The sequence below is a fragment of the Chelon labrosus genome, assembly GCF_963514085.1.
Source record: "Chelon labrosus genome assembly, chromosome: 11".
In the NCBI taxonomy this organism is placed as follows: Eukaryota; Metazoa; Chordata; class Actinopteri; order Mugiliformes; family Mugilidae; genus Chelon; species Chelon labrosus.
In genome coordinates, this window is record NC_140344.1 from 8,535,538 (window position 1) to 8,607,626 (window position 72,089).

The 72,089-nt window shown below is 41.1% G+C and overlaps 2 protein-coding genes across 2 annotated transcripts; both read left to right on the forward strand.

The window, feature by feature from the left end:
• Positions 1 to 1,291: 1,291 nt before the first annotated feature.
• Positions 1,292 to 11,105, forward strand: syt12 (synaptotagmin XII). The gene is made up of 7 exons (XM_084554458.1): positions 1,292 to 1,405; positions 2,100 to 2,293; positions 2,721 to 3,125; positions 7,368 to 7,583; positions 8,551 to 8,671; positions 9,154 to 9,287; positions 10,722 to 11,105. Exons 1-7 carry the CDS (start codon positions 1,360 to 1,362, stop codon positions 10,893 to 10,895), a joined length of 1,290 nt encoding a protein of 429 aa, XP_084410584.1. The 5' UTR covers positions 1,292 to 1,359; the 3' UTR covers positions 10,896 to 11,105.
• Positions 11,106 to 13,411: 2,306 nt separating this feature from the next.
• On the forward strand, positions 13,412 to 24,728 carry cat (catalase). The gene is made up of 13 exons (XM_084555840.1): positions 13,412 to 13,762; positions 14,643 to 14,814; positions 16,940 to 17,050; positions 17,799 to 17,929; positions 18,256 to 18,360; positions 18,553 to 18,678; positions 18,769 to 18,960; positions 19,111 to 19,263; positions 19,381 to 19,519; positions 20,546 to 20,676; positions 21,788 to 21,895; positions 22,840 to 22,923; positions 23,318 to 24,728. The coding sequence occupies exons 1-13, from the start codon at positions 13,697 to 13,699 to the stop codon at positions 23,381 to 23,383; spliced, it is 1,584 nt and encodes a 527-aa protein (XP_084411966.1). The 5' UTR covers positions 13,412 to 13,696; the 3' UTR covers positions 23,384 to 24,728.
• The last annotated feature ends 47,361 nt before the right edge of the window (positions 24,729 to 72,089 follow it).

Below are 72,089 nucleotides of genomic sequence, written 5' to 3' on the forward strand. Positions count from 1 at the left end.
TGCAGTTTCATTTAACTTGCTCTACACTACATGTTTTCCTTTAAAGTGGAACTCCATCTTACACATCAAAGTATCTCTGAGCAGTTGCAGCTCCTGACAGATTTATCAGTAGGGGCAATTTTTGCAGTGATGTCCCATTCAGTGCATTCAGGCTGTCACGTTGCATTGAACAGTTGTGTTTTTTTACTGTTCAACTCAGGTACCAATACCACCACTAACCACTCGATGGCTGCAATTTATCAGTCTGATGGCTTTTAATGCATGTCTAACTGATGGAACAGGTTATGTGATGAAAGTACGTCAGGGCAAGTCCTCCCTGAACCCATTCAGATTGTGTTGCATCGTCTGCTGTTTAGAAAGACTGTCTTCACATGAGCATCTGTGAGAAAGGGGTGATGCTCAGCCATATTCCAGTTATTCCGAAGTCGCGGACCAGCAGTTTTTTATGGAAGACTTTGATTGGACTACACACCTGGACAGTATGAAACAGTGGCAGTCACTGACAGCTAGCCATACACTGTGGTTGAATGTGGCTGGGTACTGCCCAGTCCTCCCAATGAAGACCATTCAGTATGAGTACTGCTGCTTATGTGCACAAGAAGGAAATTTGTGGGGATCAAGAGAGAGCTGCGTCAAGTGTCAAAAAGTGCAATGTTACAGCAGGAGTACTCTTTTCAACCACAATCTCTCCTTTACCTTAACAAAACCAATTTCATCCAATTCTCTTAACGTCAGAACATCACAAAATAGTCACACATTTGGAGCTGTGCTGCTTTTGGAAGGCATTGCTAAAGCATCCTGCTGACAGGAAAACCAGATGTTCACTATTCATTGGATTCTGTTTATGTGACAAAACAACTGAGCTGTATAGGTTGGAGGATGGTTCGTCAATGAATATGAGTCATTATAGCCTGGTCTAGTCTAGTCAGAAGGTTTTCTTTCTATTCAAACCAATCACCTTCAGTGATAAGTTTTTCTCCTCAATTTGAGCTAATCAGTGGAGTCTGGAATAAGAAAAATGCACACTGACTAGCCCTGGGAACCCCCCCACCCCCCTGCCATGCATGTAAGTTATTGTGCATGCACTCATCTTATTCATGAATCTTAAAGCAGCAGTGGATGTCAGGAGTTATTACGGTGCCATGGTACATTTTGTCTTGTGGCCCAGGGCAGGTTAGCACAGCCTCACTGACTTTGATTCACCCTGAAGTTAGAAGTTAAGATGACTGATTTTGCTGACAGTGCGTAGAGGTAATTCAAATTACGCTTGCTATGTTGTTTTATGGTATTCTATCTGATGTTAAAATCCATTTGTGGGGTTATTGTCTGGATGTGTTTCCGCAGGCTGGCTGCAGCACCATGTCCTCCGCTCAAAGTGAGGATATATCAGGCTACCATCTGAGTGGTGAGTAGAAACACTGCACGTCACAGACCATTTCCAGGCTATTTACTTTAGTTCCTGCATGATTGTCTTTTGTGGATGAGTGCTTGACAGCTTCGCTTTCATCCGCACCATTGTAAATGTACTTTGTACCGTGTGGGCATAAGCAATGACCCTGTGGCGTTTCACTCAGTTGTTTGCTCGTGTCTGTTCTGAAGTCTGCGTAAAAGCAGCTGACTCTCCTCTTGCCTCATTTGTTGCTGAAGGTCATCATTATGACTTTACATGACATTGTTTAAGTTGAAAAGAAGAGGTAAATCTGTCAAAGTCTTCTTACAGATGCTGCTAAACCCGAGATCCTAAACCCTCTCCAAAAAGAAATGCATGGGATGCACTGAAATTTAATTCAGAGTGGCATTTCAGTTTGTCTGTCACTTTCTATCAGATTTTGTCTCCAACAATCTGATTTATGTGTCCTGACCGTCTCCCAAAGTCACCACTCACTGTTAAACAGTCAAACAGTGGCTGACTGTGCTCAGTGACTGTGAGACTCCTATGAGTCTCAACATAAAGAGACTCTGTTCTGGATTCTCCAGTCTGTGCACCTCCACCAGTGACTAAACTCACCACATTAAATATATAATACTAAAGTTATGAGGCCAAACACTCTATCCTGTGATATGATGGAAGAAGTTCTTGTTTGGTGTGTCTGTTTCAGTGGTGCGTAACCCGCCGGCCTGGGAGGTGGGGATCTACCTGGTGGGCTTCTTTGTGCTGCTGGGCGTGGCCGGACTCAACATCTGGAAATTGTGGAAATCTGGAACCTTCCCTGCGCCGTCCCCATTCCCCAACTTTGACTATCGATATCTGCAAGAAAAATATGGAACCTCCTTCTCAGAAGTCAGACAAAAGGTACATTTACACCGTCAGAAAAGCAGAAAATATCAGTTGTTGTTAGAGATGTTAGCGGCAACATCAAGCAGCCTCTTTGCCTGGAGCAAATGATGAGCAGTCATCTATCATGGAGGTTCAAAAGCCGCTAGGTTTTACTTTCATCACTCTAGCAGCTGATTTCAAAGGTGTTTCTTGTAGCTGAAGGATTTTTGTTTGTTTAGTAGTCATAGTAGACAGACAACCATTAAAAAAAACATAGCGGCACAGTCGGTTGCTAAAAAGCCGGACGATTCCTTCAGGAGTTGGTAGAGACCAAAAGCAGAGCTAAAAGACTAAAACGTTGACCTTTTGGAGGAATGATAGAGTTGCTTGCTGACCATAAACTTTTGTCCCAGTTTCTCATTTTGCCATCTCTGAGAATAATTTATTTTTTCCCTCCCTGAAGAGGGTGGCAGCCAACAACCACCGGAGGACCTCCACCACCTCCAGCCGCAAGCCCAGTCTGGCCTTTGGTGACACCGCAGACGGCTTCAGGGACCTGGGCCACCTGGAGCTGATGAGCAGGGAGCTGGACCCAACCGGCGTGGCTCAGCTCAACCGGTCCATCTCTACCGACTCACTCAGCTCCATCTCCTCCATCGCCAACAACTTCGGCCACGACTTCACGGTCGGCCAGCTGGAGGTGACCCTGGAGTTCGAGCCGTCCAGGCATCCGGGTCAGAGGGTGGGACTGCTCCACATCACCCTGCACCAGGGAAAAGACCTACTGGAGAGGGAAGAGGGGGACTTCCCTGGCTGCTTCATCAGAGTCTCACTGGTGCCAGAGGAGCTTAATGTGGGAGTCACGAGGGTAAGAAAGTGTGCATTTGTGTTCTTTTATTTTGTGGATTGTATGAGAAACACTGAAGTGACAACACGGAGTCCTTTTCAACAGTAAGTTGTTTTCATGTTCCACCTGGTGGAAAGAGTATGTTTCTCTGTTAGACACTCACTAGGACATATACAGTATGCTCGTGCACGCAGGTGATAAATGCAGTACACTTCGGTGGTTTCACACTACACCTCTGAGGTGTAGATAGTGTACCAGGAAACACAGCACAGCAATGGGGCACAACATGAGGCAGAGAAGAAAATAGTGTTAGCAAGTTATCTTTTCTGAAAAAAAAAACACAGGTTTCAAGATGCTCAGTTGGATGGATTTATAGATTATTTCTAAAGATTATTAGGGATATATATATTTTTTTTTTTCAATGAATGTAAATACAGCTTCTCCACATGACACCTCCTCATAGTTAGGCTAATACTGCTTTGTAGAGATGTGGGTGTATTGGCTATTAGAGCTACAGCATACCGTTATTTTGCTTATTGCTTAACCTGCTGATTTTCATTCTATAAATGTTCAAATAATATTAGCCAAGACTGAGAGACTGTGCAATTACTCTTCAGCTTTTGAGGGATTTACTCCTGCTGTGCTGAGTATATGCACCAACGACCAGCAGTGCACACAATTCACGGAGTAGTGCATGGACAACAGCTTCTACACATGCATTTCCTCATGACAGAACTTCAGATTTGAATTGGCTTTTTGATGTATTTCTAATTACAATCACTGCGGCATTAGACATGCTGATAGTTATTCAGTTTTTTCAAGACCTGCGAATATTGTTGCTTCTTGGAGAGCCCCGTCTTCCTCGCTATTTGAACACTTACTAATTGGCTCTAAACATAAACAACAGCTGAAGCTGGTGAGGATTTCATTAGATCTGCAGATACTGGAAAATTTAAATGTTGAACTTCATGGTGATGCAACATCAAAGGAGTCAGCGTTATTTCAGTTCATTCTGAGCGAATGTCTGAACCAGAATTTATGTATCAAATAGCTGTGTCACCTCTCAGATTAAAAGACAAGTCGAGCACAAAAAAAAAAAAAACAGTGTGCAGAAGTTGAAACTATTGCTCGGGTGTGGTTAAAAGCAGGCAGTATATAAACATGTAACTGTGGAACGGTGTAACTGTCAGACTGGTTGTATAAAATGTATACATATACACTGAGGGACTATAAGCAGAGAGGGAACAGGTGATCCAGCAGACGGGAAAGAAAATGAGAGTGGCTGGTCTGAGCTGACAGAAGACTTAAAGCCAAGAAGACAGATGACCTGGGCGGCTGGAATGAAAGAGGCAAAGCTGTGACAAGCTGTTGAGATATTTCACACTGGATCAAAACGGCGGACTCAAAGCGACAACATCATCTCAAGAGTGAGCCTGCTGCCATGGCTGAAAAAATGACATTTCGGAGCGATTGTCTGAAATGTCTAAATATCGCAATGAGAAAAACTGAGAGCAAATCTTCACATTTGAAAAAAGCATGGACAAGCATTTGTTTCTTAATTAGCTAATTTAACTGATGGAACGGAAGTTCAAATGAATCAATTCATGAATGCACATGTAAACATGGCTGTATGCGTGTTAATACATTGCTTCATTCATTTTCTGTTGCTATCTAGAGATAGTCAAGGGGCTGTTAATATATTTTAATATGAAATGTTCAGTGTTTCAGACATTAAGATGAAGGATGAAGCACGGATCCGATACTCGGGGGAAAACTGCTCCGATGATCATTTGCAGTTAAGCCATGACGACTGAACTCGGGCAAAGGATTTAAGATAAAAGTGGCTCCTGACGGCGTGGAAGACAAGAAACGTTACAGAGTCTGAAGCGTTCTCGCTTAAGGGGACAGTTTTGCCTCCCTTGAAATGTGTTTAAGATTTCGGCCCTGGTCGAAATTTAGACAGAGACAGTGATGCGTCCCACTGGGAGAGAGGCTTCATCCCGCAGCCTGACAAGTCAGTCGTTTCCTGTCCGAGTGAAGAGTTCATTTCATTTGCTCGACTGGTGCGTCTCCTGGGAGCCGCGGAAGGTTGATTTTACATCCTCTGCTGTGATGAGGAGTCGATGTGATTGGCTCGCAGTTCAGTCACATTTTAAGAATCCTCAGGGGGAGGTGTGATTCATTTCCTGTGCATTCAGTTAAAAATTCAGTGTGATGCTGCAAATCCCAATAAGACAAAGATTAGACTATAGATTTGGCCTTGTCATAGCACATTGACTATTTTTCCAAATGTAGTTGTCCAGATCAGTCAGAAACTGACATTTTTGTCTGTTTATTCGTTTAATTTGTGTTCCCAGTAATGCCAGAAAATGGACATTTGATAATTGATCACATATAAATAAAGGGTACGGGATTTCCAGAATGGTTTAACACCATGATTTTTACCACGAACACAAGAAAAGATTCATAGTTATACAGCATATATACAGTAAGTTGCTCATATTTTCCAAGGTACTTCTACTTTTTATGTTTTTTCTGTGCTAGTCCTGTTATTTTTAGCTGTTAAATTACTTCTTTATAAAAGCTGAATTATTTGTTTTGTCTTGTGTGAAGCATGCCTTGCTGTGCTATATGATTTTCTTCACTGACATTGCCCCACTAAAATAATGGCGTAGAGAGCTTGACCCTAACACAAAGCGACTGTACTGACGAGAAAAGAACGAGGCTACATTCCTCCATCTGCTACACCTGCCACTTGCCTTCTGCTCTCAGCCCAACGTTGCCAGATTACTCACAGATTCCTGGCTGCCTGTGAGTCATCGCTCCTCCGCGGGGCCGTGGTTTTGAACAGTTTGTGCAGGCTGACGGGGACGACACAGAGATTCATCAGTGCCGCTCCTTTTTTTTGTTTTTTCTCCCCCACCCCCTTGTTGTTGTGTTGTATTAATTCATCCAATGCCGAGTGTAATAATAATGGAAGCAGCCACTGATGCGGCAGCTTTAGTGGCTCCCTCTTTAATGTCGAGGAAAGCCAAAGGAAACGCTGACATCAGCTCCACTCGCCTTAATGGTCACACAGGCTCCTCTCTCTCCCCCTCTCTCTCTCTCTCATTTTATTCTCCAGCTTTTGTTTTCCACGTCTATCAACCCCTCTTTCTCCCTCGCCTGTCTCTTTCGGCTAACGCACACACTTCTCACTTTTTTATTGCTTCACACACGTCGCCATCGTTATCCCCATGTGATAAGCCCGACAGTGCAGACAGCCTCATATCGTGGATGGAGGGAAGGCTGGCACACAGATACTGCTCACTCTGGAGGCTTTATACCTTCACGTATGTTTTCACAGAACAACAGCAGCAGCACAAGGCCTTTCCTGGATCCTAGGTGTTTTGTGTATGGTTATTATGCCAAACAGCTGTTTCATACAAGCCACAATCCAAGGTCAGCCTCACAATCTGTAGACCCTGTGCTCTGAAATCACAATTCTTTTATCATACGCCGAGTCGTTGTTTAACTATTTCTCAGCAGCAGCTCCAGCTGACCTTGCACAGCGCCTGCCTTTATGGTTTTATTCTGTATTTGTGCGAAAGCTACGGTGTTCAGTCCGGATACGTTCAGCAGAAATGTTCCTCGCTGTGGTTCACACTTGGAGAGCAAACAACGTGTGAAAAGGGGGCTATTATTAAATCTGCTCTGCTCGTCACATTAGCAGTTGCCTGGTAACTTCTGACCGCTTCTCCGTGCTCTTCAGTATCTGATGGCTTGAAAATCAGCATCTTATGGCAGCCGAGTCTGTTTCTTTAATCTGGAGTAGTGATGGTATGCTCTGCTGGTCAGGCCAAAGTGCCCTCAGAATGTATTTTCTGTTGTAAATATTGTTTTTTGCTACCAAGAAGAAAAAAAGAAAAAAAGAATTGTGATCTTAATCTTGGTTTTGTTGCTAGTAGACCACAATCTATATATTTTCATGGCGTATTGATTATGTTGTTGGTGTTTTTTTTTCCAGGATGATAGCATCAGGGTTAAGTTATGTGTCCAAATAGATAAGAATTTGGAGGAAAAGTGTTGGCTGTGACCTTGTGTACTTTATGTTGCCAACAATGAAGACATCTGGTAACTTGATAAAAAGCTAAAATGTGTCCCCCTCTGTTTGCTGTTTCTCCTGGAGTTCACTTCCCTGTCTTTTTTTTTATCCGTCAGTACTGTGCTGGCTTGATTCGCCCATAATTAAAATGCATAATCCTCATCTCCTGCTTCTCACAGGTCCAGACGAATGCATTCACCGTGATCTTTGATGAGCGCTTCTCCGTCCCCATGGACCCGTCCAGTCTGGAGGAGTACAGCCTGCGCTTTGCCGCTTTTGGCATTGACACCGACGAGAGAAACATCAGTGCAGGAGTTGCAGAGCTCAAGCTGTCAGACCTGGACCTGACCATCAGACCCTTCAATGCCTGGCTCTACCTTCAAGACGTTAATAAGGTGTGTTGGGATAGAGTAATGTGTAAATAGAGCACACAAATAAATCTGTCAATCACTCAGTTTGGGAATTATAGCACACTTCTAATATCTCCTGCTTCCTTCTGTGTACTAAAACAGTTTTGTATGCGTTAGAAAGCATGGTGGTGTCTGAGGCCCCCTTCTGGACATTAAACTGAACTACATGTCAGAGTCAATAAACAAGAATGGAAGTTGAGACTGCACATAGAAGAAGTTGTTAAAATAAAAACTGATTGGACAGCCTCCTACTTCCACTGAAAGTATGTTTCTGATTGGCTGGCTTTGCATATTAGAGTGTCATTTTACTTTAATGATTGCTGTAATTCACAGCACCAGGTAGATCAGATTGGATGGCAGCGATAGTGATGTTTTATAGTTAATCCACACAGATAAAAACATAAATTTACTGACCAAACCAATGAAACATTTAAAACAATGCATGTACTACAGTGAAGAGAGGAATAGATTCAGCCATTCTCATATATTAGGATGCCTTATTGTTACCTAAGTTGGCTGCTGTGTGATTTCTGAACAAAAGAGATACTCAAGTCCCATGATTTGTATTTAAAGTTGACCATGAGTAATCATAACGTTACCAGGCAGTAAAGGGTGAAGTAAACTCAAAATCAAATTACTTATTCTACAGTAGTGTAAAATAATCAATTAACTGTTTAATATTAAAACGGAAAACCAACATTTCAAACCAGTTTCAAATTGAACTGGTATTACATTTATCAGTATATCTGTTCAATTTCATAATTCGCTTCTTGTTTTTCAATTTAATGAAAAATGTCTTTAATTTAAGATCTTTAAACTACTTCAATTAAATCCAGCCCACAGAGGACTGTAGAAAGAGCTGTGACTGGCGATTGGTCAGACTCCTGCCAACACATTATGAAAAGCTTCTCCTGAAACATCGCCCACGCTGACACATGGTTTGACTCCACAGGCTGTGGATGCAGTTGGGGAGATCTTGTTGTCTCTCAGCTATTTGCCGACAGCAGAGCGCCTCACTGTGGTTGTGGCCAAGTGCAAGAACCTGGTATGGACCAACAGCAAGAACACTGCAGGTCAGGGACAATCAGTTGTTGTTCTGTCGTTTGTTGTTTTGTCTGCAAAAGTGATCTATTTCAGAGTGTGCATGTTTCTTTTTATCTGAACATGCACTGTATGTATACACTCGTCTCTCTCTGCAATTACTCTATACATTTAATGACTCACATCGTCCTCAACTGAATATTGATTGATTCAGTAATAACAAGCTTTTAATGTCAACTCAAAGAAGGTACATTTATCTTCACTGAGAAAGGCAGATGAGGCTTAAGTGACTTGTCACACTAACGTTCTACTGATAAAGGTCACCCACTGAAACACTGGCATTATCGTTATAGTGTGTACAGGACTGTGATTTGCATTGATTTCTCTCTAATGGGGAATTTATTGCATGCTAAATAAACTATGTGAGGAGGTGTGTATATTTGCATACGTGCAGATTGAGTTGTAGGAGGCCAGCAATGCGGTCCCAATCTCATCTGCTCTTTGTCATCATCAGATCCGTTTGTCAAAGTGTATCTCCTGCAAGATGGCAGGAAGATCAGCAAGAAGAAGACCTCCACCAAAAGGGACGACACAAACCCCATCTTCAATGAAGCCATGATCTTCTCCGTGCCATCCATTGTCCTGCAGGTGACCCTTCAGACTTTGTCCCAAACATTTCCTGAATGTGGAAATGTTGAGAAGAAACAAACTAATCTGTAGTATTTGCTATGAACATGGCAAATAGGGACACTCTCCTTTACACGTCACAGGGCTTAAAGGCTTAGTGTGATATGCTGTATTTAAATGTTCCAAATTTATTGTGCAGGTTTTATGTCCCTGTGTATATTACTTATGGGAATAGGGCCTCACAAGAGTATTCCTGATTAAATAAATGTTTAATACAATAAAAGTAATAAAATAAAACCAATATTAGTACGGATACATAAGTGCTTTGAGCTAAGTGCTACCAGCAGGATAATAACATGATAAGGTTAAGCAGGTGTAATGTTTATCATCTTTAGTTTGACATGAAGTAGATCATGTTTTAGGTATTTAGTCAATAATTAAAGTATTTGCAGATAAAATGTGATACTATGAGAGGTATGTTAGGGATTGATGTTTTTAACCTACAGAATGAGAGCAGCCTTCTGAAGAAGCATAAAGTTCCCCAAAATGATGACCATGAAACAGCAGAATTCAGAGCTCTGATAGGTTTTAATACAAAAAATAAAAAAAAAATACAAATGTAAACAAAGAGTTTTTTTAATTAAATCCTTTTAAATACAATAACTTCAAAACAAATATTTTGATCTTACATTAATGTTACTAGGCTTAACAGAAAAGAAAATATAAAAAATATGAAGGAAAGCAATCCCCCTCTCTCCCCGTCTAAATGCTAGATTGTGAAGTCCAGATTGGAAGCAGCTGGTGGATAAGTGGCGTTCAAGTGCGCATTTCTTGAGCACCAGCTCCAAACAGGAAAACCTCCAAAAGAGAGAATGATAACAAGTCAAACCAAACAAATACCACTGACACAAATATTTGGAGGATAATATGTTAACTTAAGTAAATTGATCAACTCAACAGGATCCATATTTAGATAAGCAACACAAAGAAATATTCTAAATAAAAGTAAATGTTCAAATAAATAAACAAAGAGCTGACCTGACAGGTGAGGGAAAATAGAAAAGGACACCCACCAAAGTCATTATTAGTGATCCTAAGAAGGGCATAGATGTGTTGTTGTAGTGGTTGAAATATTTGTGACAGACCTCTCTAAAGGCTCACTGTTAGTGTTACTGAACAATGACACTACAATTAAAATCTGCCTGCAGTACAAAAGGTGCCTGTTAAATGTACAGATCATAAAAGCAAATGCAAAGCCCTGAAAATAAAATTGCTCTTATAGTTAAGAAAAGAAAATGAGAATGATAAGGATGACACTGAAATGCTAAAAGCAATAAAAGTAGCAAATATTGTTATCCCACATTTATTTCATGTCCATAAAGATCTGTATGAACCACACTGTAAAACAGCAGGTCTCACAGAGCAGGTTGTGTAACCATGTTATGCTGTCTGCAGGAGCTCTCCCTGAGGGTGACTGTGGCAGAGGCCACGGACGACGGCCGGGGAGAGAACCTGGGTCACGTGATCATCGGCCCCGAGGCAAGCGGGATGGGGATCACCCACTGGAACCAGATGCTGGCCACTCTGAGGAAGCCCGTGTCCATGTGGCACCCTCTGCGCAGGATCTAGACTTCTCAGCGCACCCACATACCTGATCTGTTTCAAGTAAAACACTCACCTCGCCTTGTTCGGTATCATTATCAGACCTGTTATAGCATTTTAGCAGAAACGGTTGTGACCAACAGAAAGTCACAGATCAGAGTTAAGGCCTCATCTTCATGTAAGGAGGAAGAATGTGAAAATGTCATATTTGAAGTGGGTGTATCGGTGATCCTTGAATTATTATATGCTCAAATCCTCTCTTTGTTAGTCAGCTTCAGCTTGGGTCAAGTGTGGAGGATGGATGAGGATGGTATTTAGAAGGGAGTCTGAAGTTTTCCATTGAAACTAACTGAGTTTTCAAATGGTGTGCATCCCTCATCCTTGTCGCCTTGGCTTGAGACACAATGGGTCTGAATCATGATTCTCCATTCCAGCATCAGCAAAAGGGACGTAAATATGTGGATGTTTTTCCCATCTCTAAAGCCTTGATCAGAAACGTCAGTTTGAACTTTGAAGTGTTTTAATTAAGGACAGGAGCCCAGCCTTGGCGGGCTCAACCCCTCCCCCTGTTGCATGGTGCCTACTGGTTGTAGCCTATTATAGCTGTCTAGAGAATGACCGACCGGATGGAGGGGTGAAGTTGCTTCTCTTGCAGGAAAACACTCATTTGTCTTTTAAACCAGTCACTGATTGCACCTACTTGATTGAATTTGTAGCGGTTTCAGAGCCGAGTTGAGTTAGTTCTATTGGATTTGCTTGCGCCATTTGTTAACAGTGAAACTGACCGAAAAAAATAAATAAAGGTTTTGGTAGGAAAATTTATTTGATGTGCTTTTGGGGAAAAAAATCCAGGTACTCTTATCCAGGTGAAATAATTGTAATTTGTAGCAGTTGTTACAGGGTGGTCAAATCAGATGTAATCAGCATATAGATATAATGTTACGTTGTTCTATTTTTACCATGATTGATGCAATACGAGTTGCATAGAAGCATATTTGAGAGTGTAAATAATGTAATACAGCAGTCGTCCCATTTTTTTTCTCTAAATTCTGGGTGCAAATCCTATTTTTCATAGTATGACTATTATTATTATTATTATTATTATTATTATTATTAACACTAAACTCCATTTACACAAAAGTATTTAACACCATTGCTGATTAATTAATTATTAATAACACCTCTGGGAATTTAACTTGTGATGTAAAGTATACTAACACCATTAAATAGATTTACGTGTTCTTTTATATTACAGGAAACTTGATATTCTGGTTTAAATTGTGGTTGTTTTTGACCAGACATTTGTCACACTCATTTTAGCTTTTATCACAGCTCTGAGCTAACACTTTGCAGCTTGAAGGCTGAATGGTAATACTGCGAAAAGGTTTTTGAAGATGTACTCAGTGTGAAGAGTCTTCAAAAAGGCCAGAATGTCAAGGTGCCGTTTTATCTGTCTGAGATTTCTCAACAACATTGTGCAATAGTGCTGTTTTGTTGTAACTTTCTGAATGTGAATTATCACGTGAAATATCTGCTAACTCTAAAAACATAATGCATTGTTGTGACTTTTGTTTTTCAGGCCAAACCCACTACACAATTTTTTATTTATTTATTTTTTTGGTTCTGAATGCATATCTCATCTCACTTTGAAAATCAGTCCAAAAATAACACACCTGCGCTCACACTATAACAGACAATATTTCCTACTGTGCCAAATAATAAGCAATATTTTCATTTACAATCAGCATCTGCATTCAACAAAGCTGTAGCCTACATTCGACCATGCATGAAGTTATTTAGCACTTGATGTGAATGTGCCTCAAGAATACAGTGTATTGTGTGAATGCTGTTTGAAATAAAAAGCAATTCAACAGTAACACACTGACCACGTGTTTATCTTATGGGGATGGCTTGCTGGAATCAGAGAAGAGGAAAAACAAAGACTCATAACTTTGGACGCCAGAAAACATCTTGAAGCATCATGAAAGAGTTTTTGATCACTAACTCTGTTCAGAAAAACCGACCCAAGGAACTACAACACTGGGCCAGTTTTCACCTGTATTAACACGTGTCCTGACTCATCTGATCACAAGTGGGCAGCTTTAAATACAGGTTTGAACACAAGATGCATTGGACAGACTGCATTAGAGATCTGATTGCTCACACCGCATTGGTATTGTCATCCATGTTAAGAGTATTGCCAACAATGTTCTGCTTTGAAAGTATGATAGTTCAAATGATCACAAAATAAAAAGGTTGCTTGTGACCTGTGCCAGCACATAAAGAGAAAATACACAGCCACTATCAAGAATAATGGACTCCCAGAAAAGGCAAAAGTAGAAATTATTAGTATTAATGATAGCTATCGTCCTTTGAAGTCAAGACGAACACATTATGAATGAATTCGTTATCTCGAGATAACGATCTTTGTTATGTCAAGATAACGAAATAATTAATTCGTTATCTCGAGAAAACAAACTTTGTTATATCGAGATAACGAATTAATAAGTCGTTATCACGATATAACAGTGCACAAAAAAAAAAAAATCCATAGCCGTTCTCGGTTTCCGTAGGTTAATGAACTCAATGAACAAATACAAAGTCTGCAAGTGCAAGTGAAATTGTGTTGAGCATGTACACTTTGGTCTCCGAGAAAAGTAGGTCAGGTTTGTTGTATCAGCCAATCAGAAGAGAGAGAGTGGAAGGGGGCGGGTCCAAAGTCCAGGAAGAATATTTAGCCTCGAGATATTGAAGATAGCGTTTTGCCTTCGCTACATCTCCTGCACAATTTGTGGTGTCTAAACGTGTGTTTGCGCTGACCTGTCGAGATGGCTGACAACAGAGACAAAACTACCGACCAAATGAAGACATGGAAGGAGAACAGAGGCTCTCAGGTCCGTATATGCACTGCATCTGATAAAGTGTTCTGTTGCGCAGCGCTGAATAAAATGGGTGAGAGGTCGTTTAGGGTACCAAGCTAGCGTTAACAGCTGAAACCTAAGCTAGCTTGTCGAGGGGGCTGTTGTTTATTACATACGCCTGATATTTTCAGACGTGTTAAGGTATCCTTCGGTGGTGGTTAAGAGTTTACTGTTTGTTTTGTGGTTGTTTTAAATATCTATATATTGTTTTAATAAGAGTTTGTTTGCTAACCTTACGTGCTAAAGTTTAACTTTAAGGAGCGTCAACTGCTAACCTAAAAGCCGTTTTAGTCACGAAATAAACGTGCCAACAGCTGAAATTGACTCCAGGAGAGAAATTCAGTGCAACGACATGCTGTAGGTCGTTGTCCAAAGGCGTGTGTTTAAACTTCAACCCTGTCTGTTGCATAACGAGAGCATTGGGGCAAACGGCTAGTGTCATCTAGGGTAACCTGGCCCACGTCCCTCCAAAACAGTGCATGTTCGTTTGGGTTACGTACATGTCTCAGTGTTTTATTTAAGCTGTTTGAGCTGCTGTTTAAGTGTCAACAACAGTGAGTTGGCATACTCAAGCTGAGCAGAGTGCACCATTGTTCACATTTTCAGTATGGGGGAAGCTGATTGGTACTTGATGTCAGTATTTTCACTTCTTATTTGTGCCACAGTGACATATTTGCTTCCAAATTACCACATTTTTTTAGATTTATTCTAACCATTATGTAATCCATTTGTCTCAGCACTAAGCTGGAAATTTACCCTTAAATATATATATTTTTAATATTTCATTAAACTGAATATAGATTGTCGTTTTGCTTTTCGTGCTTATTTTAATGTTCATTCTGTTTTGTATCAGAGGAGAGACGTCCTGACCACAGGTGCTGGCCATCCAGTCGGAGACAAGCTGAACTTGCAGACTGCTGGACCCAGAGGCCCTCTGCTGGTCCAGGATGTGGTCTTCACAGATGAGATGGCCCACTTTGACCGTGAACGGATCCCAGAGAGAGTGGTGCATGCTAAGGGGGCAGGTGAGTTTTGGGCAGTAATCACTCTGTTTGGTGTGCCTGATTCTGTGTCCCATAACTTCATTTAATTCACAATCTGTCATACTATAAAATAACTCAACAAGACTACATGGATAACCAGACATGTAATGCCAGGGCATATGGCTGGGTGATGAGGCCAAAATGTTTTTTTGTTGTTTTTCATATTGATTAATATCAAGTAGTGTGTATATATATATATATATATATATATATATATATATATATATTCATATCATAGATCTGACTGTACTCTTGTGTCTGATGCCACACTCTGATGATGCACTTTAAATTTTCTGCAATAAAAGTGTGTAATGTAACATTGTTGTTTTCCACATGCTCACATTTATGTTTTTAAATGTTCACATTTAATGCCTTCACTGTATGGTCTGGGTCATGCTCCTTCAAAGACCAGCAGGTGTCTGTCTCTGTGTGAACCTGGGAAAATGTCGTGGAAACAGACTTCTTGTGACAGTGTTGAGGTCCCCCTTGAGCTCTGTCACCACTGTCCCATAAAAAAATACACATAACATGTCCCGTACAGTCTCACAGCTTCAGGATTCCCTAAAACCACATGTTTTCCTTGAATTTACATACAGTGTTTAATCTGTCAGAGTTTACTTTCTTAAACTGACTTCCACCAGGTAACGAGGAACTTGTAAAGGCAGCAAACCAGAGCTGTGCTTTGTTATCATATTGAAACATTACAAGTACTTAACATTTACTCCTCAGTATCAGCTTCAGTGAGCCTATAACCAGCATTAAACCCTCTCTTAAATGTAAATGTTTGTAGAAATACCATTAGGGTTTTTGACATTTAAAAATGGCAAAATAACTATGGATATGAACAAAAAAGTAGACAAAAGGCAAGTAAGGCTCCTTCTTGTTTGTGGCTTACTTCTAGGCTAATGCTAATCTGTACAAGCTTTTCAGATCAAGGTCCAGACCTTGAAAAGCTACTGAATAAGTAATGTTTCTTGGCCTACTCTGGAATGTATTACATTCCTCTCAGGGCTGATATACGGAAACACCCAGCAGTTAAGCATAATTATTAGGGCCGGGACTTTAACGCGTTAATTAAGATTAATTAATTACACAAAAATAACGCGTTAATTTTTTTTAACGCATTTTAATCACACTTATTTTTGCACCGCGGAACGTTTCTCACTGGATGAGTTTCGGCGGACCGATTATACTGGAGCACCAACTAGCGTTCATTACCAGTGTCCTCAACAAGCAGCGGGTGCTGCCGTGAGCCCCTCTCCCGTCCCAAAGCACTCACAGGCGGTCAGTCTCACAGTAGCCCCGCGCAGCAGCGGTCAGAGCAGAGAGGGAGAACCACGCCACCGCGTCCAGACTGCAAACGAATGACGCATGCGCAAAGCTGCCGCTGATCGCGCCCTGGTTTACAGAGCGGGATGTAAATGTTTCTTCACTGTCACACTAAAATAATAATCCATTTAGATTGTTAATTTTGTCAAGTAAAAACCGTTTGTTCAAAAAATGTTAAAAATATTCTAGTTATGGCAAAAAATGCTCATGTTCTTCTGTGCCTGTGACTTGTAGGCTAGAAACTAAACCAAACTTAAGAAAACTAAAAAAAAAAAAAAAAAAAAAAAATGCCAATACCAAGCCCGGATAAAGGAGGCGCGTTAATAATACAGCGTCCATCACAATTACATCCAAAAGGTAAATTATGCAAATTAGCCGATGACGTCATTTAGCGACTTCTAGCGACTTTTAGGACAGCCAATAGCTACTTTCCTTTCCTGAGGAGTTGGCAACACTGTTCATTACTTCAGACAACAACAAACCACAGTGAACATGAAAGAAGAAGCTGATGAGACCGCTTTGGTTGGCCCCGTGGATGGGAAATTTAGTCATTATTCAATGGTATACTAAAAATCCATATGAAAAAAATTACTTCTCACTGTTCTCAGGTCAAATATTTATATGCGATTAAAATGCGATTAATTTCGATTAATTAATTACAAAGCCTCTAATTAATTAGATTAATTTTTTTAATCGAGTCCCGGCCCTAATAATTATATGAAGCTGACGTGCCTAAGCAGATGTAAAGATGTCCTATTATTCTTCATCCATGATGCAGGCGCATTTGGCTACTTTGAAGTGACTCATGACATCACTCGATACTGCAAGGCCAAGGTGTTCGAGCATGTTGGCAAGACCACACCGATTGCTATCCGCTTCTCCACTGTGGGTAAGTACTTTGTAACAGATTTTCTCCCCAAATAGCAAACATGTAAATATTTTTTTCCACATATATCATCACATTGTGGGACATTTCCTGCTGTTAACGGTTGCTGAAGACAGATAAGCTTGTAAAAGGAAAAATATACCAAAAAAAAATGCAAATTCGCTAAACGGATAGAAAAACACATATTACTTTAACACTATTAAAAAATAAGACTCGGGTATGATAGTTATTATAAAAACATAGTTATAAGTGTGGCTTGTGAATCATGTTTTCAAAAAAGCATAGGTGTAAAATGCTCATCTGTAGCAATATCTTTATTACGATTAGGGTTACACACACAGTCCAAGTCCACTTTCATGGTTGTTGGTTGTGGTTTGGTTATATTTTTTCAAAAGGGCGTTGAGCTCTTAACATTGTAGTTTGGCAGACACACTGGCTGGAATGGTTTATAAGAGTTATATGAGCAGAATTGGACAGTACAAGATATTAAGTCTTGCAACAGACTTATGGATGAATGCACTTTATCAGCTACAAACACGTATCCTTCCCTTCTAACCCAGACTAAAATCTAGATGAAGCACCATCTAAATGTTAGTATTTTTCCTTGAAAATACATAAAATATTAATTATCAGAATGATTGCTCATCATCTTTAACCAGATTTGGTAATGAATTATTTCTCAAAGCCCTAATTGACACTGAAAGTTAAAAGTGTGAGTGAAATATTATCTCTTATCTGTACTTTAATCCAGCTGGGGAGTCTGGCTCAGCAGACACGGTGCGAGATCCTCGTGGCTTTGCAGTCAAGTTTTACACTGAAGAGGGCAACTGGGACCTGACAGGCAACAACACCCCCATTTTCTTCATCAGGGATGCTCTGCTGGTGAGTGGCTGGAAAGGAGGTACTGGCATTCACTCAGGTGTTGAGGGCCATAATGTTACAGCCATCGACAAGTTTCTCTCAAACACGCAAATAATATTAGGAACATTCAAAAATGTTAAAGAAAGGCAGCTGGACTTGTGTAGTCTTTCCTGTTCATCTGTGACTTGGATGACTGAGAACCTTCACAGACAATATTAGGAACAGATTGCAGATGTAGTTTCATAAAGTGAATGAAAAGAAAAGACTTATGTAGAACATGCCTGGAATTTTTAACATTTCTGACGACATAGATCAAACATATCATGTTGACCTTTCACCCCATGCAGTTCCCGTCATTCATCCATTCCCAGAAGCGTAATCCCCAAACCCACATGAAGGACCCTGACATGGTGTGGGACTTCTGGAGTCTGAGGCCTGAGAGTCTGCACCAGGTAGCTGCTGCAGATGTTGGGTGATGTTGAAGAGGCTGGTCTTGTGAATATTTCATGACTACGTTAACTTAATATTATCCAGTCATTTTGTGTTGCTCATTGGGATTATACTTGTGTTTGAATATCTGACATCAGAAAACCATGCAGGACTTGTCATTGTCTTGTGTCTTCTGCCTCATTTCTCCTGTACAGGTGTCTTTCCTGTTCAGTGACAGAGGTTTGCCTGATGGCTACCGTCACATGAACGGCTACGGCTCTCACACCTTCAAACTGGTCAATGCTGACGGCGAACGTGTCTACTGCAAGTTCCACTACAAGGTCTGTTTAAACCCAGGTCAACTGATTATTGCTTTGTTACGTTTAACGGCATGTCTGATGTCGTGTTTTTTTGTTTTGTTTTGTTTTAAGACCGACCAAGGCATAAAAAACCTGTCAGTGGAGGAGGCTGACCGCCTAGCATCAACTAACCCAGATTATGCAATCGGAGACCTGTTCAATGCAATTGCCAATGGCAACTATCCGTCCTGGACCTTTTACATCCAGGTCATGACCTTTGAACAGGCTGAGAAGTTCCAGTTCAACCCCTTCGATCTCACAAAGGTACTGCAGCCTCCCACGACAATACGAAATTAGGTTATAAAGCTGCTGTAGGATCTTTAAAAAGGTTTTTTACATTGGATAACTGCTCTTAACAGGTTTTATTGAAATTGTAAAGACAAAAGTGAGTTTATACTGTTATTTGTGGTCCAGGTTTGGTCACATAAAGAATACCCGTTGATCCCCGTGGGCAAAATGGTCCTCAACAGGAACCCAGTCAACTACTTTGCAGAGGTGGAGCAGCTGGCCTTTGACCCAAGCAACATGCCACCAGGCGTCGAGCCCAGCCCTGACAAGATGCTGCAGGTAACTAACCTCTGTACTTTTTCTATAGATATGACTCAGTTCAATATGAAAAGTACTGTCTGATGCCATTACAGTGTTTGTAGTTAGCAGTCATGTATCTCCCATATCTTTGTCCAGGGTCGACTCTTCTCCTACCCTGACACGCATCGACACAGGCTTGGAGCCAACTACTTGCAGATCCCTGTCAACTGCCCCTTCAGAGCCCGTGTGGCCAACTACCAGCGTGACGGTCCAATGTGCATGTTTGACAACCAAGGTAGGTCAGAGGCCAGGTGCGGAAATTCTGGCTGATCTTGTAGGACTACATCGACTATGACGTAAATATGCGTGTTTGCATAAAAGACACTGACGCTTCACAGTGTTTACGTCGATCCCAAAAATGACAAACTCAAAAAAAATTAGACGCCATCAGTTTTTGGATTATTACAATGACTTTTGGTCAGTGCCTGGAGGGCGTCTCTGTGTCCTTATCTGTTGTGTTTCAGACAAGAACTCAACAGACTCTTATGAGCACATGCTAATGGCTAGAATGGCAGCACTGTCAGAGCGTTTGTTATAAACTGTTGGTCTGCCCGTATAGACCTACAAAACTCAACAAAGTAGGTTTCCATTAATATTATGCTCAAAGTGGATGTAAGCAAGTTTTGGCAGATGAATGGTACAGTTGTGTGTCAAATTGCAATCAGCACAAGTCATAGAAGTTAGATCATACTCAATTCTTTTTCTATATTCTGTCATTAATTAGCAGGGGTTATGCATTTCACTTAGTTTGAAATGTGTTCTTCATTCAGATTTTCTATAAAATGCTTTGTTTTTGCAGTATGCATGTTATTGAACAAAATAACTGCAGTGAGACATCAGATTTCTCCACTCTTTGATTTACTCACAAATCTCCAAGCGTTAGTCCACCTTTTCAGTTCTATTAAATTACTGACACCATGAGCCTTTTCACAACAGTTTCTTTGTAGCTGTTCAGTGTTTTAGAAAGCTTAGAGGGACAGCTTATTTAGTCATCGTATATTAACAGTAGTGCATTTGTGAAGATTAACATGAGTCATCCACATTAACAAATACTCAGATCTTAACCATAAACGATTATTTAAGGAAAAAAATATATAACATACATCACAATGACTGCTGCATACTGATCTAACCTGTTCTCTATAAGTAAAGTTTTCTGTTGCTGTCTGAGTCACTTCTAGAGTATTTTTCCCAGTTTAACTCTTGACAGCATTTATTTCTTCCTCCCTGGCTCACCAGTGTTTGTATGTCTGACCTCTAGGTGGCGCTCCAAACTACTACCCGAACAGCTTCAGCGCTCCAGAGACCCAGCCTCAGTTTGTAGAGTCCGAGTTCAAGGTGTCTCCTGATGTGGCCCGTTACAACAGCGAAGATGAAGATAATGTCACACAGGTAATGACAATGTCTCAGGCTTTTTATTGTGCCCACTGATAAATGTGAGCGTTATTGCTCACTCATTCATCCACGCAAGGAGTCTGTTGTTTTTCTGTTACTCCTCTCTTGTTTGCCTTCTTGATAATGTCAACTTTTTTATATATATATATATATATATATATATATATATATATAAATTATAACTCATGCCGCTCACAGAATTAGTCACACTATGTTTGTCCTTTTATAATAAAGGCACTGCAAAATACCATTTTCCAGGACACTATGGCACCGTCTGAAATCTTGGAAGTTATGGTTGTCCATGGTTCTGGTTTATGCTTATTGTTTTATGAGAATTAGTTTAAAAACAAATGTAATGGACAGAGTTGTTATTTAAAGTTTGTTTCTTTGGGGTAGGTGTAATTTTTACCTGTATCTGAATTGTGCCAGACCTTCAAAGAAAGATCACCTAGCAGATTATGCAATGCACCATAGGTCTACCTAGCCTCTTTTAAACTTTTTTTTCCCAGCCCATATCTTCTGTCTTTGTTTCCCTCTTCTAGCAAAAATAAAATGTAACTATGTAAACTAAACAGACAACTGCCATGAAAAGTGTATACTCTCTTAATGAGTCTATGTTTCATTAAGTCAATACATAATGACTGAAGTCAAAAATGTAAAATGTTGTAGCAGCTAAAATGACTTATGAAAATATCTGTGTGGAAAGACTAAGTATAAATAAACTACTAGTTTATCGGCAGGATACTTACAATATACTGTAGTTAGTTGAAACGGATTGAATAATCAGCTTTTTTGCAATTTGTATATCTTCACCCTGTTAAAGTTTTTCAGGAAACACAAAAAACTTCACCAGAAGTCTCACACACTTGCCATAGGCCATCATCTTAAAGGGGTAAAATCACATGAACTGATCAACTGAGGATGTTGGCGATTTTACCATAGGTGGCCGGCGTCATGAGGAGATGATTTCGGCAAAAAAAAAAAACTATTTTGGCAAAAAATGACTTAGGCGATTATTTTAACAGTGTGACTATATGAAATACAAAAATCTCACTTTGGTTTGATCCACTTTCATCAGGGGGGTCAACCTGTCTGTGTTTGATTGCAGGTGCGTGCCTTCTACACTCAAGTTCTGAATGAAGAAGAACGCCAGAGACTTTGCCAGAACATGGCAGGAGCCCTGAAGGGAGCCCAGCTCTTCATCCAGAAACGCATAGTGAGTCCACATCATGTTTATATACTCACTCAGTGCAAGGACTGCAGTCCGTCTCATCTTACTCTCGTTCATTCTGTCACAGCTTTTAAAAATCAAAAATATCCTACTTTAAAGTGAGAGCACTGTGACAGTTGCTTCCTGAAAATTGCCAATCCAGTTTTTAACAGCTTTAATTTTTGCATAATTGCACAAAAGACAAGTATAGTTTTCAGTGATCTTTTAGCTTTTGTCTTGATTTGCTTGTTTTCACGTATAAAAAAATAGAAAGTGACTTTTGATCAACACAAGATGTACCAACAAGCCTTCACTGTGGTTATGTGGGTGTAGTTAAATGTTTAAACTGTATAGCACAGTGACCACCCTTTTAAGAGTTTTTAATGACTTGTCATTGTCTTTTAACTGGGAAAAAAACGACTATTTTATGTAGTACACCCAGTAAGATATAGATGTTTTCCTGTTGGGGAGTTATTAATCACGTCAATGAACTGAATCGGTGTTTAATATTTGTAGAAGAAGGAGAACAACTAAAGAAGTAAACACTGAACCCTGTGTAAGTCTTTTAAAGGTTTTGCCAATTTGTTCAGTCACAAACTTGTCGCTTTCCATTTTGGCATTTAGCCTTGTTTTTATTTGTGCCCTCGTTGACACATAAAAACCTTGTGGCTTTCTGCAGAAGTGAGTCAAGCTCTCTTTTTCAATTTAGTTTCATTTCACATTGTGGTCCAACATCCCACCCAGTGCGAGAAGCAAACTGTGGGAAACTGAAGCTAATGTGTTCAGTGAACCCAATGGTTGTATTCATTGTTTTACTTTATCACCATTAAAAAAAAAAGAAGCTTAAAAAAGTTCTGACGAGTGTATGGAAGTGTATATATAAAAGATATCTCTCATGGGAACCAACAAAATCGCCATTTACAAGTTTTGTTGTGTGGTGCTTCTTGCAGGTGGAGAACTTGAAGGCTGTCCATCCAGACTATGGAAACGGGGTTCAGAGCCTTCTTAACAAGTACAATGCAGAGGCCAAGAAGGTAAACGCAGACTCCATCCGGTTAAATATGAAGTATCTTACTTTTTATTTGACTAGTACTATCACTAGCACTAGTAATATTCTAGGAATGTCACTAGGGTCTGTCCATCCACTACTTTGGCTCAGAGTGTGAGATCTTGACAAAAATTATACACGTATAAAAAGCATATGGAATTATACAGATAATAATAACAAAAAAACCCAAAAAACTTAGTGCCTCTTAGTGATAACATGGAATAAAATGTAGGAATTTGTTTTGTAATCGCAGAGACCTTTCCCAAAACAAGTGTTTTGTGTATGGTGACAGAATTTTATAATTACAGCAGCTGCATGTGATGTACATTAAAATATCGAATCTCATGTATCTTCCTTTTTTTTTTTTTTTTCTTCGACAGAACACAACTGTTCACGTTTACAGCCGTCCAGGAGCCTCAGCCATCGCTGCATCGTCTAAAATGTGATACCTAAATTTCCCCTGGGGGCAGCCCCCTCCATTCTATCAGAGCAGATGCACTTAAATGATTACCAACTGCTACTAACAGGAACAAGATTAGCCTTAAGCAGCCAATTACTATCAGTGAATATACTGAAAAACAAACGATGGAGTGTTAATGCCGTGGTTAGTTATTTTTAATTCCAAGAAATCCGTTTTCCTCAGAGGTTCTCGCAGTAAATCTGAGGTAACTGTGGCAAAAAAAACAACTGATTTGGAACAACTGGTTTTGGAAAAAGTACTAAAGACATTATGGTGTGTAATTTGGTCAGCTACTGTTTGTTTGACTTGGCTTTAATAGTTCTAGATAGTTCCTCTCTAATTGAGTCATTCCAAGCAGCCAGTTTTCCTCATACTTATTGAAGCTAGCCATAGTCACGAGGCTTATGATCACTAGAATTTTTTTTTTAAACTTAATTCGTTTAGTGCTGTTTGGTTTTACCACCTGCCTTTAACAACTTAATGCCTTAAAAACTTGATGGCATTAAATGATTCAACCGCAAAAGTTAATCGTTTCTAAAAATTCCTCAGATGCCATGTTGTGACAATTAAACACTATTTCTAATTTCAAAAACTTAAAAAAGAAAAAGGAAAAAAATATAAACATTCAAATAACATTTGTTTAAGAAAACATATGCCTATAGCCATGCCTGCACTGCATGTATGGATGTCAGGATTAAAGCTGGTGAACACCTGGATTTGTTCTGCAGGAGTGACTTGAGTGACGTGACTGCTAACAGCAGAGTTTATCATTTCAATGTTGACTTGTTTTCCTCATGCTTGACTGAAACCACTAAAAATCTCAGCATTAATTATGGAAATAGAATAGTTCATTTTTGAAATTAGAAATCCTTTCTCACTCTGACTTATTATCGGTCATTTCCTTGTCAGTGTCTGGATGTCATGTAACCGGTTTCAAGATATGAGGTCAACTTTGTGCCTTTGTTTTGTACATAAACTACAATTTAACTTGAGACTTCAACCTTAATCTGAAATAATCATGTATCATGTTTTATTTTAGTCAAAATGGCTGTAGTTTTCATTGGTTGCCATTAGTAACCTAATATTTAAGATGATCCACTGGGAATATCGCATCTGATCAGGGTTTTCCAGAAATAATGTTACTCTGTTTATCTGTGAAGAGACACAAAGATTGCCTACTGAAAAAGACTGTTGAAAATATAATGTATCTTTGTTCTTTCTGAATTGTCCATTTAACCTGCCGACGTGTGTTTGTTGATCTGAATGTAACTGATGTGTCAGATGAGTTATGCGATTAGTGCCTGCATTAATCAATTTATAATCAAAGCTTATCAGCAGCTTTTTAGTTGTCTCCAGTTCTTCTGCCGCAACTCTTTTACGCCTCTTTACATCTTTATAAACGATTGACTGAAAACATTTCATTTTAATGTTCCTTGTCATGAAAATGCAGAACAACAGACTTCCATTATTTAATTTCAGTGATCCATCGTTATCACACTACACTGTAAAAACAAGAGGCCTGTGTGACAAATCCATACTAGACACAACTCTACACATTTTGTCTTATTTGTAGATATTTGGTCCTAAACTGCTGCGACTGAAACAGACTTGATGGTAGACCCTTTGCACATTATCCTCACAAATGTTCTGCTGTCCATCCAGGGGATGTTGAGGTTTAGTGAAAAGTTCAAATTAGGTAACCATCTATTGGATTTATCATCTGGGGGAACATGATGGGGGCTGAAATATTCCAGTGTTGATCATGTGGTAACTGACACTGCCAGGCGTAAAAATAAAAACACAATCGCATCTGTAGATTCTTTTTGCAAGAGTTGGAAGTGGTTCACCTTCTGGCAACTGTTTCTTTCTGCATATGCAGTTACACTTCGTGAGCTTGTTGTAACCCCAGCCCTCCCCCAAAAAACTTCAAAAGGAAATACACACACAACAGTGACTCTTAAATACTTGCTCATATGTCTCCTCCAAACTACATCTGAGCTGAGAGCCATGAATCTTGAAAGTTACCCAACTGCACCTGTTCCGTCGCAGCAAAGAGAGTATGATGATTTTTCTGGAGAGCCTGCAGTCCAGTACACTGCTGTGGACATTGATACTGAGCCCCCCAGGGACCATATCATCTGGTCCCTCTTCTGCTTTGTCTACTCAAACCCTTGCTGCCTCGGACTGGCAGCTCTCATCTGCTCGATCAAGGTGAGTAATGATATTTTTAGAATTACAAAAAATAGTCTGTTTAAAAATGAAAAAAGGAGAAACATCTTAGAATCTGATTAGGTGGTCTATCTAAACCAATTGCAATGGAACTTTTAAGTTCCCTTGAAGTTAACTATGAATCCACTTTAAACCAATATGGTCCCTCTAGGCCAGAGATCGGAAGATGGCTGGAGACCTGGAAGGTGCCCACCAGTATGGCTCCGCTGCCCGAACCCTCAACACCTTGGCCACAATCATAACGTCAATCATGTTCCTGATTTTCATTTTTTTATTCATACTCGCAGTTGTAAGAATAACCGCAATGCTGAAGGCACACAGAGGCCAACATGGTTATTATCATGGTTCGAATTACGGGGGGTATTGGGGGGGTCTGACTCCCCTAGATGAGACTTAGACCCCCCCCCAAGTAGATGAAAATAATAGTTTGGGGGGGTACTGAAAATTTTTTAATAAAATATAATGTTAGCCTTTCCAAAATTGTATGTATTTAAATGCAGTATTACCATCACATCAATTCAGGAAATAATCTAATGAAATACGATTTTCAAACCCTCACCCCCATTGGGATGTACCATTTCTCAGTATGTTCAGTTGTTTGCTATGGTTCTTCACTAGCTGTCAAATGTACGTAGCCTACTGGGTGCGGGCGCAGGCGCTGGTGTGTGCGAAATTAAGACTAAGTGGCTGAATCAAATTTAAACTCTGCCTATGGTTTTGACTACCATGTATATCATCATGCGTTGTATTTTGTGGTAAACGTTATGAGCAGCTCGTCATCTAAACAGGTTTTCAGAACTGTCTTAATTTGGTTGTTCAGTATTTGTCTCATCCATAATGTAGTCATCGTCTCCAGCTAGATAAATAGCTAAAAGTTCACGCAGCTCCTGAAGCTCTCTGCACCAAGAAAATATTGTCAATATCTTGGAGAAACTAAGGCAATTCTGGTTGCATTAATGCAAGCAGTTTATTATCTCATGGACAAAGTTGTCGGATGGAAACGTGCTCAAATGTGAGTGTGTCAGTTTGAACTGCTGCAGAAGCTAGCTAGGCTAGTCTATCTGTAGGCTGTCTGTAGCCCATCTGTTAATAATTCTGGATTTTACATTTAGGTCGGGTGTTTGACATTTCGGTAATCTGTGCTATTGGTCTGTATGCATTTCCATGTTTGCATTGCACTGCTATACCGAAAAATATTTTTTGACTGTGGCGCGCAATTTTACGCACGGGGCGCACTGTGAAACAGTGTTTATCCGTGCCCGAATCCGACCCTTCCTATAGGGTGCATTGTGCTTGCTAGTATGATTAGTTTTTTTTACCTTGTCGGCCAGCCAGCCACGGTCATATGACCTATATTTCGAAGGAAAATTGACTGTGAACCACAAGTGTGAAATCGTGTGTGTAAGCCTATTGGAGAGTGACGTCACTAGTCAAAATAGGTACCCCCCGAAGCTCATGGTATAATTCGAACACTGGTTATTATTATTCCTGATGGTAAATTTCCAAGCTGCCTGCTGCTGTGCCATGGTTATACTACCTTCTGCTTGTGCTTAACGCAATTCTCAAGTGAAAATGTTTTTGCATCAAACTTTTATTTACTGTCAGTCTCAGCCATGACAATTTCTGTCAATAAAGGTATCTGTATCGTAACTGGAACGCTATGTTTTTTTTTGTTTTTCTTTCTACATCTGAAAGTTTTGTGAGCTAAACAAAGTCATGTGACAAGAACAGGCAACAGGCTGCATCACATGTCAAAAACATTATGAATAAAATGAACAAAAAAATGAGGTCCTGTTATTAATATATCACTATTGAGACATTTTTAACAATGCATCAAAACACATGAACACATTCTGCATGTTATTCGACAGTTTTCATGTTCTGCTTGTAACATTTACACCGTTGCCTTTTTCTTCTTTTTCTTATCTGTGAACCACAACCTTACAGTTACAGAATGAACACACGGACCTTCTCAAACCGATATGAGTGAAGCTGTAGCACATACCGAGCAGGGGGGTATTCCAGAAAGGAGGTTTAACAAACACCGAGATAAAACTTAACCTCTGGGTTGTCTGAACCTGAGGCGACTAAACCCGAGCTGTCGGTTCCAAAACACCGGTTAGCAATCAGTTCAATCAACCCCGTATTGGTTAACCTAGAGTTGTCCGCGTTCACGGCGAAGTTATAAAGGCATCATCTATTGAGAGTCGAAACCATGAGTAAAAACGGCAAAGCGCAGAGCAGCCTATTTTTCTGAAGCGGAGCAGCAAGTTCTGCTTGAGGCGTACGAGGAGGAAAGCAATACTTGCGCCGATTTATGTTTTCCTCCGTGGGTGCTCATGAGCGCACGCCCTTTAAAAAAAACAAAAAAAAAAAAACAGCCGTTTCGCATTTCAGAACCTTAGCAAATGGACAGCGGCCGACACGAACACACACGCATATAGATCGATACTAAAGCCGTAAAGTAGGCTATTTTTCAGGACAGCCCACTCTTCAAAAATACAGATAGCATCATAGTCAAACATCAAACATCAAACATCTATTAAGTATATGGGTTCTCAGTATTTTCCGTGGGTGCTCAAGCACCGGAGCACCCACGGTTTCGGCGCCTATGCCGGGAATCTAATTTGAGCAACAGATTTCAACGGGGTGCGTTATCTTATGCAAATATTATCAGATCCCCTTCAGGCTAATTAATGCGCAGGCTATAACTTAATGTTATATGTGCAATTACAGGGGAATTTGATGGGTATCTTCTGGGGGATAGAGGATACCCATGCCTTCCGACACTCATCACCCCGTACCCTGATCCGGATCCTACACAAATTAGACATAAGTGATTTAGGCGTAGGCCTATTAGGGAAAATACATTGCACTAGTTCATTTTGCTCCTCCTGGGAGGTTGAGGGCTCCGATGACGTGCCCCCAGGATCATCCCCTCCATCATCGGACGCCCTCGATTGATACTGATCGCCAACTCCTCCATAGGGGTGAGGGGGGACACCGCTGGCCCAGAACCGGTCCTCCTCTCCTCTGCTTCCTATTGGCTTTGAAATGAATGTACCTTGTTGCAATATGGCAATTCAAGAATATAATACTCAATAAGTGATGTCTAAGATGATGCACCCAGATATATCTTACCAACTTGGACAATGTTTTTATATTTTGTTATTATCCTCGTACGCCTCGGGCAGAACTTGCTGCTCCGCTTCAGAAAAATAGGCTGCTCTGCGCTTTGCCGTTTTTACTCATGGTTTCGACTCTCAATAGATGATGCCTTTATAACTTCGCCGTGAACGCGGACAACTCTAGGTTAACCAATACGGGGTTGATTGAACTGATTGCTAACCGGTGTTTTGGAACCGACAGCTCGGGTTTAGTCGCCTCAGGTTCAGACAACCCAGAGGTTAAGTTTTATCTCGGTGTTTGTTAAACCTCCTTTCTGGAATACCCCCCTGCTGTTCTCCATAAGTAAAGTTTTCTGTTGCTGTCCGAGTCGCTTCCACAGTATTTTTTTCAAGTTTAACTCTCAACAGCTTTTATTTCTTCCTCCCTGGCTCACCAGTGTTTGGTATGTCTGCCTCTAGGTGGAGCTCCAAATTACTACCCAAACAGCTTCAGTGCTCCAGAGACCCAGCCTCAGTTTGAAGGTGTCTCCTGATGTGGCCTGTTACAACGCATATTAAGATAATGTCACATAGGTAATGATAAATGATCAGGCTTTGTGTAAAATATTCAAGTATTCTCTACTTTTTGATGAAGCCAAACGCTATATTTTATAAAGCTACATTCACCAATATCTGCTGTTTTTGTTTTCAACACTTAGAATTAAAATATTTGACATTATGACACAGCATACATCATTTACCTTTAAAGCAGACTCTCTGACACAGTGTTGAACTTTAGAAGAAGAGTTTTGTTGCAAGATGTATAAAACAACCACATGACCCCACTGAAATTCTTAAAGTCCTGGTTTCAGATATATGTGCCTGTCAGTCTGCCTTACTATGTATAACCAGAACTGTAGATCTTTTATTAAAATGCATAGTAACTGTAATATACACTGATCAGAAATAACATTAAAACCACTGACCATCTTGTGACAATTCCGTGTTCTGCTGTGAAACTTCTGGACCTGGCATTCATGTTCATGTTACTTAGACATGCACCACCCACCAAGACCAGACCAGACACCCCCACCCCATAGCAATGACACTCCTTGATGGCAGCAGCCATCCCCAGCAGGATGCAGCCTGACACAGGCACACACACTAAAAGGGGTTAGGAAGAACTAAAGAAAACATGAAGAACAGCAAAAGGTGTTGACCTGGCCTCCAAATGCACTAGGAGATTCCTAAAGCTTTTTTTTGTTTGTTTTTGGAAGTTCCTAACATCTTTACGATAAGTGCTGCACACTGAAAAGACTCTCAACAGCATTTATTTCTTCCTCCCTGGCACCAGTGTTTGGTATGTCTGATCTCTAGGTGGAGCTCCAACAGCTTCAGTGCCCCAGAGACCCATCCTCAGTTTGTAGAGTCCAAGTTCAACAGTGTAGTTGAAGATAACTATTTCCTACATTTTGATAAATGATCAGAAGCCCAAATAGAAGCACAAATAACTGTACTTCTTTTCTGAAAAATATTATATATTTCAAAGCTACAGTCACCAATATGTTGCTGTATCACCTGTAGGTTACAGGTGTCCCTGATTATGCCAAACTTTCCGAGAACTATCACAACAACTCTCTTCTTGTTTATGGTCCATGCCTTCTCTCTTTAGGTTCTCTCCTCTTACTAGTGTTGTTTTCAGCAAATATATGTATTTATATGTATGTATATAGAGAGTGTAGGTTTCTAGCTTCCACACTCAGGTTCTGAATCAACAGAAACACCAGATACTTTGGCAGAACTTGGCAGGAGCCCTGAAGGGACCCCAGTTCTTCATCCAGAACTTGGTGAGTCCACATCATTAGATACATATCATAATTTATTAAGATGGATAATATTAACTATTGTGTTGTATGTACATGTTGAAACCACAAAACACTGAGCCTTCGCTGGGGTGAATACAAGAGTGTGAACATGCATAAAACCTGGAGGTTAATCCAATCCTAAAAATGGTTTCAGGCATGGTTTTAAAGGGTGTCTTGGATCGTTTGTTTCTCAGATGTTGTGAAAAAAATCTTCACTCTTCTTTGAAATCCCCCTCTGAACAATATCTTTGCTTTGCTTGATTATAGGGTTCTGTTTGTGTATTCATTTTCAACAGTTAGTTTTAGTATTCATTGCATTTAAATCAGAGTAACTTGCTCTCACCCACTGTCACCATCAACAACGGTTACTCTAAGCCCTGTGGTTTCCTGTAGAAGTGGAATTTTTTTTTTGCTGTGAGTGTGTGGTCAGGGTGCACTTTTTCACTTTGAACAAATCAGTCCACCTATTTTTAGAAGCTTTCAGCCTGAAAGAATTGTACGCACACGCACACGCACATGCACACACAAACATACACAGAAAGAAAACCAACAAACACAATAAACAAGGACAACATTACAAAGACATGATGCAGTTGACTGCACCAAATGCAGATATGCATATAGCGGACCATGCTGGTTGCAATAGTGTGTACTTTGACTACCCTAACCCTTTTGTGTCTGTTTTCCAGGAAATACGTTGACACTAAGAAGGGCTTAGATATAGTCAAATTCATATTTACAGCCAAGGTATTCCACATCCTCCAGGCCAAAAACGAAGTGGTCTATGCCTTTGTTACAAACCCACTGATGTCTGCAAAACTTAATTTTGTCTCGAAAGACGTTCATGTTTTGATCCAAACTGTTGTTCTTTTGTTTGTGTGTGTTTGTTTTTCTTTGGACATTCAAGCCCTTTAACTTTATTACTGACTCCAGTTTCCACTCTAAAACCTGGAAAATTATGTTCTCCCTGTGTCTGCGTGGGTTCTCTCCGGGTACTCCGGCTTCCTCCCACCATCCAAAGACATGCTGGTTAGGTTAACTGGTGATTCTAAATTGGCCGTAGGTGTGAGTGTGAATGGCTGTCTGTCTCTCTGTGTCTTACAACATTTTTCGAAGTGGACCCACAGGAAGTGCAGCAATGGTGACGTGAGTAACGACACTACTGATCTACTGAAGTTTTTGATTCAAAGCGCTTAAATGCTCAAAGAAACCCAAAAAACGTTTGCACGATACTAAGTCAGTAACAATACTTTTATAATACTATGTTCCAGAGCACACTAAAAAACCACTATAGACAGGAAACCCTTGTGGTGTCACCGCAGTGCCCAGGATATTGAGGGCAAAAGTCTAACCAAACTAAGAGGGATACATTAATGCGGCATGCAGCGGGGTTGTGCGTGAAACGATGCTGCTCTGGACAGACTCTCCATCCTGCCTATCACATTGTCTTCACCTCGGCCACCAGGAAACTGTTCTCAAGAGGATGGAGGCTCAGCCCTCTCCTCGATGGAGAACACAGACATGGGCAACGACTCTGACCCTGGTCTGTAGATACACTTATGGAATCGCTTCCTTGTAACAATTTAAAGCATTTACTACATAGCCATCAACTACATTTACACCGTATTTAAGTAAACATACGTAAAAAGTACACAGAAGTGATTAACTATTTCAAACTCCTTTCAACAGACAACCATGAGTACCTCTCTTCCAGCACATCACCTAGAAGTCTGTCAGCAGAAGACTTCTGGGTACAAGTTTTTCTTGGCAGTCAGGTGGCTGCCCTCACTTGCACGAAGGCCTAATGGCAGGTAACGGGCATGAGACCTCAAGGTCTTCCTTTGGCTCAGAGTGCAGCCTCAGCTCTATGGAGTCCCACACATCCACTGAGCTGAGGGGCAACTGTCTTTTGGAAAGCCCTGTTGAGTTTTCACCCGTTCCGCCATCTCCTCCTCAAGCAGTTCCTGCATCAAGGAACAGAGCGTCTCGACTGCCAGTGCTGTTGGCGAGACTGAAAAGAAAAGGTTGGTTGCTCTGAAGACGTACTCTTGAATGATAAAGACTGTCTTTAGTGGAAACACTTGAGATTTCATTTATGTTGTTTCATGATAGAGGCACACATTGCAGAATTGTGGTCCTTGTAAAGCTACTTTTCTGAAGTATCAAAGCATGTATTTAGAAAGGTTACGTTAACATAAATCACCTACATAAACGTGCTGTGGGGGCATCAGGTATAACCAATTTGACTTTATCTCAACAGACAGTTCTATCTGATCTGATATGATCTGGTCCTCTGTGGTGAAGTCATTGGCCTAAACACCTCCAACTGTTTTTCCATTGAATAAAAGACAACTCTGGACTTTCCTACACCATGCAAAGGTTGTCAGTGCAGCAGGTACGTTCCTTTCTGCCCTTCCTGAATAATTTCAACAGGCTATAGAGTTAAATCTTTATTAACCAGCTTCTTGAACTTCTTGAACTGTTTTAGCTGCAACATTGTCTTCAGTGTTCTGAATGAAGGGAAACGAGAGTAACACGTGTTTTGCTGTTCAACAGGAAAGAAGACAGACAGAGACTGCAGAATGAAGCCTGTGAAGACTTTGATGAAACCTGTAGAGAGTCTGTCGCACTGCACTAGACAGCAGTCTGGTGTACCAGCTGAGGGAGTGCTGGATTTTATGTCAGTTGTCAGTTTTGGTATTAAACCTTTCAGTGTGACATTCATACGTCTTCCCAATTTGAGAGAGGAGACGGTAAATATTGTGATTTTTGTGTAGTATTCATTCATTCATCTTCTGTAACCACTTGTCCTGTGAAGTGTCACGGGAGGCTGGAGCCTATCCCTATCACATGCACAGGGAGAACATGCAAACTCCACACAGAAAGGCCTCAGTCGGCCAACGGATTCAAACCCGGAACCTTCTCGCTGTGAAGCATCAGTGCTAACCACAACACCACTGTGCTGCCCCGATTTTTGTGCAGTATAAAAATGCTTCAGCAAAGCGTGGCTACTTTGAGGACTCTAAAATATGAATCATATTTGGAGTTATTTCACACTTTTTTGTTTACTTTTTTTTTTTTTTTTTTTTGCCGCACCGGTTGAAGCCGGCAGCTGCTTGCAACAGCTCTTACTAGAGCTCTCTTATTTTCGAATTTAATTCACTTTTCGCTTCCCTTTTTGTGGAGATTACTTTTGTACATACTTTTTCAGACAGCATTACACTTTTTTAGTTTTGTTTTTTTATTGGGAGTCTCGCTATAGCCAAATATATAGCAGGAAAACAACATCGAGAAGAGAGAGAGGGAAAGGAAGAAGCTGGATAAGATCATCAGGAAGTCCAGCTCTGTCCTGGGCTGCCCCTTGGACTCGGTGGGTGACGGGGGAGTTCTGGCTGAACTGTCCTCCATGCTGGACGATGAGTCCCGCCCCCCTCCATGGTGACCTGACGGGACTGAGGAGCAGCTTCAGTAACAGACTGCTTCACCTTCGATGTGTGAAGGAAAGATGCAGAGGGGGTCTTTCCTTCCTGCTACTGTTGGGCCCCACAGCGAGCACTCCTAATATGTGCAATATTATTACACCTTATGATGTAATAACACCAGTCTGTGCAATATGTCTATTATCTGTTCTATCTCTGTCATTTCTGCATGCTGTTGCAAACTGCAATTTCCCCATTGTGGGACAAATAAAGGTTTTCTTATTCTTATTCATAGTTTGGGGTTCTCTACAATGTAAATAGTCATGAAAATAAAGAAAAAACATTAAATGAGAGGGTATGTCCAACTGCACAAACTCTCCCAACTTCCCAGTTTGGCGGTCACAGTGCTAAATGTTCTGATCACCTTCCACATTTCTCTAGTCCTTGTTTTAGCACTTGGTATTTCTTGACCTTCTCATGTTCCTTCTTCTTGATATAACACCCGGGGTAGCTACATCTATCAGTACGTCACTCTTGTGACGTTTGTCCATCACTACACTGTCTGGTTGGTTAACCAGTGGAGTGACAAATAGGATGTTCAAATAGGAAGCTCTACCAAATTGTTTAAGCAATTAATAGGACAGTATTCAGAATTCTGAATAAGTATTCAGAACATCTAGATGAAGATATGTCATAGTTGAACAGGAAAGACTAGTGTTAATGGTTTCCTGAAAATTGATTTTTTGACAGTTTTAAACGGCTCATATTTGAATTTTTGGGATTTATCTATTTTTCAAAGAGTGACACTTAACTGTTAACTGTGTTGGTGAATCATTTCCTGTATTCATGCGATGAAACCACAGCACATTTGCAAATCACAAAATGTACAAGCAAGTCTTCACTGTGGTTTAATGGCAAATGTTTAAAACGCTACAGCACGAATCTTCCACAAGGCGTTGTGTGCACATGGCACCTTGAAAAAGATAAAATATAATAGTAATTTACATTTTGAATAGAGCGTGAGCATGCATACAAACCTGAAAGATAATCTGACTCAGAAAATGAACAGGGTGACTTAGGGTGGACATCATCTCATTTGCTGTGAATGCACCACCGAACGAATCTTCACAGATCTTTGCTATAACTCTCTGAACAATAAGAGACTGTCTTTGCAGAATATTGTAGGCTTCTTTCATACCATATATACAGGTTAGCAGTGTACATGTTGGTTCAAACATTCAGCCCCCAGTAAGTGATTTAAAGGTAATGGAGATTTATTTTGTAAAAAACATTTCTGTGCTGCTCGCAAATACTGTTACCACAAAACAAAGCACACTTCAGTGCAGAAACCCACACTGTTGTTTGCACTGAAGTTTACGTCAAGAAGTGTGAAAGGCTGTCTCCTTTTAGTTTTTTCTTCATTTCACAATGTGGTCAGGGCGCTTCTTCCACTGATGTATTTCAAGGCAGTATTTCAAAGATGTATTCCAGTTACTACAAGTGAACATACTAAATAACAAACGTTGGAGGGTTAATGCTGTGGTTGGTTATTTTCAGCTCCAAGACGTCAATTTTCCTCAAAATACTCAAAGCTAGCAGTAGTTCATCAAGCTTATGATCTACTGAGCTAAACTTGTGTTTAGCAATACAAAAACAGACAGATAATAAATAGAGAGCACATCATTATTGTCATATATACAGAATGAGCATTCATTTAACTAGAACAGGTAATTATGACAGTGCTAGAGTTCAAATTGCCACGAATTGCCATGAATGTAGTGTCAAATATCATAAATATATTTATAAAAACAAAAACAAATCAAAGTGAAAGTGGCTTGTCCAACATCTGAGGGGGTGTCGCTTGGGCTCCTTGGCGTCCTCAGGAAGTATAAGTGTTGCTGAGCCTTCTCGGTGAGAGCTGTGGTGTTTTCGGTCCAGGAGAGGTCCTCTTCATAAACTGTTTTTTTGAATGAGTAACTAAAAACGTTTTATCTTAATGATCATTTTCCTCAAGTGCTTGAGTTTTGTATCCACCATTTTGCCATTTCCTTTAGACTAACCTGCATCAGCTTCTAAACTCCAAATTTCAAATTTTCTTTCATATAGACTTACCTTAAAGGGGAACTACCGTTTTTTACAACCTGGACCTTATTTCTGGCATATAATATATGATCGTTTACTCACCTATATAACTTTGGTGTCATTTTTAGTCCTTCGGGAGATATTTAGCTCCAGCTGAGCGCCACGTATATCCATATAGTGGGAGAGATCGGGGCACCGAAACGCAGCCTCTAAATAACGCATTATCTGCCGCGAAACCCGTTCATTTTAACAATATTTTGTTATGATACCCTAGTGCTATTCTCCATTTAGTCCGGAGTTACCTGTTATCATCATCCAAAGATTGAGCTTCTAACTTCTGACCTGGATGATGTCATCTCTGAGCGCCGCACACACCTGTGACAGTTGGCTTGTTTACCTGTAATTTACTACTGCTAGTTTTTTGCAACACAGCTGAATATTTTTTCCGATTCTGAGCTTGTGGACGACGACTTTGTTTATGATGGACGTCCTTACCATTTTGAGCCAGAGTATATGGATGAGGAGCTCGTTGAAAGGAGGATGCGGAGGCAGAAAGCGGAACAGCTGGCCAAAGAACAACAAACCGCTGCACGTCCGCAAGTAGATACGGTAACAGGTAATTTTGGACTCAACGGGGAATAGCACTAGCGTATCATAACAAAAATTGGTGAAATGAACGAGTTTCGCAGCAGATAATGCGTTATTTAGAGGCAGCGTTTCGGTGCCCCAATCACTCCCACTATATGGATATACGCAGCGCTCCACTGGAGCTAAATAGCTTTCGAAGGACTAAAAATGACACCAAAGTTATATGGGTGAGTAAACGATCGTATTATATGCCAGAAATAAGGTCCAGGTTGTAAAAAATGGCAGTTCCCCTTTAAGTATCACAAAATACACCATACCCTATAAAAAACAATGGTAGCATTATTAAATATTATTCAGATGTTTCTTTGCCAATATATGAATGACTTCATTGAATTAGTAAAAGGTTTGACCTAACTGTGGCGCTAAAGGAGGAGTCAGGTAAGCCCTGAATTCATTAAGTCATCTGAGGAAAATATCATCTCAGTTAGGGGCTACCTCATATGTTACATGAAATAGTATTAATAACAAACACACCTGAGCTAACACTAATCATCTTTCTTCATAAACTGAAGCAAGCAGCAATTAAATGAAATTAAACTGAACTGAAAACAAAAAATAAAAACCTGTGAAAAATACAATAGGATAAAACAAGGCTTGGCCAGCTTCCAATGATGTTTTTGTAACCCTCTCGAGGAGAAACCTCAAAAGGAAATCCTCACATGACAGTGACTCTTAAGTTCGCACGCATCTCCTCCGAACTACATCTGAGCTGAGAGCCATGAATCTCCAAAGTTATCCAACTGCATCTGTTCCATCGCAGGACAGAGGGTATGATGGGTTTTCTGGACAGCCTGCACCTTCCACAGTGGTTCAATACACCGCGGTGAACGTCACTGCTGAGACCACATCATCTGGTCCCTCTTCTCCTTTGTCTACTTTAACCCTTGTTGCCTCGGACTGGCTGCTCTCATCTTCTCTGTCAAGGTGAGTTTTTGTGGAACAGTTCAGAATTTCTTAGATGAATGTCTTTCATGTGCCAAGCTTCTGTTATTATTATAATAATAATTTTAAGAAAAGAAAAAAAGAAAAGAAAAGGACAGTCTTACTAAATGCTGACCCAGTCTACCAGATTCCTGCACTTTGTTGTACATTAATTTCACTGAGGCCACAACTAGAAACAACAACTAATGATAAGTACACAACATCTATGAAAGGAATAGTAGAACGAGGACAATTTATGTATATTTCCAATATGTTATGACATTTCCTCGTCAAAAACAAAGAGTAGAACAGAAATGTGAAGAAAACTATGTGTCTAGGAAAGGAAGAATATAGATAGATAGATAGATAGATAGATAGATAGACAACTTTATTGATCCCTTTGGATCAATAAGATTAATAAATATTGTGATTGTACATGGTTTGTTATTGGACATTCTTAAAGAGAAAAACAGACTGCATATTATTATTGCACCCTATTATTGCAGATTATTCAGAAGGAAGGGAACCCTGACTGCTCCCCTTGTCCTTCAGTCCCTTTTCTTTTTGTCCTCCTCCCCACAAATGAGTGGTTGAACAGTTTGATAGCACTGGGGGCAAATGAGTTCTTCAGTGTATTGGTGCCAACCACCGAGCCAGTCCGCCTGATCAGCTTCTCCAACCTGGAGAGGTCTGCTTTTGAGTTGGAGTGAAAGAAAAAACAACTGCAGTGGTACTTTTAAGATCCCCTGAAGTTGAAGATAACTACTTTCAGTATGATTTGGTCCTTCTCAGGCCAGGGACCGGAAGATGGCTGGAGATCTGGAAGGTGCCCGACACTACGGTTCCACTGCTCGCTGCTTGAACATCACCCCCACAGTTTTGACTTCAGCTGCGATTATTACAATCATTGTCTTGTTTGTACAGGCAAATGAGTATTACAACCGTTACAGGTATCGTTATGGTTGGTAAATGTCACATTTGAGTGCTGCTGTGACTCTGTGATATTTGTGTCTTCCTGCCCTATGTCTACGCTTGTTAACACCCTAGGATAAAAGCAAAAGTATTTCAATATTCAAAATTTCTATCATTAACTTCTGTGTCTCAGCCAATAAAGATGTCTGTATCAAAACAGTTTGTAGTATTCCTGTGGTATTTTTTATAAACATATCCTACACAGTGTTGGGAGTAACGCGTTACAAAAATAATGTAATTAATGTATTGCTTTTTGCTGTAACGTGGTAATGTAAGGCATTCCAAAAAAAATTTGGGTAATATTTTACTCGGTACAAAGGTCAGTAACGCGCGTTACAATGCATTTTAACCCGAAATTAAGTGGTGTTTTGTTTTTATACTATTGCCAATAACACTGCGAGATCAGCAGAGGAGAAAAATCCCCCCCAGTGGTATGATCCACCCCTCTCGTTTACCCCTCCCTCCCCCACGCAGGCAGCGCGCACACACCTTAGGTTTGGCTGACCACCTGAGGGCCGTGGCTCCTATAAGTTACCAAACGATCTATTTACTTTATCACTCAACACCAACACATTACAGTCATGAGCAACAGCCCTAACTTTTACTGTTGTTGTTATTGTTCAGTAGGAGTTTACTAGCTGACGTTTTTTTCTCTCTCTCTGGTAAGCTAATAGTGCAGGTTGTCAATCAACCACTGTCCACAGTTTATATTGAGCTTTTGGTTTGTGCATATGTGTTGATGTTAAAACCAAGGTTTAAGACTAATACTGCCTATCTACAGAGGACATTTACAGCTTTTGCAACGATAACAAATGTAAAGGGGTGGGGCTTTGGTACCTTTCTCTTTCTCATTAAGCTAAATGTCAGTTTAGGTACTAAACAGTTATATAAAATCTTAAAAATAAAAACTTATTTAAAAAAATGTTTTCAGCATTCTAATTACCTTACAAAGATTGGGGAATTAGAAAAAATGGTGATTGGATAATATATATATTTTTTTCCTGGTAGTCAGGAGGTTAGGTGGGGTTGCTTTTTTGACCTTAAGTTTGTTTTGCACTTATTGTTCCTACCTCATCTTCTTATTTAAATGCGATTTCTTTTCTTTATTTTTTAAACCAAATGATAGCTTCGTGACACAGTAGTTTGACATTAAATGAAGATGTGCTGTCTCATTTATTGTTGTCTTTCCAGTCTTTGGTGGGGAGTGCTCAGCACCCCTAAAGCTCTGACCCCAGAATCACCCCTGACTGTGCCTATACATTCTTCTGTTGTTAGCCTTAAGCCTAGGAGCATAATAAGATACATTTAGAATTTATATTAATACAGAAGTTATATATTTCCAGTTATTTTGGTGAAAGTAATTTAAAAGTAATGCAGTAGTAGTGTAATGTCTTACAATTCAGAGACAGTAATATTATAATGTAACGAATTACTTTGAAATGACAGTAACAAGTAATACATAATGTATTACGTTTTTGAAGTAACTTGCCCAACACTGATCCTACATCCTACACATAACAAGAACAAGTAGCACATTGCATAAAATATAGTGGCTACTCTACAAACTGAAATTAAATGTACCTTATTAACTGGGAACTTTAGTTGTTTAAATATTGAACACGGGCGGCACAGTGGAGAGGTGGTTAGCACTGATGCCTCACAGCAAGAAGGTCACCGGTTCGAATCCATGGGCCGGCTGGCCTTTCTGTGTGGAGTTTGCATGTTCTCCCTGTGTCTGCGTGGGTTCTCTCTGGGTACTCTGGCTTCCTCCCACCATCCAAAGACATGCTCATTAGGTTAATTGGTGATTCTAAATTGGCCGTAGGTGTGCGTGTGAGTGTGAATGGTTGTCTGTCTCTGTGTTAGCCCTGTGATGGACTGGCAACCTGTCCAGGGTGTACCCCTGCCTCTCGCCCGATGACAGCTGGGATAGGCTCCAGCAGACCCCCGTGACCCTTAACAGGACTAAACGGGTATAGAAGACGAATGAATGAATATTGAACACCTTTTAAAATCTGAATATATAAAGTAATATATATTGTATATCGCAAACGTATCCTACATCCTACACATAACAAGAACAAGTAGCACATTGCATGAAATATAGTGGCTACACTACAAACTTAAATTAAATGTACCTTATTAAATGGGAACTTAAGTTGTTTAAATATTGAACACCTTTTAAAATCTGAATATATAAAATAATACATATTGTATATCGCAATGAGGCAGTTTCTTACAGGGATTCATTTAGTTCTTTACGCCACCTGTATGTGGCAGAGTGTGTGTGTTTTGTTGCAGTTAAAAAGACAGTGATAAAAATGTCTGTGTACAAGGGCAGTAAGTGTACTGGCAGGATACTGATTAGTTTGTTGAAACAGGAATACAGGTCTTTTTTTACAATTAGTGTATGAAATGCACATCAATAAATCAAATTTAATCACAGGTGTGGGTATACCTTCTAGATGAAGACTAACACCAGAGACATTGCCAGAACTTGACAGGCACCCTGACGGGAGCCACATCCTGTTTAGGTACTTATTACATTTATTCTGTAATATTACTTGCAGAATAAATATAATTTCTAAAGACTGACCCAGAACCAGTTCCTTGTATTCATAAACTACACGGTGTAACTGTTGAAAATTTAAAAATGTACCAGCAAACCTTCACTGTAGTTATTTGAGTGTGGGCAAAGCAAAGCTGAGAACTGCACAGCACAAATCCTTCAAAAGGCATCGTTGGCACATGGCAACTTAAAAAAAATAAAAATAAACTTTACATTTTTGAGTAACGGCGAGTGTGAGTATGCACGAAAACCTGAAGGTTAATCCAATCCTAACAATGAACATAAAAACTGAACGTATGGTTTTAAAGGGTGACTTGATGTGGACACTGTGTATATAAGTCATTTAAAGATATTATGTACTATACAGAGTAAAGAATTGATATTTTCTTGTTGTGGAAGGCAGTGGCTTTACGTTTGTGCCTTTTGACCCGCTTATTCCTGTTAAGGGTCACGGGGGTCTGGGAGGGAGACGTACTGATGTCCTTTCAATCGTCTTTATTCTGACAACAAAGATGAAATAAAACAAACGGATGATTAGCTCGATCTCCCTCAAGCAAGCCCCTAAAATGTGGACATAACACAGATATATTAACATTAACCCATGAAACGAGGCCCAGTAAGTCATAAAACAAATGGAAAGAAGGAAACTGCTCACCTCTCTCACAGAAAACAAAGACAAGAGGGAGAGTTCTGGCGGTACAAGGGCCTTTATAGACATATGGGGTTCCCCGAAAAAGGAATACAGGGAACACAGGCGAACTAAGGTTCCGCCCGAGGGGAAGTAGCTCACAATTAGCAGGTATGTTAAACAAACAACAAGAAAAATTAATTTTGTGCAATTTAACAAGAAGCATAACCCCTGTTACACTCACCCCCCTAGAATTGCACAAAATTCTTGGCCGCATTACAAAACACAGGTCCAAAAACCGGCCCAAATATAACAATAATACATACAGTCAGCGATATAAGCTTCCCATCAAAAGGATAGGAGATTCAGAGATTCACTCGGCGCCCAGCAAAAACTCAAAATACTCCATAGACAAAATGAAGTGCCTTATACACCACACATAAACAGGCCAACAATGTGTTCCCTCAACCAAAAACAAACAAACAAAAAAAAATGGTTATGTAACTGGAGGTCATCATAGAAGCAGAAGAAAGAGTCCAAGGTTAAACATAACAGAAAATATATAAACATGTGTACCAAGTAACCCCACGTATGGATTTCAATTTTACCCATCACACATGAATTACAGGATTGGGGATTTGCTCAAATCCTAACATTGTCTCAAGCTGTTTCATTGATTCAATCAGATGACACACAGGTCTAATGACTGCCAAACCGTGAGGTGAGTCCATCTTCTACATTTGGACTCTGAGATGACTCTGGGCAGGCAGGAGGTGGACGTGGTAGGGGAGTAGGATGGACTGATGGTTGGCCCAGGACACCCGTAGGAACAGCTGGAACAGGGGAGGCCGGGAGGGGGAAGGGCCTGGAGATCGCCCTGTCCAGGGGACTAATCAATAGAGGACTGTTCATGTACCCATGAGGCAGTGCGAGCATCATCCCGCTCACTAACATTCAAGAGGGAACCAGCAAGGAACGGTTCAGCTGTTGCAGCTGCAGTGTCCAACCCAGACATTCCAGTATCATGCCAATCGGATAGAGATGGGACACTATCAACGCTAGGGGCAGGTGTGGGCAGTGGGACAACAACATCATCCAAAGTATCATTCAGGGGGAGGAAGTTGACCTGGAGCAGTAAGTTTCTATGGATCATGTCCGTCCTGATCTCTGATACGGTAAATATGTAAGGCAGGTTTTGCAGCAACCACAGTATAGACAGTGGGCTTCCATTTATCAGAAAGCTTGCGCTTCCCAGTACCACCCTTGTTCGCTAGCAGCACCCGATCCCCTACAGACAGAGACTGACCTTTGACCCGTTTATTGTACCGATCACACTGATGTTTTTGCTCAGCTGTGCAGTTCTCCTGAGCCACGGCCATGGCACAGTGCAGGTCTTCCAAAAGACTGTGTCTGACTATAAGTGTCATAGTCAGACACAGTCACATCGCGAAACACGTTCTTGAACATGAAGTCAACTGGGAGCCTAGGAACTCTCCCAAACATCAAATAGAAAGGTGCGAACCCTGTGGTCTCATGAACAGTGCAGTTATAAACAAAGGTCATGGACTGAATCATCTGCGGCCATTTCTGTTTGGATCGAGGAGGCAGAGATCTCAGCATGTTACCCAAGGTACGATTAAACCTCTCAGTACCACCGTTACCCATAGGATGATATGGTGACGTGTGCGATTTGTCAACCCCCGACAGCTTCAGGAGCTCAGCAATCAGCTCACTTTCAAAATTCGCTCCCTGGTAGGAGTGTAAGCGCTGAGGAAAGTCATAGATGCAGAAATAGTTGTCCCACAGTTTCTTGGCTACTCTCTTAGCAGTCTGATCTTGACAGAGGAAAGCATGTGTAAGCTTGGTAAAATGATCAGTGATCACCAGAACATCAACAGACCTGTTGTCAGTACTCTCAGCTGATGGACGGCTCAGGGGATTTGCTAATGACACACCTGCGACAACACTTCACATAATTGCGCACATCTCTCTCCATGTTATGCCAGAAAAAGCGCTGGTGAGCCAGCGAAAGTGTGCAGGTCTGACCCTGGTAACCAGCGTGGTCATGCACACCAGACAGGGCGTCCTCCTTTAGTGAATCAGGTACAACAAACTGAAACCTCTTATGCTTGGATAAAGGGTCCTTCGTGACCCTGTAAAGGATACCATTCATGAGTGTCAGTTTATCCCATTGTTTAAGGAGCCTGATGGTCAGTTGACTTTCATTGCAGCATTCACGTCTGGAGGGTCTGCGCTTCCTCTCAACATAGTAAGCAACCCTGGAAATGACTGAGTCTGCTGAGGTGCTGATTAGACTGAAGGTCACCAAGAGACAAGGAAGGGAGCGTGTCTTGACCAGGGGGCATCAGAACAGTCAGGTGATCAGCAAGAGAGGCTGCTCGCCGTCTGGGGGCAGAGTCCCAGTCATCCAAAGAGGAGAGGAGAGAGGAGACATCGTCCTCAGACAGGGAACCATTGAAGGCAGTTGGAGGAGAGGAAGTATCCAAGGACTGAGGTTGACAGGTAAGGCGAAAAGTGTCCTGCACACATCCACAATTAACATCCTGAGCCTGATCTAGTAGCCCAGAGTAAGATTCACACAGCAGTCTCTCCCTCAAAGGTTTCACAACGGGGTCCCTACTGAGAGCCTCTGCCACCACATTCAAGCGACCAGGAATATGCTTGATCTCAAAGGAATATGGAGCCAGTTTTGAGACCCAACGCTGCTCGCAGGCATCGAGCTTTGACTTGGTCAGTATATATGTGAGTGGGTTGTTATCTGACCAAACAGTGAACTTATGACCCTTGAGCCAATGACTGAACTTATCACACACTAAGTTTTGAGAGCTAGGGATTCTAGCCTGTGAGCTGGGTAGTTAGCTTGGCTGCGAGTGAGGGTTTTGCTTGCGAAAACAATAGGTCTCGCTCTCTCCTTGCCGGCTGGCACCTGAGAAAGAACAGCACCTAGACCAGGGATGGGCAACCTAAATGATGGAGGGGGCCACAATTTTTCACCAACACTACCAGAGGGCCACATAGGACTGCGCACTTAACCAGATATGATAAAACTGCCATTTTAAATATGTTTGTGTGTGTATAATTAGAATATATATATATATGTGTGTGTGTGTGTGTGTGTGTGTGTGTGTGTTTATTGAAGCAAACAAAAAGTAACCACTTACTGTGATTTTTTTTTAAATTAATTTGTGCATTTTTACACCAAGAAACAGTTTAACATTTCCCTGTATACCCACTCTACCTCACCACTATCAGCAGTGGGCAGGCCCGGAGTGGCTAATCGAGAGGACCGGGACAATTCCCGGTGGGCCGGTCTGACTTTCGGGCCACGAGGGCTGGTGTTCAATTATTATTTATTTATTTATTTATTTATTTATTTATTTTGGGTCGGTGTTCAGTCATGGCACTGAGTGGGTATCACGTAGGCTGTTACCGCTGTCGCTGGCCCGTCTCCGCTTGCAGCTCTTTTCCTTTTTCTTTGTTTTTGCAGACGCAGCCTGACGTAACACGTCCGTGCACACCGCACACTGTCAGTGGTGTCTGGAGCCTGGCTCCAGCCCCAGAAGTGCAAGGGTGTTTGCAAAATGGAAAATAAAAAGAGCATGGGTGGCGCAGAAAAAGCGAGAATTAAAAAGAGAAAAGCACTGGAGACAGATGCAGCCAAATGTTCAAAAATGTGCAGCTTTTTCAATAAAACGTGCTCGTGGTCTGAAACGACCAATGAAGATGATGAAACGGGTAAGACAAGATGTTGAACAAAATGCAACTTTACCTGCACCGTTCAAGTTAATTAATTGGCCTATCAAGTCAATGAATTGCGTGGCGTTGTAACATATAGCCTGTCTAACCTAACGTTACATCATTTACATAATAGTATGATGCGACGCCACATAACTGGCCACAAACTTTGTCTTGTAGCCCCTCTGATGCAAGATGCATCACCAAGCACCAGCCATGAGCCCACAGGTCCAGAGTGTGCAGGTAGGATTGCTCATAAGTGAATATTATTAGAATTAATATAATGAAGAGTATGGTGTAGACCTGCTCTATATGATAAATGCCCTGAGATAATTGATGATGATAGATGATTCAGCACTACAATAATGAAACTGACTTGATTTTTTGACTTGAAAAAGGGGAGATTTGTGTTGAGATTTATGACCATGAACGTGTCAGAGGCAGAGCCAGGAGCCAGTCGTGAGGAAGAAACAGGTGAGCTAGTGTGTGAACAAGCAAGCATCAGTTCCTATAACACCACTTTCTATGCCCAAATGATAGTAGTGGCCCGTTATACTTTTTATCATTAGTAATAGGTCGTGATCTAAAGTGGGCCGGTCTGAGGCATGAAACTCCAGGGCTGAAAACAATTTCAGTGGGATAGACTTTGTAGTACAAGGTGATAGGTAGTTCAGAATCAAACCTTGTTGAAGTGTATTAATCCAAATTTGTTTGGTCACATTTGTTTGGTCACCTGTTATTTTCTACTTCATTATCTTGGTTAATTTTAAGAGTGTGATTTGCTCTCACCATAAACAGTGGAGGTTTACTGTAACCCCTGAGGTTTTCTGTAGAAGTGGAAAAAGTTTTCTGCTATGAGTGTGTGGTCAGGGTGAACTTTTTCATCTTGCACAAATGGATCCACCAGACACGTATACACACACAGGCACGTGAGAGTATTCATTGACATGATGCATTTCCCAGTCCAGCCCACATACGAAGGTGACTCTTAAAGGGGAACTCCGGCGCAAAATGAACCTGGGGTTAATAACACATGTGTACCGAGTTCGACCGTTCTCTGGTATTTGTTTTCATGTATTTGTTTTGTTAGTCAAATGTGACCAGTTTTCTTGCAAACCGCTATTTAGCGTATAACGCTAGCCTTCGGGGCACACCGACACATAAAAAGAAATCGCTATTTCTATACCACTAACAAGGCTCACAATATCACCACACTTACACGGTAGCATAACAAGGGTCTCTACATGTAAACCGAAGCATTGAGAACTTTGCAAGTATACAGGCAGTTTATTAAAAAAGGAATACAGTACCGTTCGCGTCCGGCTCGCTTATCCAGGCGGGCGCCATCTTGGGGAAACTAAACTGTCTGTTGCCGGAAGAAGGCACTGAGAGCACTGAACGAAGAGAGCTCAGTTTCCCCTTAGCTGCCAATAATAATTAAAAAACAAAAATAGACAAATAGACAATTACACATATAATAGTTGAAAATGATAGAAAACAGCTGCAGTAAATTTACAGCCAGAGGCTGAATCACAGTAGCCTGGTCGTTACCATCCTACGTACTTCCGCCCAAAATTTGATTTCGGTCTCGAATCTGTCTCCGTAATGGGCGGATGCTTATTTTGAGGTTTAAAATCATTGGAGTTCCCTTAACCAATCAGCAACGTTTGGTAATGACGTATATTGTGCGCCGGAGTTCAGGCTCTTACGCTTACCACTTCCGCTTCCAGTTAAATAAATCAAACTTTTCCCAAAGCCAGTTGGAAGGAGAGCTACGACGTCCTTGCCATTTATAAAATTGACAAGACAAGCCTCTTGTTCTGGTTTCAATTCCGTGATGCTCTCGAGAGTTGAGACAACTTCGCGGATGGCTTCTAGCGTCTCTTCCTCCGTCGCCATTGTTGCTATGCTGTTGAACTACAAGCTTCGCTGGACTACAAGCAACTCGGCAGGCGATTTCCCGCGTCATCACTCAACTGTTCGCTGATTGGCGCGGTTACACGCGAACCGCGGAAGTGCAATAGAGAGCCGAAGTCCCGCCCCTCTACTTCCGGGTTATGGGACCTATCTTTCGAAAAAATAGGCGCGTTCGACTTCATGCAGATCTGTGCAGATCTGACTTGACGTGATGCATGCTGGGTTGTTATGCTCATAGATCTCGAATATGATTGGTTAAAATGAACTTGTTCTACCCAGCATGCATCACGTCAAGTCAGATCTGCACAGATCTGCATGAAGTCGAACGCGCCTAATATGAACGGCAGTCTATGGAGAGATCATAATTATTTTCTGGTCCCGATCGAATTGTGGCATGAATTTCACATATGATGTGTGTGAATTTAAAAGATAATTTTTCACGTCAAGAGATAAATTATTTGACGTAAATAAGCTGAACAACATTAGGTTTTGTGTGAGATCGCTTAGTGAACTACATCTCTCGTCTCGAACAATGTACGTAACTAGAGAACTATGGCTGTCTCCTTGTTGAGCTTTACCGTCTTCTTCCAGGACGAAGGCAGAAGCATTAAACGAGGTGAAAATCATTATAAATCGGGTCATGTCGAGAGTTGTAGTTACACGAAGGGAGTTTTGGTCGGTTCTGTACGCGCCAGCATGCGGGACTTGTAGTTCGTTTAATTACGTATTTTCCATAGCGTTTTACTTAACTTTCTTGCGACAAACTGTGACATTCTTGACATGTAAAATCATTTTTTATTCTGAAAAACAACATATGTATAATCCAAGGCACAAGTCGATTGGGACCAGAAAATAATTTATCTTTCGCCATAGACTGCTGTTCATATTTTTTCGAAAGATAGGTCCCATAACCCGGAAGTAGAGGGGGCGGGACTTCGGCTCTCTATTGGGCCAGACTCTAGTATATACAGTCAATGGCCAGACTCCGTGCGAGACCGAAATCAAATTTTGGCAGCAGGGGCTGGCTCAAATCGTGGTATTGGCCACTAGCAGTGGTATTGGCCACTGGCAGAGGCATTTCCGGTGGTACCCCCAGATACCACGGTAAATGCCACTGTTCAAATCGTGGTATTGGCCACTAGCAGAGGCATTTCCGGTGGTACCCCCAGATACCACGGTAAATGCCACTGTTTCGGGGCGATGTCACGGCAGTTGCCACTGGTCAGAGGAGGTACCACGGCAGTTGCCACTGGTCGGGGGAGGTACCACGGCAGTTACCACTGGTCGGGGGAGGTACCACGGCAGTTACCACTGGTCAGAGGAGGTACCACGGCAGTTACCACTGGTCAGAGGAGGTACCACAGCAATTTCCACTGGTCGGGGAGGTGCTACGAGATATCAGACAAATTTAAAGCACATATGGACAGGAAACTAGATGCCTCAGAAATCGCTGACGCTATTACCAATATGAGGGGAGGTAAAGCCGCAGGCCCTGATGGTCTACCAGCTGACATCTATAAGATATTTAAATTGAAGTGATTTACTGATAACCCTTTTGTGAGTAACACAATTAATGTCTGACATAACGCACAGTCATGTCTTGGTGAAGCTACTTTGTTTTCAGGCTTTTCACCAACATGGGGGAATGATAACTTCTCTCCTGGTAAAAAAGACCAAGGTTTTAAAATATGGGCAGTGAACACGATATACATCTGACACACTTATTTAAATATTTACAGTTAAGGAGTTTTGTTTATGCACAGACACACTCCTATGTAAAACCCACATTGTCCATATTAGAAAATTTAACAGTTAATAATTGTACTGGCAATGGTCAGATATCCTTATTCTATAACAGGGATGGGCAACTTAAATGATGGAGGGGGCCACGATTTTTCATCGACACTACCATCGGCCACTACCAGCGGCCAGTGAGTATAAAAAGCTGGTATTGTCAGTAAGTCATTCCAAGTTCATCATTCAAACAGCCATGAACACACAACGTCACTTAACGGACGAGCAGCGCCACCTGGCCATAGCGCGCCTTCGGGTTGGTGGCAGGCAGTCAGATGTTGCTCATGAACTTGGTGTGTCTCAAAGTGTCATCAGCAGACTTGCATCAAGACACAGGACTACTGGCAGAGTTTGTGACAGACCCAGGAGTGGAGCCCCACGAGTGACAGACCGCAACGATGACCAGTACCTAAGGACCTATGCACTCAGACATCGTTATGCAACTGCCACACAGCTGCAGGCCCGTTTACGAGATGTGAGGGGTACTTGGGTTCCCAGACAAACCATTCGCAACCAACTCCACCGCTTTGGCTTGAATGCCAGACGACCGTTGCAGGTGATTCCACTGACACCAAGACACCGCCGTGAACGTTTGCATGTAACCTGGACAATGCAGCAGTGGTCTACCGTCCTGTTCACTGATGAGTGTCGGGTCACCTTGCACAGAAATGATGGTCGTCAGCGTTGCTTGAGAAGGCGAGGTGAGCGATACGCCAAGGTCAACATGGTCCCCAGTTCGATTTGGTGGAGGAGGTGCAACAGTCTGGGCAGGCATCACCAGTCAGCGCAAAACAGATTTGATTATTGTAGATGGCTCAGTCACTGCACATTCTTACCTCAGAGACATCATAGAACAACATCATCATCCCCCAATTCCGCCAGCACACCCCCAACTTTCTGTTCATGGATGATAATGCTCCACCACATGGTGCCAGAATTGTCACAGCTCGACTTCAGGAAGTTGGAGTGCCAGCAATGTCCCCTGACCTGAACCCCATAGAGCATGTCTGGGACCAGCTGAAGCAGAGACTGGATGATCGTACCCCACCCCCACGTGACCTGGCAGAACTGTGTGTAGCACTTGTGGAAGAGTGGAACACATTGCCTCAGAACAACATTATGAGGCTAGTGAGGAGCATGAGACGTCGCTGTCAAGCTGTCATTGCGGCAAATGGTGGAAACACCCACAGACCTGCCAACATGTACGCATTTTTCGTACTCAGCACGCATTTTGACCCTTAAGTACGCTTGTACGGTTCGCTGCTCTCTTGGTACGCATTTTGTTGCACCTCGCATTTCGCCGGTTTCAGTTTCAAAATTTTCTATGCAATCTATGACGTTGATTCTGCCACTGAGCCACAGCGTGTAAGTGGAGTGAAAAGCTTTCGGCCAATCAGAGCGCTGCATTTTAACCCTCCGCCCACCTGCCCCTCTTAGCCAAATGCTTCGCGCGTTCAGTTCAATTCAGTGCCTAAAGCAAGCCAGGCTGGCCGGATAATTTGCAGGCTTGCGTGCTATGGCTGAACCGCCGGGCAACAGGTAACGAACACGGTAGCCTACTACACACAAACACTTCCCAACCCCCCCAAAACATACCGTAATTTCCGGACTATAAGGTGCACCTGAATATAAACCGCACCAGCTAAATTTTGGGGAAACTACAGATTGTGCCATAGGTTCCCGCGAGTCTTAAAAAGTCTTAAAAAGTCTTAAATTTGATAATGCCAGTTTAAGACCTTAAAAAGTCTTAAATACGAGCATATTTTGCATCGTAGGTCTTAAATTACATTTCGTCAAGTCTTAAATCTTTACGTGCATTTACAGCGTCATTTGCATTCCGTTCAATGCGTCGGTGGCATTCACAGTTAGTTCCGTGTGTTCTGTGTAGTTCTTTATTAAATATAACTATTAGCAGTACGCCGAAATTAAACTACAAATGAGACCTGGAAGTAGAATCCGGTGTTCAGCCCGGTTTGGGGGGGGTTGTACTCATAAAATTTCTTCAAGGTTGGCAGGTCTGCACCCGCTACTGACATTGTCAATTTTTGTTATTTGGGGCTATCCTTGTTATTGTCTAAATTTTTGGGTTAATAAATATTAAACTAATGAAAATGGTGTTTCTTCTCATTTATTATTAGTAATATCAAAGGGAACTTTTACTTATTTCATTAAAATTCAGACCAAATAGGAAAAGCACTCATGTAAATAACAATATCCCTAACATCTATCTATCTATCTATCTATCTATATCTAGATATAGAGATAGATAGATAGATAGATATAGATATATATATAGATAGATAGATAGATATAGATAGATATATCAGCCCTTGCAGCTTCAGTATACTATTTAGCTTTGTGCAGTGTGTTGGAGGCGCCATCTAGTGTCCGACTGTGTCATTACAACTGATTCAGTGCCGCAGAGGATACAGATTTATAATTTTCAAAAATTAATCTAAGGGCCGGCCCGCGGGCCGCCAGTTGACCATCCCTGCTCTATAACATACTGGTAAAATATCATAAAGATTCCTATGAGCATAGAAAAACTCAATGGGTAAATGACTTTAAAAATGTAAAAAAGATATCTCTGAGGAGGACTGGAGGGAGGTGTGCTCGAAAGCTCAACTCCTAACAATAAATACACAACTCAGACTGATCCAATATAATTGGATTATGCAAACTTATATTACTCTAAATAGACTGAATAAGACGAATCCAAATATTCCTGATATCTGTGTTACTTGATTTCTCTTTGCTGGAAAGACGTCAAGAACCCTTCGGCTGGTCGCTGGCTGAAAGAACTATCAGCATGCCTTGTTCTTGAAAAGTTAACATACTCAATAAAAAATAAATCAATCAAATTCAAAGAGATCTGGAATCCCTTTCTTGTATTTTTAAAGAATGGTGATGTTGAAGACGCTCTAGTAACTTGAAGATAATGCGCTATTTAGAGGCAGCGTTTTGGTGCCCCAGTCACTCCCACTATATGGATATACGCAGCGCTCCACTGGAACTAAATATCTTTCGAAGGACTAAAAATGACACCAAAGTCCAGGTTGTAAAAAATGGCAGTTCCCCTTTAAGTATCACAAAATACATCCATATGTGATGGTTCTGGTTTTGCTTCATTTGTGTTTGCGTTTTGAGTTTCGTTCATGTTTCTTGTCTTCCTGTTTCCTGTTTTATTTTGTTAAGTTTTTGATTTCCTGTTGTATTACTCCCTGTGTTTCCCTCCTTTTTGATTAGGTAATTGGTTTCCTCCTTGTCGTCTGATTTGTGTCACCTGTGTCTCGTCACCCCTCTGTTCCTCGTGTGTGCATATATAGCCCTTTGTTCCTTGTCGCGTCATACTACTGTTTTTTTTTTTTTTTTTTACTGCTTTCCTCGGTTTCTCTGTGTCCCCCAGTGATCCTAATCCTTAGTCTTTTGTTGTTACGTTTTTTATCTTTTTGGAAGTCTTGATTCTTTGTCTTTGGAGTTCCTGCTTTTTCAGCAGCGCTTTTTGTTTCCTTTTGTTTAATTAAACTCAGTTCTTTGCTCACTCCTGCCTCGTCACGCTTTGTCCTGCACTTGGGTCCTACCTTTCCTGGATAAATCCATAACACCATACCCTATAAAAAAAAACAGTAGCATTATTAAATATTGTTCAGATATTTCTTTGCCAATATATGAATGATTTCACTGATTTAGTAAAAGGTTTGACCTAACTGGCGCTAAAGGAGGAGTCAGGTAAGCCCTGAATTCATTAGGTCATCTGAGGAAAATATCATCTGAGTTAGGGGCTACCTCATATGTTACATGAAATAGTATAAATAACAAACACACCTGAGCTAACACTAATCATCTTTGTTCATAAACTGAAGCAAGCAACAACTAAATGAAATTAAACTGAACTGAAAACAAAAAATAAAAACCTTTGAAAAATACAATAGGATAAAACAAGGCTTGGCCAGCTTCCAATGATGTTTTTGTAACCCTCTCGAGGAGAAACCTCAAAAGGAAATCCTCACACGACAGTGACTCTTAAGTTCGCACACATCTCCTCCGAACTACATCTGAGCTGAGAGCCGTGAATCTCCAAAGTTATCCAACTGCATCTGTTCCATCGCAGGAAAGAGGGTATGATGGGTTTTCTGGACAGCCTGCACCCTCCACAGCGGTTCAGTACACCGCGGTGAACGTCACTGCTGAGCCTCCCAAGGACCACATCATCTGGTCCCTCTTCTCCTTGGTCTACTCAAACCCTTGCTGCCTCAGACTGGCTGCTCTCATCTTCTCTGTCAAGGTGAGTTTTTGTGGAACAGTTCAGAATTTCTTAGATGAATGTCTTTCATGTGCCAAGCTTCTGTTATTATTATAAGCTTTTTTTTAAAAAGATTTTTTTTAAAAAAAAAGAAAAAGGACAGTCTTACTAAATGCTGATCTAGTCTACTAAATTCCTGCACTTTGTTGTACATTAACTTCACTGAGGCCACAACTAGAAACAACAACTAATGAAACAATAAGTACAAAACATCTATGAAAGGAATAGTAGAATGAGGACAATTTATGTATATTTCCAAAATGTTATGACATTTCCTCGTCAAGAACAAAGAGTAGAATAGAAATGTGAAGAAAACTATGTGTCTAGGAAAGGAAGAAGATAGATAGATAGATAGACAGATCGATAGACAGATGGGGGGCAAATGAGTTCCTCAGTCTATTGGTGCCAACCACCGAGCCAGCCCGCCTGATCAGCTTCTCCAACCTGGAGAGGTCTGCTTTTGAGTTGGAGTGAAAATAGAGAGAACAACTGCAGTGGTACTTTTACAGTTTTTGCCTGTTGCTTGAACACGATAGACACATGCTGTGTTTGTTGTTGTTACTATACCTTAAACAAAGTGTAACCAACCATACCTACCTTTGCACTTTAGTTGAAATTCTGTTACACACTTACCCCGTTCTGCAACACACTTGCTCCTGCACACTACACACTATTTTATACATAAGACACTCAGTTCAAAATTAAATCTCACGGTACCATTGGGAAAACACATCTATTTAAAATACAACACACATTGGTTAATTGAAAGCACTTAAGCAGTTAAGCCATTTTGAGAACTTTTCAAGCATGGAGGCAGGGAGAGCTAGAGGCAGAGGAAGAGGAAGACAGAGACAGAGAGGAGGACGTGGTTGAAGAGGCCATGCAAGGACCATTATTTCGGGTGACATAAGAGCAACTTTGGTGGACCATGTCATAAACCATGGCCTGACTATGAGGGAAGCTGGGCAGAGAGTCCACCCTAATCTAAGCCGTTTCACAGTTTCATCTATAATAAGGACATGCCGACTGGAAAACAGGTATGTCTTCAACTCTCTACTCTACTCAGACTGTATCTAGAGTATTTACAGTACTGTACCATATCACGTTACCGTATCACATGTGCTGTATTGCAGGGTGGCTAATGCTCCTTTTTGAACAAAAGTGGTAGTTTTGTGAAACATACCGTGATAATGTGTTGCTAGAGCACTAACTCCAAACCAGCCTCCAAGCATACTTTACACTGACTGCTGCACACTAATCGGACCGGTTTGAAGTAAAGTTTCCTATTGCTGTCTGAGTCGCTTCCACAGTATTTTTTCAAGTTAAAGTCTCAACAGCATTTATTTCTTCCTCCCTGGCTCACCAGTGTTTGGTATGTCTGCCTCTAGGTGGAGCTCCAAATTACTAACCGGACAGCTTCTGTGCTCCAGAGACCCAGTTTCAGTTTGAGGTTTGCATCTCCTGATGTGGCCCGTTACAACGCAAATTAAGATAATGTCACATAGGTAATGATAAATGATCAGGCTTTGTATAAAATATTCAAGTACTCTCTACGTTTTGATGAAGCCAAACGCTATATTTTTCAAAGCTACACTCACCAATATTTTTTTATATCTGCTGTATGTATTTTCAACATTTAGAATTAAAATATTTGACATTATGACACAGCATACATCATTTACCTTTAAAGCAGACTCACTGACACAGTGTTTAACTTCAGAAGAAGAGTTTTGTTGCAAGATGTATAAAACAACCACATGACCCCACAGAAATTCTTGAGGTTCTGCTTTGTGCCTGTCAGTCTGCCTTACTATCTATAATCAGAGCTGTAGATCTTTTCTTAAAATGCATAGTAACTGTAATATACACTGATCAGAAATAACATTAAAACCACTGACAGGAGAAGTGAATAACATTGACCATCTTGTGACAATACAATGTTCTGCTGGGAAACTTTTGGACCTGGCATTAATGTGGATGTTACTTAGACATGTACCACCCACCAAGACCAGACCAGACACCCTCACCCCATAGCAATGACACTCAGGCAGCCATCCCCAGCAGGATGCAGCCTGACACAGGCAAACACACAAAAATGGTTAAGAAAGAACAAAAAAATAAATAAAAAAAAAACATGAAGAACAGCACAAGGTGTTGACCTGGCCTCCAAATGCACTAGGAGATTCCTGAAGCTTTTTTTTTTTATGTTTTTTGGATCTGCATCTTTAGGATAAGTGCTGCACACTGAGCAGACTCTCAACAGCATTTATTTCTTCCTCCCTGGCACCAGTGTTTGGTATGTCTGACCTCTAGGTGGAGCTTCAACAGCTTCAGTGCCCCAGAGACCCAGCCTTAGTTTGTAGAGTCCAAGTTCAACAGTGTAGTTGAAGATTACTATTTCCTACATTTTAATAAATTATCAGAAGCCCAAATAGAAGTACAAATAACTGTACTTCTTTTCTGAAAGATATTATATATTTCAAAGCAGGGGTGGAGCAGCAATTTTAAAAGTGGGGGGGTTCTAGGGGTAGTACATGAGCACTGCAACCACCTTTGCCCCTCTTTCAGTCTCCAAAGCTAATGCAATGCATTTCTAGATTTTCTTCATCAGGGTATGCAAATAATATTGCATTCAAAATGTACATTACAGCATAACGCGATATAACCCAAGATATATATTCACAAACAATCACATACCATGGTATTAAGCAGTTCATTTATGTTTTATTAAAGAACAAGTGTGAGTGACAAGAACACTGTGTTCCCTCCCTCTCCTCTCATGTTCTCCTTCTCTTCTCTCCTGTTCTCTCCCTCATCTTCTCCATACTCTCCTTTGTCCTGACTCCTGGACTTCCCTTCCTCATCCTACATAAAGAACTGAATGTTAATATTCCTGAACATTGAAGTTTTGAAATATTTTATGTTAACTTAGAACAAACCTCAAAAGCCTTGATTTTGATGAGGAATCATTCCTTTCTTTTGTTGTTCTTTTATCTGCTTTTTATTAATTATTTCACATATATTTTGTTGTTCTAATCTGTTTTAACTAGTCTTTCATCCTAGCCTTTATTGTACTCTATATTATTATTTTATTCCTCTTATTATTTAAGATTTTAATAGTTTTATTGCATTTCATTGTCTTCATTTACGTAAATGAACACCTACATGGCTTTATTGCCAGTACTACTATACCATTGAATTAGTGCATTTTTGGATTGACAGCTTTCTGTTTCCCTCCTGTCACCTAATTACATGACAACTTGAGTGGAAAAATAAGTCAATCTTCTGCTGCCTTTCCTTTTTGGCATTCATAACAAAAAGAATAATGCTTGCAAAACTTTGCATTAACTTTGTTTGCCACCTGGGTTGCTTACAGTTTTTCTCAATTGCTAAAACACAATTTCTGAAACCTTGCTACATTTTCTCAAAACCTTAAACACAAAACCTCAGCTTCAAGCACGATTTACAAAACTTCTGACTCCTCTTGCAAAATGAAACTTTGGCCTCAAAACAGTTTTACGTGTGCCCAAAATGAAACTTTGGCCTCAAAACAGTTTTACGTGTGCCCAAAATGAAACTTTGGCCTCAAAACAGTTTTACGTGTGCCCAAAATGAAACTTTGGCCTCAAAACAGTTTTACCTGTGCTCAAAATCAAACACTGCTCTCAAATAATAAACAAATTGCTCAAAATGACATACACTATCAAGCAGTCAGTAAACAATACACCAAAAAATAGAAAACACATTGTTCAAAACATATAGTTCTCAGGGTGAAGTACATTTTTAATCTCAAAACAAATTTCATATGTTTCCGTCATTATACAAAAAGCTCAAAATTGATCAGAAATTACTGTTTTGCTCTTTGCATTTTTTTTTTGTTCTTCCTCCTTCTTGTACCCTTATTTTTACAGTGCTGTACCCTGCATCTCAAAAACTTCATCTCTGTGATACTGTAATTCTTGTTCTTTGATGATATGAACCTGTAACCAGTCGAAATCTATTGAGCAGTCAGTACTGAAAACAAATGGAAAGCACAATGTTCAGGGCCATACAATTTGTTTATTGTACAATATACAGCCAACAACATGGTCTATGATTGTTGCTCGAATTTCAGCGGATATTTCCACTCTTTGTCTTCCTCTTCCTCTTCCTCTTCGTCCTCCTCTTTCTCTTTTTTGCCCTCCTCCTCTTTCTCCTCATCCCCCACCTCGCATACGCACTCGTCCTCGTCCTCTCACATAAATTCTTCTGTCCATTCTCACACTTTCCCATTCCCACCTTCAACAACCTGTTTGCTCTCTGAACTGGCTTATATTGGTTGTCACATCATTTGAAAGAAGTGAAATCAATTTTGACTGATTGTGTTCAATCAATGACATTTCTGCTCTCTTTATATGTAATTGTTGCCACTTGTGTTTACTAGTATGGATGACATGTGCATTAGAGTGCAGAATGTGTTTTAAGAATGAGAATGTGTTTAGAGTTTTGCTAAACCATGTGAAATGGTTTAAGGTATTGACAACAGACTGAACAGTTAGCTTAATGAGTTCAAGCAACTGAGAACTTCCTTCAGCCAATGGATTTTAGTGTTTTAGCAACTGAGAAAAACTGTAATAGTTTCGTTATTTACAGAGAAAGTTCTACATTATTAACTAGTTAAATTACCGTTTCATACCTCTGCTCTGTTCACTGTCTGCTGCTGCGAGTGACGGGTCGGCACTGCAGCTCCGTGTTAAGGTTGAACTATGCTTCCGCGTAGTGATCACGCAATGGTCACACAATGGTCACGCAATGGCCACGCAGTTGCTTGGACGCAGTGTGAGACCGTGATGGTTCTGCGTGGGGTTTACGTGTCGAAATGCATGCCACACCGGTAGAGGGCGCTATGGTTTTTTGTGACCGACCGACCGACACTCTTGTGACTATCTCGCCTCGTTATTTACCTTCCGGCTTTTGCCGTAGTCACAGTGAACGATGGACACCGAGACAGAGAGACTGGCGTTGGAGCTCCAAATTATTCAAGCAGAGGAAGAAATACTTCTATTGCAAATTAGGGCACGACAAAGGAGACAATTATGTTTATGAGTGGAAACCGGAAAAGCGGTCTCCAGCGGATGTAGTTAGCGGACCAATCACAGCCAATGCCGCTGCGTTGCTGCTGCGTTGCTGTTGCGTCGCCTCGACGCGCGTCGAGGATTTTTGGGAGGTGCGCGTCTGGCCCTTGCGTAGGACGCACGGGGGTCCGCAAGGACGCAATAGGTCCGTAATAGGTCCGTACGCACGGACGCGCTGTGTCAACGCGGAAGCATAATTTCGGCTTTAGCGTTTACTTTGCCGGGCGGCCGGGACTAGTGGGTTTGGTCAAATGACTGTGATTGGTTGGATGGCTGTCAATCAATCTAACTGTCGGGGGACTGAGGTGCGCTCCATTTCAGTACGCTGGTACCATTGACTGTATATACTATGGACAAACCCTTCGTGACGTCACCCATTGGTTTCGGCTCTCTATAGAGAGGCGAAGTCCCGCCCCCCTACTTCCGGGTTATGGGACCTATCTTTCGAAAAAATATGAACGGCAGTCTATGGAGAGATAATAATTTTTTGGTCCCGATCGAATTGTGGCATGAATTTCACATATGATGTGTGTGAATTTAAAAGATAATTTTTCACGTCAAGAGATAAATTATTTGACGTAAATAAGCTGAACAACATTAGGTTTTGTATGAGATCGCTTAGTGAACTACATCTCTCTAGAGATCCCCAGAGAACTATGGCTGTCTCCTTGTTGAGCTTTACCGTCTTCTTCCAGGACGAAGGCAGAAGCATCAAACGAGGTGAAAATCATTATAAATCGGGTCATGTCGAGAGCTGTAGTTACACGAAGGGAGTTTTGGTCGGTTCTGTACGCGCCAGCATGTGGGACTTGTAGTTCGTTTAATTACGTATTTTCCATAGCGTTTTACTTAACTATCTTGCGACAAACTGTGACATTCTTGACATATAAAATCATTTTTTATTCTGAAAAACAACATATGTATAATCCAAGGCACAAGTCGATCGGGACCAGAAAATAATTTATCTTTCGCCATAGACTGCTGTTCATATTTTTTCGAAAGATAGGTCCCATAACCCGGAAGTAGAGGGGGCGGGACTTCGGCTCTCTATACCTTAGGAAAAAGTGGGGGGGATGAAATCAGCTTGTTGAAAAAGTGGGGGTGTTGCAACACCCCCATCCCCCACGGGTGCGATGCCCATGTTTCAAAGTTACAGTCACCAATATGTTGCTGTATCACCTGTAGGTTACAGGTGTCCCTGATTATACCACACTTTCTGAGAACTCTCTTCTTGTTTATGGTCCATGCCTTCTCTCTTTAGGTTCTCTCATTTTTTCAGCAAATATATGTATTTATGTGTATGTATACAGATTGTAGGTTTCTAGCTTCCACACTCAGGTTCTGAATCAACAGAAACACCAGATACTTTGGCAGAACTTGGTAGGAGCCCTGAAAGGACCCCAGTTCTTCATCCAGAACTTGGTGAGTCCACATCATTAGATACATATCATAATTTATTAAGATGGATAATATTAACTATTGTGTTGTATGTACATGTTGAAACCACAAAACACTGAGCCTTCGCTGTGGTGAATACAAGAGTGTGAACATGCATAAAACCTGGAGGTTAATCCAATCCTAAAAATGGTTTCAGGCATGTTTTTAAAGGGTGTCTGGGATCATTTGTTTCTCAGATGTTGTGAAAAAAATCTTCACTCATCTTTGAAATCCCCCCTCTGAACAATAACTTTGCTTTGCTTGATTATAGGGTTCTGTTTGTGTATTAACAGTTAGTTTTAGTATTCATTGCATTTTAATCTGAGTAACTTGCTCTCACCCACTGTCACCATCAACAACAGTTACTCTAAGCCCTGTGGTTTTCTGTAGAAGCGGAAAAAGTTTTTTTGCTGTGAGTGTGTGGTCAGGGTGCACTTTTTCACTTTGAACAAATCAGTCCACCTATTTTTACTACTAAGAATTGTACACACGCGCACACACACAAACATACACAGAAACAAAACCAATAAACTAAATAAACAAGGACAACATTACAAAGACATGGCACAGTATACTGCACCAAATGCAGATATGCATATAGCGGACCATGCTGGTTGCAATAGCGTGTACTTTGACTACCCTAATCCTTTTGTATCTGTTTTCCAGGAAATACGCTGACACCAAGGGCTTAGATATAGTCAAATTCATATTTACAGCCAAGGTATTCCACATCCTCCAGGCCAAAAACGAAGTGGTCTGTGCCTTTGTTACGAACCCACTGATGTCTGCAAAACTTAATTTTGACTCGAAAGATGTTGATGTTTTGATCCAAACTGTTGTTCTTTTGTTTGTTTGTTTTTGTTTTTCTTTGGACATTCAAGCCCTTTAACTTTATTACTGACTCCAGTTTCCACTCTAAAACCTGGAAAAAGATGTTCTCCCTGTGTCTGCGTGGGTTCTCTCCGGGTACTCCGGCTTCCTCCCACCATCCAAACACATGCTGGTTAGGTTAACTGGTGATTCTAAATTGGCCGTAGGTGTGAGTGTGAATGGCTGTCTGTCTCTCTGTGTTAGTCCTGCGATAGATGGGCGACCTGTCGAGGGTGTACCCCGCCTCTCGCCCGATGACAACTGGGATAGGCTCCAGCAGACCCCGTGACCCTTAACAGGTATAAGCAGTTACAGAAGATGAATGAATGAATGAATGAACCTGGAAAATGTGGTAAGATAGCTATTTGTTCATGCCGATGTGGCCATGTGCCACACGTGGTCCATACCTGCAACAAACAGTACTGTTCATGGTTCTGAAACGGCAGTAGCAATAACTAAACATTGTTTTGAGATTGCAGCTTGCATAATATTCTTCTGAGCCCCAAAATGATGTAGGGTGTCTGCTTGCATAGACAGCGCAACTGAGATTCGTTCCCTAGTGGTCAGTAAAGATGCATGTGAAACGGCATCCTAATGCCAGGTGTGAACAGGTACAAATATTTGTGACCTGGGTCATAGAGGAGTCGCCTTGTGCGCCCCTTGTGCTTCTAAGTTTTGTTGTCAGAAGTGGTTTACACTTTCTTTTGCATTTATACCACAGTTACAATCAAACACAGAAGTAAAAATAATCACTCTATAGTCTGTTTGGTCAGCATGACAACCCAGGGGAGGCATTGATGCATGTATTTATTGAGATAGCTTCATGACTGTGAGTCAGTACCTTCACAAATGTTGTTTGTATTGGAAAAATACCTACCATGTTATCATTAAAAAAATAAAAATAAATGTAAATTTAAACAAACATCACCACTCTGGAAGCTAACTGATATAAAAGTGAACTGAATGTAAGCAGTATATACCATGAAAAAATATTAATAACTCTGGTAAGTGTGGTCACAAAAATGGGCACAACAATGTAGGTCAGCTTCCAATGAGGTTTTACCAACTACCCCCCAAAAAACTCAAAATAAAATCAACACATGACACGGACTCTTAAATACTTGCCCACCTCTCTCCTCCAAACTACATCAGAGCTGAGAGCCATGAATCTCCAAAGTTACCCGTCTGCACCTGTTCAGTCGCAGCAAGGAGGGTATGATGGGTTTTCTGGACAGCCTGCACAGACCACAGTGGTTCAGTACACCACGGTAAATGTCAATGCTGAGCCCCCCAAGGACCACCTCATCTGGTCCCTCTTCTCCTTTGTCTACTTAAACCCTTTCTGCCTCGGACTGGCTGCTCTCATCTACTCTGTCAAGGTGAGTTTTTGCGGAACAGTTCTGAATTTCTTAGATTGACATTGTTCATGTGCCAAGAATAAATATTCTTATTTATTCTTCATTTTTCATTTTATTAGACTTAAAAGTTTACAAAAGTAAAATATAACACATCTATGAAATAAATAGCAAATTAAAAGGAGTTACAGCATTCCAGCTTTTGAAGACAAAGAATTTATATGTATAATATATAATAATAATAAAAAAAACAAAAAAACAACATACACTAGGTGAAAGGAAGAATGGCGTGGAAACAGTAACAATTGCAATTAACAGTTTTCATTTCCTTGAAGTTAAAGAGAACTACTTTTAAAATCCACATGATTTGGTCCCTACAGGCCAGAGACCGGAAGATGGCTGGCGATCTGCAAGGTGCCCGACGCCACGGCTCCACTGCTCGCTGCCTCAATATCTGGGCCACCATCTTGATTTTAGTAACGATTGCGACTTCGATCGCTATGATTGTAAATACAAGAGAGAAATACTATTACCCTTATGGATACTAAACGTCACAGTTTAGTAAAACTTGCCTGTTGCTGTGATTCTCTGATATTTGTGTTTTCCTGCCCTTTGACACGCTTTCTTACACCCTCAAGCAAAAATGTGTTGTATCAGAATTTGTTCTATAATCATGATTGCCTGTCAGTAAAGATCTCTGTATCATAACTGTTTGGAATATTCAGTTGTTGTTGTTTTTTTCCTTCTCCTACATCTGAAAAATAAGAACAAGAACAGCTACACTGTAAAATCTAAGAAGTTGACGTTATTTAAAAAAATAAATAAATACGCTAACTCATTGCCCAAAAAAACAAAGTAAACTTAACATAGTTATTTAGAGCTAAGTTGTTTAAGTACTACTTAATTGCTACTACCACCACTAATTTCAATTTATTAAGTTTGCTGAGTTTCATTTCATTTAGTGTCCTCTACCTGATTAAAACTTCACCATATTTAAATAAAAAATGAACCACAAATTCAGATTTTGCTATACTCACTCACTTATTCAGGTTCATATGACCCAGATCAGGCAGTTTAATGAAAAGACTTCTCTCTTTCTTTCACAAAGCAGCATCAACATGGTCTGGACGCCAACTGGAATCAGTCACCATTATTACAGTTTTTTTCAGTTGCTAACAAGCGCTTACCCATACTAAAGATATTTTTTCTAAACTCTTAACACAAATTCACGCCTACAAAACACAATTGGCCAAATGGATAATTTTCTTGTCAAAAACACATTTTGTTAAATATATACTAACTCTTCATTTCAAAATAGAACACATCTTTCTCTGCACACACCAACTTTATACCAAAACACTGGAAATATGACTCAAAATGAAATTATTCTGTCAAAGAATAACACTTGTTTTCACTTCACAAGGTACATGCAGTGAATCAAAGTACACCAGGTTTCAAAATACTGGCTATTGTTGACATTACAAAAACTGCATAGACTTTTATGCTTCAGTTTTACAGGTATTTGCATGCAAAACATGCAATCCACTGTTTTTTACACTAAATTTCTTGGTTGGGAACTGTATGTCCACATGTATTGTTCACATTCAAAAGCATTCCAGTAAAAAGCAAATCATTTTTTTTCCTTTACTGTTTACTACAGGAGGCACAGTAGAAATACTGTTTACAGTATGATAGAACAGAAAAGGTTTTACAGTATTGCTTACAGTACAGCAACAAAATATCCATGAAACACACAAGAGCATTCTGAACAAAAAATACAACAGGAAAAAGCCCAGATAAAAAAAAAGGGGGGGGGGACTAAAAAAAGTACAAAATTACTGTATCTAATCTCTGCGATCTTCACGGTTAGGCCACATGTTTTCATCAACATCGCATCTGATATTATCCAAGGTGATGCACCTGGGATAAAACCGCTTGGTGTGTCGGATCCACCCTTGGCAATCATCAACTGTGATGTCCCTGCAGCCAGCATCCATGGCTTCAAGGAGGGACATCTGGTCATGTGGCTGACGGTCATAAACCTTCCACCTCCATGCAGAAAACAACTCCTCTATGGGGTTGAGGAACGGTGAATAGGGTGGAAGGAAGAGACGTACCAGTCTTGGGTGGTGAAGAAGTAAACTTTGAAGGGACATTGAAATTGACACGTCTGGGGCAATTCCAGCCATATGTTGATCTCTCCTGCCTCTGCTCCCCTGCTGATCAGAGTTTCCTGATCATACTACCTGAGTGTCACTCCTTTGTCCTTTTGTCCTTTTGTTCTGACCACGTCTGGGAGCCACCTCTGCCCCTCCGCTGAGTTTACCCTCCTGTGTAAAGTTGCCCTCGACTGACCAATATGCAACCACACCTGGGGACAGGGTATATCTGTGCTCTGTCCCTACATTCAGTGTCAGTCTCCGGTCTCAGACCCACTCTGTGTCGGTAGGCTCACCATGACCTGGAACTCCAATAAACTTGCACCACTTCAGCAAACTTGGAACTAGACTTGGATGTTTTTTTTCTTCAACAGTGGACTTCAAACCATGTTGTTAGCGATTGAAAAAAAACTGTATTATCAGCTGAGATATGTTGTTTTTGAACTGATATCATTGCAGAAGAAGAGGTTTTTATACTGTATCTAAGGTTTGGAATATTGTTTTTGCTATTGTTGGATGTTGTGTGTTAACATTCGTAAATACAGTTTTTTTCAATTGCTTACACACAAATCCTTTATGTAGCACACACTTTCTAAAACCTTTGACTCAAACTTCACAACTCTACATCAATTCAGCAAAACCATACACTAATTCTCAGCCTTGACACAGTTTTCAATTTAGCTTTTAACTTTTTGCAATTCAATACACACAATTCTCTACCTAACACACAGAAATCTATCAGGAAGTAACTTGATTTCCTATTTCAAACACAACCAATGAAAATGCCACACTTAGTCATCAGTGCCTCAGACTCCATCCTCATGTGTGCAAACAATAATTGCTTTACTGAACACCAACCAATCACTGCCTGACATAGGCCTATAAATAGGCCAAAGGTCAAGTAACCTGTCTTGAACAATGGATAACGTCAATGCAGAGAGAGACAGGGGAGTCAGAGGAGGACACAGAGGACGGCGAGGAGTTCGAGTTCGTGGAGGACACTTGGACACATCCCCATGCCCGTCTGCCACTTCTCCAGGCAATGGAGGAAGCATGTGGTGACATTGATGTTGCCTCTATCCAAGGATGGATACGCCACGCCAGAAGGTTTTTCCCTCGATGTTTGGCCAGAGAAAATATAGCATGTGATGTAGATGAAATATTGTGGCCAGATCCAGCCCGGAGGAGAGATGGACCCTAAATACACACCCAACTAGTTCTCTCTTTCTCTGTCTCTCTCTCTTTCTCTCTCTCTCTCTCTCTCTCTCTCTCTCTCTCTCTCTCTCACACACACACTTTTGTCATGCATTACTGTAAATCTCTATTTTTTTGGTTGATGTACCACCATATGTGGTGGTTGGTGTACATGCTTTGTTTTTTCCTATGTGCTGTACAAAACTGAATTCACTACAGCAACTGATTTATTCAGAAAAATAAACATGTTTGGTTCCAATATTGATTGGATTGATTTATTTTTGCATATTACTGTATTTTCACTCTTATATGGCAATATTTTAAAAAAAATCCATAAAAACAAAAGAGCTTTAGATTTAGAGTAACAGTGTGTACATGATAGACATAAGTTTATAATACTATGGAAAATGTGTTTATGATGTGAGACAAATGCTTGCTTTTGAGATATGTGTACAATATTTTGAACGCTGTGTTTGATTTTGCAAGATAGGGGTCACTTTTTGCATTTCATTTGAGCAATTATTGAATTTGTGTGTAGAGCTTTGAAAAAAACAGATAGAGCTTTGAAAATGTGTGTAAGCAATTGAAAAAAAACTGTAATACAAAAACAATCCATAATTTTGTTGGGAGGTACAGCTGGTCTGTTAAGAAAATGTGTTCATTGTGAAAATGTGTTCATTGACTGCATATTGTGTGAAAACAACATGAAATGTGTGAATGGTATGGCCACAAAAGTCCGATGCTGTGCTAATTGTGTTTAGAGTTTTGAAAATGTGACCACTGATTGGACAAACGCTTGTTAGCGACTGAAAAAAACTGTAACTTGACAGCTACAAACTCTTTGGAGCTTGGAATATCTTTTCTTGAACATAAACAATCACTTCGCAACTGTCGTAAAACCTTTAGCTCCTTATTTTCCTGAACATAAACACATGTCCGCTCACAACAGTATTTTAATCAGGTTATTCCGCCAACAACAGAAAAACACTGAAGACCAGCATTTGCTTACTCTGTCATTTTACATGTAAACTGAGTTATTAAAAACACACTTGCTTCACTCTGTTCTCTTAAAGTTAAATTTTTGTATGGTAGCTCCTATTGTTGTATAGGTACTGTACAACATGGGTAACCATGGAAGGATTGTTTGTAATAGAGTTTATACAGCAATACATGTGCGATTCAAACTAGTGGTTCATGTCAAACAAAAACGGAATGCTCCTGGATACCATGTCCCGCTTTAGTAACTATTGGACCTGAACCTGCCAGTCACACACTGATCTTACAGAGGGAAAGTACTAAGAGTTGTTTTTGCTTGTGAAATATTTCATAGTGATTTTTCTGTAAAATATGAAAAAAATAATCTTACACTTTTTGAAGTGGACCCACAGGAAGTGCAGCAATGGTGACGTGAGTAACGACACTACTGATCTACTGAAGTTTTTGATTCAAAGCGCTTAAATGCTCAAAGAAACCCGAAAAATGTTTGCACGATACTGAGTCAGTAATAATACTTTTATAATACCATGTTCCAGAGCACACTAAAAACCATATAGACAGGAAACCCTTGTGGTGTCTTCCCAATGGTTCGCCGGAGTGCAGTGCAAAGTTTCGTGGTTTTTGGCGGAGCATGCGCACAAATCTTGAGCACTGTTTACAAATCGGCTTTAGAAGAAACCAAACTCAAGGAGAAATGATATTTTGCCCTGGTAACCCTAATAGGCTCAATATCTTCTCCGGCAGGAAAACTAGCATGTAGTCCGCCATCTATCTATAAATCAAGAAGCGTCTGTGTGTGTGTGTGTGTGTGTGTGTCTGTGGCACGCATATCTCGCGAACTGTTGGCCCGATTGATTTGAAACTGGGCAGGTGTCTCGCTACGGGCACGAAGATGTGCACTGCTAAGTTTGACGTTGTTTGGATAAGAAATGTAAAATATATCGGTAAAATAGGTTTTCTCCGCTCTAATATTTCCACTAATCCTCAAACACAGCACCTGTAGGCTCCCACTATAGGAATACATACTTCCGACAGGCACTGCACTAGTCTATCTATAAATCAAGAAGCGTCTGTGTGTCTGTCTGTCTGTCTGTCTGTGGCACGCATATCTCGCGAACCGTTGGCCCGATTGATTTGAAACTGGGCAGGTGTCTCGCTACGGGCACGAAGATGTGCACTGCTAAGTTTGACGTTGTTTGGATAAGAAATGTAAAATATATCGGTAAAATAGGTTTTCTCCGCTCTAATATTTCCACTAATCCTCATACACAGCACCTGTAGGCTCCCAGGAATACATACTTCCGACGGGCACTGCACTAGTTGAATAAAAGACAACTCTGGACTTTCCTACACCATGCAAAGGTTGTCAGTGCAGCAGGTACGTTCCTTTCTGCCCTTCCTGAATAATTTCAACAGGCTATAGAGTTAAATCTTTATTAACCAGCTTCTTGAACTTCTTGAACAGTTTTAGCTGCAACATTGTCTTCAGTGGTCTGAATGAAGGGAAACGAGAGTAACACGTGCTTTGCTGTTCAACAGGAAAGAAGACACACAGACTGCAGCCTGAAGTCTATGAAGACTTTGATGAAACCTGTAGAGAGTCTGTCGCACTGCACTAGACAGCAGTCTGGTGTACCAGCTGAGGGAGTGCTGGATCTTATGTCAGTTGTCAGTTTTGGTATTAAACCTTTCAGTGTGACATTCATACGTCCTCCCAATTTGAGAGAGGAGACGGTAAATATTGTGATTTTTGTGTAGTATTCATTCATCTTCTGTAACCACTTGTCCTGTGAAGTGTCACGGGAGGCTGGAGCCTATCCCTATCACGGGCACAGGGAGAACATGCAAACTCCACACAGAAAGGCCTCAGTCGGCCAATGCATTCAAACCCGGAACCTTCTCGCTGTGAAGCATCAGTGCTAACCACAACACCACTGTGCTGCCCCGATTTTTGTGCAGTATAAAAATGCTTCAGCAAAGCGTGGCTACTTTGAGGACTCTAAAATATGAATCATATTTGGAGTTATTTCACACTTTTTTGTTTACTTTCTTTTTTTTGCGGCACTTTTTTTTAGAAGCCGGCAGCTGCTTGCAACAGCTTTTACTAGATCTCTCTTTTTTTTCCGAATTTAATTCACTTTTCGCTTCCCTTTTTGTGGAGATTACTTTTGTATACACTTTTTCAGACAGCATTGCACTTTTTTAGTTTTGTTTTTTATTGGGAGTCTCGCTATAGCCAAATATTTTTAACCACATCCAGACCAGCCGGCGTTACTATGCAGGAAGAAGCAGCCAGCATACAGGAGGGAGCGGCTGATCGCCCTGCGTGGCACTGTGGTGTCCCTCGGGACGGACATGGGATCCCCCCCGGAGATGCTTCGTGGGACCCGCCGTGGATGCCGAGCAGGAAAACAACATCGAGAAGAGAAGAGACGCTTCACTTCTCAGCGCTGTTCTCCCCTCCGTTACCATGGGCAACGTGATCGCTGCCATATAAGACGTTCGAACTGGCCGCACTGTGCAGGCTCTGTGGTGGCGTCGGCCATCGTGTGAGGAGTGGTCTGCTGGAGCAGTGGTATAGCAGAGAGGGAAAGGAAGAAGCTGGATAAGATCAGGAAGTCCAGCTCTGTCCTGGGCTGCCCCTTGGACTCAATGGGGGAGGTGGGTGACGGGAAAGTTCTGGCTGAACTGTCTCCATGCTGGACGATGAGTCCCGCCCCCCTCCATGGTGACAGACTGCTTCACCTTCGATGTGTGAAGGAAAGATGCAGAGTGTCTTTCCTTCCTGCTACTGTTGGGTGAGCACTCCTAATATGTGCAATATTATTACACCTTATTATCTGTTCTATCTCTGTCATTTCTGCATGCTGTTGCAAACTGCAATTTCCCCATTGTGGGACTGTTGAATGTCAATGACAGATATGTCCACAGTTCTATTAATGTGTTCTGTATTACCGACTGAGTAAGAGTTATGCCATAGGAGGGCGCTGTTGTGCAATTTATTTGGGTTACCTCTGGGCTACTATACCTGGCGGTTCCTTCCTGTACATGCGCAATGTTGTTTTACATTCAGTGTTGTTGAGCTGCAGTCGCACAGAGCCAGACGTGTGCCTAGCAGCAATATTGAATAAATTATGCCCTGAAGGCTAAAGATTATCTCTCTTCATCGTCATCTTTTCCTCCCAAATGCAACGTGCTGCTTAGTGGAAAAACGCAACAGGTTATGGGCCCAGGAGTCGTTCGGGAGAAAAGTTTGCCGGCTTACACCGTGTAGAGAAAACACAACGAGAAGTGTGCCGACGGGCTAGCATAACAGAGGTGCAGGCTAGCATCATGGATCACCGAGGGACAAGCAGGTTGCCTCGACTGGCATTTGACGGAGATGAGAGAAAATATGAGCTGTGGGAGACCAAGATGTTGGGACACTTCCACCTACTAGGGCTGAAGGACACGGTCCTGAAAGAACCGGCTGGTGATGACCAAAGAGCAGCCGACGTGAAGAAAAATGCAGACGCATATGCTGAGATGATATTACTATTGGATGATAAGAGTCTCTCACTGATTATGAGGGATGCACCCAACGATGGAAGAAAGGCTCTGAAAATATTGAGAGAGTATTATGCCGGGAAGGGAAAACCCCGCATAATTAACCTGTACACCACGCTGACGTCGCTTCAAAAGGCCGACAACGAAAGTGTTATGGACTATATCATTAGAGCTGAAACCGCCATAACAGCACTACGGAATGCAGGTGAGACGTTGGGAGATGGTCTGCTTGTGGCTATGATACTGAAAGGACTGCCTGAGAATTATAAGCCATTCGCCATACATGTGGCACACACAGATGATAATATCACGTTTGCAGATTTCAAGACTAAGCTACGAAGTTTTGAAGAAACAGAAAAGATATGTGCTGAGTCCAGTGACAGTGTGATGAAGACTCAGGGAAGAAGTGGGCGGCGGCCCGCCAAAACAAATGCACGTGACCGGCGGAAAGACGACACAGAGATGGTGTGCTTCAAGTGCGGCACCAAGGGCCATCGAGCTAAAGAGTGTCGACAGAAGACATGGTGTAGTCGCTGCCGAAGTGACACACACAAAGACGCCACATGCAGGCGCAAGGACAAAGACAGTAAGGAGCGACGGGATGGAGCATGTAAAGCCTCGGGAGAAGATGGTGACGAGGACTTCGCGTTGAAGATGAGGGAAGGCGACATCAGTACCCAGCAGCGGCCAGAAGGCGGCATCCAGGAGAGAGGACTGATGGTGGACACCGGAGCCACGTCCCACATCATCACCGACGTGACCAAGTTTAAAAACTTTGACAACACGTTCAGACCGGAAAAGCACAGCGTCGAGTTGGCAGACGGCACCCGTTGCAGCGGGGTCGCACAGAAGAGGGGGCTTGCGGAGGTTTGCTTGATAGACAATAAAGGACAGCGACAAAAGGCGACGCTGAGAGACGCTTTGTTCATACCGTCGTACCCCCAAAATATCTTCTCAGTGAAGGCGGCCACTGCGAGTGGAGCCACGGTCGTTTTCAAGGAAGACAAGGATGCACTGATAACCAAGAACGGTACCAGATTTGATATACATGTGTATGGCAAATTGTATTATTTGCATACTGAGGGTGAGTCTACAGTTGACAACTGTAATGCATGTCATGACATTCAAACATGGCACGAGATATTAGGCCACTGCAACTACGATGATGTTCTAAAGCTACAGAATGTGGTTGATGGCATGAAAATCAGAGGTAAAGCATGTAGGCCTGAACAAGAGTGCGAGGTGTGTATTAAGGGAAAGTTTGCACAAACAAGAAACAGAGATCAAGATACTAGAGCAAAGGCTCCCTTACAGTTGGTACACACAGACCTTGCAGGTCCTGTGCCCACAGAGTCAATTGATGGTTACAAATATGTGCAGTCATTCACTGACGACTACTCGGGTGCAGTGTTTGTATATTTTCTGAAAAAGAAAAGTGACACAGTGTTGGCTACAGAAAAGTTCCTAGCAGACGTATCCCCCTGGGGGAAAGTGTTATGTCTCAGGAGTGACAACGGAAGTGAGTATACATGCAATGATTTTCAAACACTGATGAGGAAGAATAAAATCAGGCATGAGACGTCAGCTCCGTACTCTCCTCACCAGAACGGGACTGCAGAGCGGGGTTGGCGCACTCTATTTGAGATGGGTCGGTGCATGTTAGTGGAGAGCAAGCTACCAAAACCACTATGGCACTATGCAATACAAACAGCAGCGATGGTACGCAACAGGTGTTTTAACAGGCGTACAGGGCAGACTCCCTACCAGCTGCTGACAGGCAAAAAGGCTAATCTATCTAAAATGCAAAGATT

Bases quoted from the DNA above. Each gene is read 5' to 3' on its own strand.
- syt12 (XM_084554458.1), top strand. From the start codon at position 1,360: ATGTCCTCCGCTCAAAGTGAGGATATATCAGGCTACCATCTGAGTG. The intron at 2,294-2,720 runs GTACATTTACAC...CCCTCCCTGAAG, and splicing joins TCTCAGAAGTCAGACAAAAG to AGGGTGGCAGCCAACAACCA. The intron at 9,288-10,721 runs GTGACCCTTCAG...TGCTGTCTGCAG, and splicing joins TGCCATCCATTGTCCTGCAG to GAGCTCTCCCTGAGGGTGAC.
- cat (XM_084555840.1), top strand. From the start codon at position 13,697: ATGGCTGACAACAGAGACAAAACTACCGACCAAATGAAGACATGGAAG. The intron at 14,815-16,939 runs GTGAGTTTTGGG...TCCATGATGCAG, and splicing joins GGTGCATGCTAAGGGGGCAG to GCGCATTTGGCTACTTTGAA. The intron at 21,896-22,839 runs GTGAGTCCACAT...TGCTTCTTGCAG, and splicing joins TCTTCATCCAGAAACGCATA to GTGGAGAACTTGAAGGCTGT.